The sequence below is a fragment of the Coffea arabica genome, chromosome 10e (assembly GCF_036785885.1).
Source record: "Coffea arabica cultivar ET-39 chromosome 10e, Coffea Arabica ET-39 HiFi, whole genome shotgun sequence".
NCBI classification, from domain to species: Eukaryota; Viridiplantae; Streptophyta; class Magnoliopsida; order Gentianales; family Rubiaceae; genus Coffea; species Coffea arabica.
This window is the reverse complement of record NC_092328.1, coordinates 23,239,855-23,311,943: the sequence shown is the minus strand read 5'-3', so window position 1 is coordinate 23,311,943 and position 72,089 is coordinate 23,239,855. Positions and strand designations below refer to the sequence as shown.

The 72,089-nt window shown below is 38.4% G+C and overlaps 2 protein-coding genes across 2 annotated transcripts; both read left to right on the top strand.

Moving 5' to 3' along the window:
- Nucleotides 1-42,115: 42,115 nt before the first annotated feature.
- Nucleotides 42,116-45,681, top strand: LOC113711390 (uncharacterized). The gene is made up of 4 exons (XM_027234558.2): nt 42,116-44,349; nt 44,434-44,742; nt 44,846-44,945; nt 45,034-45,681. Exons 1-4 carry the CDS (start codon nt 42,116-42,118, stop codon nt 45,679-45,681), a joined length of 3,291 nt encoding a protein of 1,096 aa, XP_027090359.2.
- A 200-nt stretch (nt 45,682-45,881) lies between these two features.
- LOC113711389 (uncharacterized) lies at nt 45,882-48,038 on the top strand. The gene is made up of 8 exons (XM_027234557.1): nt 45,882-45,978; nt 46,082-46,341; nt 46,413-46,616; nt 46,697-46,789; nt 46,864-46,965; nt 47,060-47,392; nt 47,653-47,889; nt 48,018-48,038. The coding sequence occupies exons 1-8, from the start codon at nt 45,882-45,884 to the stop codon at nt 48,036-48,038; spliced, it is 1,347 nt and encodes a 448-aa protein (XP_027090358.1).
- Nucleotides 48,039-72,089: the final 24,051 nt, after the last annotated feature.

Below are 72,089 nucleotides of genomic sequence, written 5' to 3'. Positions count from 1 at the left end.
AAAGGTCACGGCATTCACAGGGGCAGAAATGGAAAAATTCTCCTCTTCACTTCCTTTGAGCTTTCATCCATAATATCACTCATTTCTACTAATTTAAGCACTAATCCAACATTATTAACATCAAAACTCACAAAATCAGTCCATCAAGCCAAAGTGGGAGTTCATAGAGCCCACACACCAAATTTTCAACATAAATAAAGCTACCCATAAGAAATTATGAACTCATAAGTGCTAAACAACTTCCATAAGTCAAGATTTTAGTAGTTGATCGTTGTTTACCTTCCTTGATGAACAAAGCAGAAAATTTCGGCCTCTTGAAGCTAAAAGAAAACCGTGAGATGAAGCTCTTTTCCTAGCTTGAGGTGGTCTCCAAGTGGTTAGCAAAGTGTAGTGTGATTTTGAGATGAAATGGAGAAAGATTGGTGCAAAGATTTGGAGTGAAAATGTTGAAGCTTTTCTTCCTCCTTCCTTGCTGTTTTGGCCGGCCACCAAGAGAGAGAAAAGAGAGTGTAGAGAGTGTTGTAGCTTCTTGAGGAAGCTTGAGAATTTGTGGCCAAGATTTGTCCCAAAAGTCAACCGGGAATAGTACGCGTTCGCGCGCGTTTCGCGCCCGATTCCTCTCAGGTTTGTTTCACTAGTGCACTAAACCTCTCATGCACTTTCATTCATACTATTATTATTCACTCTTAATGGTCTAAAAACAAAGGTCTAAAGTCCCTCAATTAATCGCACGAGTAAAAACGCGTACTTTCGATTTGTGCGTGATAAAGTGGAATTTTCAAGAAATTCTTATAACGATAGTATCACTAACTAATAATTGAACACTTAAACATAAAAATACCTATTTCCAATACTAATGTACAAGTCTCCAATTTTCCCAAGCTTATTGTATTCTCGAATCGATTATTGACTCCAATCGCGTATTCACTATTCTCACTAAACGGCTTTCAAAAATTAAATTTTGAAACGAGTCATTTTAAAAATATAAGTAAATCATAGTTCCATGTAATTGGGTCTAAAAAGGTTGAAATAAAATATTCGGGGCAAACAGGCAATTAAATATTTAAATAAACTAGTAATCGGAGTTTAAAATAGATAAATTTGCGAGTCCTAACACATCACACACTTCTTCCTTACTCCAAGTTTCACTCGGTCAAATTAGGAAGTTTTATAATCCCTTAGGATAACCCTCACAAAGCTACACTATTGAAGTATTCTCTCATAAATGAAAAGCTTACAAGGAATCTTACACCATAAAGAGTACAAATGTTCCTTGGAGAGTATTTTCCCACTAAAACTATTCTTGATCCTTTGTATTCTTAGTGTGCAAGCTCATTTTGAAGTTTCTGACCATATTCTATTTATGGGAGACCAAGAAAGTGTTTCATTAAAACTTCCAACGAATAGAAAGTAACTGAAGAGTCAACTAGCCGTTGGGAGTATCAGACGTCTGATATTTCAGATGCTTGCCTCCGAAAGCGGACAGAGAGTTTGAGAATTCATTTTAATTCTTTCGGACGTCTGGTGATGATGTTCTTCGTCCGATATGATCGTTCGGTATCTGCCCTATCTATCGGATGTCTGGTATTGCCATTGTGAGCGTCCGACAACTTTCAACTTCTTTTTTCTTCTTTCAATTGCTTTTTTTGAATCAAATTTCTTCAGAGTTGAAAAGTTTTCTCATTAAAATTTTCTCATTGAAAAATATTAGTATTATTCAATTGTTTTGTAAGTATCAAAAAAATCGAGATGAAGATCATCATTCTCTCCCTTTTTGATGATGACAAAACAATGAATGATGTTTTGAAAAAATTTGAATAAAAAACTCCCCCTTACACACAGCATTCATAACCAATTCAAAGTCATTCAGTACCAACATGAGTAAAGTCATAAGCAAAGTAATTTTCATCATAGTCAACATAATATCATCAAAAACTCTCCCTTCCACATAGCATCCGTAACCAATTCAAAATCATTCAATAATTTTTCCCCTTTTGTCATCATAAAATCAAAAAGTAATTGCCATCAAAAGAAACATCATCAGCTAACATCAAAATCAATCAATGGCAACCATCACCGGCCAATATCAATAGAAAACTAATATTAAAGGATATCAATGAACATCAATGATACCAACATTCATATCAACCAAAATGCATTAATGGTAACATTCAAAAAGTCAAAGGACACAGTACTGAACATCAAAAACATAAAAAACATTACAAAAGAAAAAAACTGAAAATGCATCCTAATATGAAGTGCAAATGACCCTAGAGTACTGTTGGACGCCCGTTCATCAACTATCGGACGTCCGATAAAACTTGACCGAAAAAAATCTTTTAGATAGTCTTTTCCAAAACGCCCAATTTTATCCTTAAAAATATAAAATGATCCAAAGTTAAAGCTTTTGTAAGAATATCAGCAAATTGGTCTTTCGAACAAACATATTTTACACAAATTTCACACTTTTGGATAAGATTACGAATGAAATGATGCTTTATATCTATATGTTTTGTTCTAGAGTGTTGAATAGGATTTTATGGCACTAGTGTTATCACAATACATAGGCACACAGTCATACACTAGTCCAAAGTCATTCAAGATATGTTTCATCTATAACAATTGAGCACAACATGCACGGCGGTTACATATTTCGCTTTCGCTGTAGACAAAGAGATGGCATTTTGTTTCTTACTAAACCATGATACCAAGCAATTATCAAGAAAATGACATGTTCCACTAGTACTTTTTCTATTAGTCCTATACCCATCTGTGAGAACCCGGAAATTTCTTATTTTCAAGCCTTTATTTTATTTAATTGCACGCATTTTCTATATTTTCTTTGTTAGAAAATTTTTTTAGATAATTTTTATGAGTAAATATAGTTCTAAAATTATTTTCCTAGTATTAGTTAGTTTTTGAGAAATTAAGAGTGTATTCCGGACGTGGGACCCGCTAGTGCGGAAAGTTCGGTAAAATACGGTCAATTAGGTTAAGTTTGGGATACTGGAATTAATTTACTAAGTGCTAAGAGATAATTAAAGGTTGTTATATGGATGAAAGTGGAGAGACAAAAGGATAACCTAGCATTAAAGAGAGGGACAAATGTCACTTTGCTATTGGACTTGGAAGTTGACCATAAGACCATCTTACCACCTTTACCAAATAAATACCAAAAATTGACCAAAAATTCATCAAAAATTTCATCCTCTTCGCCGAACTTCTTGTTGGAAAAGAACAGAAAAACCTCCAACTTTTTTCTTCAATTTCTTGCTTGAATCTCGCAAACCAACCGTTAAAACTTGGCTTTACTCCATAAAAACCTTTCTCTTGGTAGGATTAAGGTGATGTTTATCTCAACTCATATCTTTTGATGATTACAAAACAATTGGATGTTTCTAATACCTTTTGTAGAGATCCTTTTCAGAAATGAACCAAACAGGTCTGTGGATTTAAAGCAGAAAAAGAAGATAAAAAAGAATGAAGTCTGTTGAGGATGATGTCGGACGCACAAAAGGAGAGTATCGGACGTTCGACAATCTTTGAGTATCTTCGGACGAGTAAAGAACTCAGACTCGGACGTCTGAAGAAGACAAGCCAGGAGTTACTTGATTACTGATCAGGATCGAACGCTCAACACCTGTGTATCGGACGTCCGACAGCACCAACGGCTAGTTGACTCTTCAGTTGCCTTCTACCCGTTGACAGCATTAATTGAATAATTTTCTGGTCTCCTATAAATAGAACAAAGTCAACCACCTAAAGGGAACTTTGCACATCAAGCCTACATCAGATTGTGAGTGATTCAAGTGCTAGAATACTCAAAAGGAACATTTGTACTCTTTGTTTGTGCAATCTTCGTGTAGTTTTTCAAGTGTGACACAGCTTCTTCAATAGTGTAGCATAGTGAGGGTTTGCGAGTGTTTGTAAAACTTCCTTGCTTGACCAAGTGTGGTTTGGGGCAAGAAGGAAGTGATCCCTTCCTTGTACACAAAAGATTGGTTACAAGTTTGTTCAACTTGAAGTAATTTGGTATATAAAAGTGGTGTTCAAACCTCAGTTGTGTTTGAAGCCTGGTTTGTTTCTTTACTTTCATTTACTGCTTTTCTACATAAACTGTTCTTCTCTTCATCTCACGAATACTTGTGCTCTTGTGTTATCTCGTTCATTGGGAGGTATTAGAGAAAAGAAAGGTAGTCTGTGAAAAAGTGGACTATATCTTAGCAGGTTTTTTGAAAGCCTAATTCACTCCCCCCTCTTAGGTTGTCTTCGATCCTTACAATTGGTATCAGAGTTTGGTCTCCTAGAGATTAAGCTCAAGCGGCTTGGAGTAAAGATGACAACCAGTCATGCTATGTTTGTTGAGGGGCAATCTGTTACTAGGCCTCCCATGTTTACTGGTTCCAATTATGTTAGTTGGAAAGAAAGAATGATTATCTTCTTGCAATCCATTGATATTGAGCTGTGGTTTATTGTGAATGAAGGACCGCATGATGCTAACTTTCTTGATGCAGAAACAGGTTTGTTGCGGCCAAAAATGAGAGCTGAAATGAATGCTCAAGATAGAACCAATCTCACATTGAATGCCAAAGCCATGAATGTTCTTTATAGTGCCTTAGACTCAAATGAGTCAATTAGAGTAAAAGGGTGTAAATCTGCCAAAGAAATGTGGGATAAGCTAAGAGAAATTCATGAGGGTAGTGACAACGTAAGAGAACAGAAAAAGTCCATTCTGGTCACCAAGTATGAATCTTTTAAGATGGAGCCTCATGAAAACATCGACAAAATGTATTGTAGATTTAATGATCTGATCAAGGATTTAGAGGTGCTTGAGAAGGAGTACTCTCTAGGTGAAAAGAACAGAAAAATTCTGAATGCTCTATCAAAGGATTGGGAAAGCAAAGTGACTGCTATAGAAGAAGCCAAGGATCTAAATTCCTTATCCATTGAATCTCTGATTAACTCTCTAACTTCTTACGAACTGAAACTTAAATCTAAGATGCAGGAAGAAGAAGACACAAAAGGAAGGAAGAGTATTGCTCTGAAAGCTTCACAAGATGAAGATGAAACAGCCTCACTGGATGAAAATAACTTGGAAGGTGATGACAGTGATATTGCACTCATCACAAGATGCTTCAAAATATTTCTCAATAAGAGAAGATTCAGGAAAGGCGGATCCAGCAATTCCTTCCAGAATCAGACTAATGACTTCAAAAATAGAGGGAAACTAGAGTTCAACAAGAAGCAAAACGATAAATATTTTGAATGTGGCCAATCTGGACATTATGCAAATGAGTGTCCAATGAAGAAAAAGAAGGAAAACAAGATTGAACGAAAACCAAAGTTCAACAATTTTCAAATTACCTGGAATGATTGCAACTCAGAAGGCGAAGTTGAAGAAGAAGAGGAATCTGCTCAAGTGGCTTTCATGGCTATTGGCGATGAAGAGTGGATGCTCAAGACATATGACTGGTGATGCATCACAATTCATTAAACTCAAGCAAAAAGCAAGTGGAAAGGTAACGTTTGGAGATGATAACAAAGCCAAGACTGTTGGTATTGGCGATGTTGGTAAGAATGATCAAACTTTTATCCACAATGTTCTTCTTGTTGACAATTTGAGCTACAATCTGTTAAGTGTTAGCCAATTGTGTGATAGGAATCTGTTTGTATTGTTCAAAAAGCTTGAATGTCTCATATTTGACTCAAACTTCAACATTGTTTTCAAAGGAAAAAGAGTTAATGATGTCTATGTAGTTTTTCTTGAAAAAATTGATTCCTCATATCTCAAATGTCTCAAAGTAGCAAATGAGGACCCATGGTTGTGGCATAGAAGGTTGTGTCACTTCAATATGGATTTGCTGAAAGAAATTTCTAAAAAGGAACTTGTTAGAGGTCTTCCAAAAATTAGATTTGAAAAAGACAGAATTTGTGATGCTTGCCAATTTGGAAAACAAGTCAAGGTTTCTTTTAAACCTAAGAAATGTGTTTCTACTTCAAAACCATTTGAACTTCTGCACCTTGATCAGTTTGGTCCTACACAGACTGCAAGCCTTGGTGGTAAGAGATACTGTTTTGTGATTGTTAATGACTATTCTAGATATACTTGGGTGATATTCCTTGCTCATAAAGATGATGCCTTTAAGAATTTTACCTCATTATTTGCTAAAGTACAAAATCTGCTTGGCTTGAAAATTGTCAGGATTAGAAGTGATAATGGGACATAATTCAAGTTCTGTGGTTTTCCAGAATTTTGTGATCATAATGGTATTACTCATGAATTCTCTATTGCTAGAGTTCCTCAACAAAATGGAGTTGTAGAAAGAAAAAATAGAACTCTCCAAGAGGCTGCTAGAACCATGCTTAGTGAATGCAATTTACCAAAATATTTTTGGGCTGAAGCCATAAACACAGCCTGTTATACCATGAATAGAGTTCTTCTAAGACCAATTTTGAACAAAACTTCCTATGAGCTCATGTATGACAAAAAGCCTGTTGTCGGGTACTTCAAAGTATTTGGTTGTAAATGTTTCATTTTGAATATCAAGGAACATCTTGGAAAGTTTGACAAGAAATCTGATGAGGGAATTTTCTTGGGTTATCGTGAAAACAAAAGAGGTTTCAGAGTTTATAATCGTAGAACATTGATTATAGAGGAGGCTATACACATTACTTTTGATGAATCTAATGGTGACATCTCTATGAGTTGTGGTGAAGATGATGACACAAGTGTTCAAGAAGAACTGAAGAAGCTAGCAATCAATGATCATGACTCTGCCTCACCAGAAACTGATTCAAAGGATGCTGATGCTCAGGTCAGTCCAGCTGAAGAAGTGAATAATAGAGATACCACTACTTCTAATGATCTTCCAAGAGCCTGGAAATTTGCTCATAATCATCCCAGGGAGCTTATAATTGGTGATCCTTCTGAAAAGGTCAGGACTCGTTCCTCTAGACACCTGGTAGATAATCTTGCTTTTGTATCACATATTGAACCTAAAAATGTTGTTGATGCATTGAATGATGAGCACTGGATTTTAGCTATGGAAGAAGAGTTAATCCAATTTGAAAGAAACAAAGTTTGGACCCTGGTTGCCAGACCACAAGGCCATCCTATCATTGGCACTAAATGGGTTTTTAGAAACAAAATGAATGATAAAGGGGAGATTGTTAGAAATAAGGCTAGACTGGTGGCTAAGGGATACACTCAAGAAGAGGGAATAGACTTTGATGAGTCTTTTGCACCAGTAGCCAGTCTGGAATCCATAAGAATGTTTTTAGCATTTGCATGTTTCAAGAATTTTAAATTATTTCAAATGGATGTTAAGAGTGCCTTCTTAAATGGATTTATAGATCAAGAAGTCTATGTTGACCAACCTCCTGGTTTTGAAAATGAATCTTATCCAGATCACGTGTTTAAACTCTCAAAAGCTTTATATGGATTAAAGCAAGCTCCTAGAGCATGGTATGAACGTCTGAGTGGATTTTTGATTGAAAATGGTTTTAAAAGAGGCATTGTAGACACTACACTTTTTACAAAACAAAGCTCACGAGATCTTTTGATTGTGCAAATATATGTGGATGATATCATATTTGGTGCTACTAATGAAAAAAAGGACTTTTCCATCATCATGCAAAAAGAATTTGAAATGAGCATGATGGGAGAACTGAACTTCTTCCTTGGACTCCAAGTGATTCAAACCCAAGATGGAACATTTATAAATCAAACAAAATATACCAAGGAGTTGCTGAAAAGATTTGGAATGGAGGAATCAAAGCCTGTTGGGACACCTATGTGCACATCTACCAAACTTGACAAAGATGAAGAAGGTACAAAAGTTGAGGAGAAGAAGTACAGAGGTATGATTGGAAGTTTGCTTTATTTAACTGCTAGTAGGCCTGACATCATGTTTGCTGTGTGCTTATGTGCTCGATTTCAATCCTGTCCAAAGAAATCACACTTGAATGCGGTAAAAAGAATCTTGAGATATCTTAAAGGAACCTTAAATTTTGGCTTGTGGTATCCAAAATGTCATGAACTTCCTTTGTGTGGATTCTCTGATGCTGACTTTGGTGGTTGTAAAATAGATAGAAAAAGTACTACTGGCATATGCAACTTTCTTGGAAATTGCTTGGTCTCTTGGTTTAGTAAAAAACAAAATGCTATCTCACTGTCCACTACTGAAGCTGAATATGTTGCTGCTGGTGCTTGCTGTGCTCAATTGTTATGGATGAAAAACACATTGAATGACTTCGGTTTAGTATATGAATGTGTACCCATGTACTGTGACAACACTAGTGCAATAAATCTAACAAAAAATCCCATTCAACACTCTAGGACTAAGCACATTGATATAAAGCATCATTTCATTCGCGATCTTGTCTCAAAGGGGGTAATCCGTGTTGAGTTTGTTTGTTCTAAAGAACAGATCGCTGATATCCTCACAAAAGCTCTTCCGCTAGATCAATTTGTGTCCTTGAGGACAAAATTGGGTGTTTCAAAAAAAATGTTCTAAGTCTTATTTCTAGTCAATCTTTATCGGACGTCCGATGAATTGGAACGGACGTCCGACAGTATTCTTCGGCCAAGTTTCAGAAAAATCCTGGTTCGGACGGTTGTGTCGGACGCATCATTTCGTTCGGACATCCGACACTCAAAAAATGAGTCCTATAAGGCAGTTACCCATTCTTCTTAGTTCATTTTTCTCCATAAGTCTCGGACGCGACCTTTCAGTTTCCTCCAATATTTGAAATTCAAATTCCTCTCTCCTCAAACCAATTTCCGAGAAATTGAACCAACCAACTTATTTACACCTCTATTGCTCCTTAATCACTCATAAAAATCACTCCTAACCCCCAACTACCCCAAAACTCCCAATTCACATACGAAACCCTAACTTCAAACAACTCCCTTCTTGCGGTTTCTTAGTGCACTCTAGTTGGCTTTTACTGCATTCTTCTTCTGTACACCACATTCTGCATCAAAAATCATATCCACATTGCATCATGGTTAGAGTCAGAGGAGGATCTACTAGTGCCGGACGATCCTTTAGGCTTAGGGATGAACACATTGAAGTCGTGGAACCACCTCCTGTGGCACCCAAAAAGAAGATTGTGACCCGTGGTGATAAAGTGAAGCAAACTGCCCAAAGAAAACTGGTTACTCCAACTGCTGAATCATCTGATGAGCAGATGGAAGGGCAGAACTCTGAAGGGAACATTGCTGGTGGAAATGAGGAACCAGAGCAGGTTACCCAGGGTGATGAAACTGTCACAAGATCCTCTGCTAAAAGAAAGAGGACTGCAAAGAGGAAGAGCACTCCCCATTCCAAGAAAAAGCAATCTGTTGATCCCTCTGATGATCAGCAGAATGTAGGAAACACTACTGGGAGTCAGCAAACTCCTGAACCCTCTACCAGGAAGTCTCCAAGGACAAGAACTGAGGCTCAAAACGTAGGGGCATCTGCCACACAAACCTCAAACAGGAAACGTTCTGGAAAGAATCCTGTGTCACAGCCAGTAAAAGAACCCACTCCTCTTCCAAAATTCATTAATGATGAAGCTAGAGACAGATTTGAGTTAGTCTCTCAAAAAGGGTTCATCACCCAAAGGCTCATTCTTCCCTATGAATTTCATAAGCTTGATCTTGAACCTGTTATCAAACTATTTGAATTCCAGAAATGGACTCATATTCTGACCATTCATAATGTCTTTTACCCTGACATGCTGTATCAATTTTTTGCTAATCTTAGAAAGGGTAAATCACACATTGAACTCATCTCTAGGGTCAATTCTGTAGACATCATGTTAACTCCTGACATTGTGAATTCCATTCTGAAAACCAGTATTGAACCTAGTTTCAAAGGAAAAATTGCAAATTTCTTTTCATATGAGGAATTTCCTTCTACCTACCATCATTTTTACAATGCTAAACTCATGACCTATTTTCAAACCACATTCAATACTCCTGCTGAGGCAAGACTGAATGATCTTAGTTCTCAGAACTTGATCATCTTCACCATCATTTCAAATCTGTTAGTGCCAACTGATGGCCACAGAACAGATGCAAACAAAATGGAACTCTATCTGTTCTACTGCTTTGTTGAAAAAATTCGCATTGACTTTGGATTTATAATGTGCAAGTTTTTGCTCAAAATTAGCACTGACAGCCGTAGGAAGCTCTCTTATGGCAGATTTCTGACCCCTATCTTTGCCCATTTTGAAATTCCTTTTTTTGGAAAATCTCCCAAAGACAGTGCTTCATCAATCTTCTCAAAAGCTTATTTTGAACGAAAGAACTTAACATTTTTTGAAGGCCATTGGTGCTATAAGGAGACTGTTGCTGAGTCTAGAAGGAAAAATTTTCATGAAACCCCTGTCACTCCTAGGACTTCTCGTGATCAGTCAGACTTTGTCTCTCCTTTCACCATTCATCCTAGGAAGTCTGCTAGCAGGTCCTTCGCATCCAATTCTGAAGTCATTTCCTTGCTTGAAGACCTCAAACAGCATGTCTTGCTTATTGAAGAAGGTCTCATGATGACCATGACCTCTGACCAAAAATCCTCCTTCATTGAAAAAAGAAACCTACTTGTCCCTCCAATACCTGAGAGCAATGTAAATGAGCCAAGAACTGAGCCCACAGGACCAAATCTACTGGTGCTGAGACTACACTAGCTTCCAGTTCTCAGCCCAAGGATAAAGGCAAGGCTCCAGCAACTGAGGAATCAGATGAAGATAGTGATGAAGAAACTGAGGAAGAAGAGGATCCTGCACAGTATCGTCTGGCAAGGAGAAGGCCTGGATCATCTAAAATCACCATCTAGGCACTACTAGGTCACTGCACCTTTATCTAGGACTATAGTTCATCTTTTGCATTGCACTTTTGTATTAAGTGCTGAACACATGGTCTGTACAACTGGATATTTTTTACTGCTTATGAATGTTATAACTAAGTGTTTTGTTATGAATGTTTTGAATGGGTGACATGATTAGTTATGTGTCTGTGCAATCTGCTGATTGAATGAATGTTTCTGATTGATATCTGCTAAATGATTGATTCCAAACTGTGCTGTACATTGGAAATGTGTATACTGATATTGTTTCTGATGAGATGCATTGCTGGTACCAAAACTGATACAAAATCTTGTGATGACAAAAAGGGGGAGAATTGGAATTGGATTTGGTTTAACACTGATGGTATAGAGTAACTAGTTAGGGGGAGTCAGTCTCAGGGGGAGTTGAGTTGGATCAGCACTGATGATGTGGATTGCGTTTCTTCCTGTATACTACTCATGCACTTCGTTAGGGGGAGCTGTTATATTTTTTTTTTCCTCTATCCAATTGTTTTGTCATCATCAAAAAGGGGGAGATTGTTTATCTCAACTCATATCTTTTGATGATTACAAAACAATTGGATGTTTCTAATACCTTTTGTAGAGATCCTTTTCAGAAATGAACCAAACAGGTCTGTGGATTTAAAGCAGAAAAAGAAGATCAAAAAGAATGAAGTCTGCTGAGGATGATGTCGAACGCACAAAAGGAGAGTATCGGACGTCCGACAATCTTTGAGTATCTTCAGACGAGTAAAGAACTCAGACTCGGACGTCCGAAGAAGACAAGCCAGGAGTTACTTGATTACTGATCAGGATCGAACGCTCAACACCTGTGTATCGGAAGTCCGACAGCACCAACGGCTAGTTGACTCTTTAGTTGCCTTCTACCCGTTGACAGCATTAATTGAATAATTTTCTGGTCTCCTATAAATAGAACAAAGTCAACCACCTAAAGGGAACTTTGCACATCAAGCCTACATCAGATTGTGAGTGATTCAAGTGCTAGAATACTCAAAAGGAACATTCAAGTGCACATCAAGCCTCTTTGTTTGTGCAATCTTCGTGTAGTTTTTCAAGTGTGACACAGCTTCTTCAATAGTGTAGCATAGTGAGGGTTTGCGAGTGTTTGTAAAACTTCGTTGCTTGACCAAGTGTGGTTTGGGGCAAGAAGGAAGTGATCCCTTCCTTGTACACAAAAGATTGGTTGCAAGTTTGTTCAACTTGAAGTAATTTGGTATATAAAAGTGGTGTTCAAACCTCAGTTGTGTTTGAAGCCTGGTTTGTTTCTTTACTTTCATTTACTGCTTTTCTACATAAACTGTTCTTCTCTTCATCTCACGAATACTTGTGCTCTTGTGTTATCTCGTTCATTGGGAGGTATTAGAGAAAAGAAAGGTAGTCTGTGAAAAAGTGGACTATATCTTAGCAGGTTTTTTGAAAGCCTAATTCACCCCCCCTCTTAAGTTGTCTTCGATCCTTACAGGTGATTGGTGAAGTGGTTTGAGAAGGAAATGTGCTAAGTTACCTCTTTTCTTGAGTACACAAGGTAAGTGACCAAGAGCTTCTTCCTTTGTTCATGTTATTGTTAAATTAATGACTTGTGGTGGCTAAAGAGATGTTTTAGTGGAAGATTTTATGATTTTTGGTGGAGATTGATGAATTTTTATTTTATGCTTGATTTTTCTGATTTTATATGTTTAGTGTTGGTTAGTCATGGATTGTTGGTTAGTTATGGTGTAAAATGGAGTTGATATATGTTGGATATGATTGATGGTGCAAAAATTCTGGTTTGGGGCGAAATTTCTAGATTAGGGTTTCAAACAGGTCTGTTCTGTCTGAATTTATTTACACAGGTTAGAGGCCGAATTAGCCTAAGGTTAAAACATGAAAGTTGTATAAAATGGTGTTAAATAGCTGCATGTAAAATTTCAACTTAATCGGAGCAACATAACCTATGAAAAGATAGAAATTTCCCTGCTGCCCTGTTTCTGTCCGAACCTGATAACCAGCTTCTGTAATTGGTTAATTTGATTGGGAATACGACTGATTTGGTTATTGATGTCTTCTTAAGAACTATATCTTGGTATCTTAGCTTTCAGATGGCTTTGGAATCACTTGAATTGAACTTAGGTAGCCTGAATTATGGTTATTTAACCAGAATGCGGTTTGTTAACCTGTTTATGCGGTTCTGGTTTGGTACATTGACATTTTGACCAAATTGCACTACAAACTGGACTGAGTGGCCTTCTTCAACATTGTAACCCTTTTCCTTAGCTTCGAAACGGTGTAAATTTCACCTCAATCCAACTAGTGTCGCTTCAGTTGTGTTAATTCCGCTAAGCAATAGCAAAATCTGCCTTTTGTTTTCCAACCCAAACTTCGTTTTCGCATATGTCCTAGTTTGATTTTGCACTTATACGTTCCATATGATTTTACTCTAGTGATATGTGGATTCGGTTTATGACTCGTATTCGAGCCTTATTGTAGCGCTAATTAAAGGTGTTTGATAGCTTGTGATTTGTGGGTGTTGAGGTTTGGTTGGAAAGTAAAGAAAGACAAGGGAAATGCTGCCAAAATTTTCGCGGAGCTTCTGCACAGTCTCGGGAAATTTACTATATCTTGATGTAGGAATGTCGGAATTGAATTCCGTTTGTTGCGTTTTAAACTAGATTCATAATATTCAGACCCTGTTTATGTCTGTACCATTTATGGTGATTTTTCAAAGTTGACTGAAATATTGTACCTGTTCTGTCTTTCACTGGATAAAGCAGCAACTTGAGGCTTGAATTTGACTGACTTGCGTTCTGAATCTTATGAGAGTGTTTTCTGGAAAGTTATAGCCCTTTGAATTTATTTTCCAACGGTATAACTTTTACTACTTTTGGACTTACAAAACTTGAGATATGATTTTTCATATAGGGTTAAACGAAACTGGAAAATCCGGTTTTCCTAGTATCGATCTTACTTTCATTTTCTACTTCAAATTTGAAGTTGGTCAGTCATTGTAGGTAGGGTTTTGAGGTTGTTCATGCCTTTAGGACTAATCGTTATCTTTTCACTCCAAAGTCACCTCTTCGCTTTACATTAATGGTTCATTTGGATAGGCACCTGACTTGTAATCGAGTTTTACTTGCGAATTCCACTTATTAGGTTTTGGAGTCCAGTCTTAAGTGTTTGCTTTGATTGTTCTAGGAGGTGCCGGCGAGTAAAGCCACACTTGGGAAGGAAACTTTTGAAGTTATCCTTATTTGAACTGGTGAGTGTACCACTCCCCTGAATCATTGCTAAACTGGTTTCATGTACTTGCAAATTGCTAGTTAAATGTCTTTCCTGACTGTTTATCTTGTATGAGACGAGGGTGTACTTTATCACACTCATTTTCTTGCCTGTACTGAACAAACTGGAATCTATTACTTGTACTTGTTATGTACTTGAACTTGTTACTTGCACTTGTTATGATGTCGTTTGGAAGAGTATCCAACGACCTTCCTGTTAAACCTGAGCTCAACCTCATGGGGAGTAAATTAAATCGAGCCAGCGAGGGCTTGGTCGAGATAATTGACAATCCATGGGTGCCTGTTCCTGGGGGAATCTTTGGGTATTGAGACTCTTGATTCCGGTATACTCGAGTATTACCATTCCTGTTCCTGTTTGGCGTTCGGGCCCGGTAAGGGGTATGTTTGGTGAATGGGGTTTTGGAGTTAAAGTGGTGTTCTACTGGACAGGTTCTTTTATTTGAATGTTGACGGAGGGTCAACGAGGCTGGATCAAGTATAGCAATGGGGATTTGGCTCCTGAGAGCCACCTGTATCCTTTACATTGTGATGTTCATTCTTTTCTCGTATTTGATGTGAATATATGCCTCCAAAGTGTTTTCTCATGAATTCTACTATTTATATTGTTGGTACCTCATTGACCTTTTAGCTCACCCCGTTCCGTTATCCTTGTTTTCCTTACAGGGAACTATCTTTTGGAACTTCAATGTTTTGAGGAATGAGTTGAGCTAATTCTTTTGCTCTTTTTGTATAGCTCCTCGACAATTTGGAAACCCTAAATATATCTTAATACAATATTCTTTTTTGGATCTGTAAACTTACTAATATGTATATTTTGAAGTGTTTCCTCATGTTTATGTAACATATGTCTTCGGGAATGTACCTACTTTCATGGCGAACAAAGTTTCCTTGTACTTGGTTGGATCCTGCATGGCGGCGGCCCTTCCATTTCGTTTTGATTCTTGCAGTTTTATTCCGGTTTTGATGGATGTATGACTGAGTTCCGGCGAGAGTTGGGCAGGCGGTCCGCCGAACCCTTCGGTTCACCTTAGGGTGAGGTGGGGCTGTCACACCATCGAAATCAACATTCAAAAAATCACATAGGGCAAATTCATGACATTTAGGATACCAAATACTGTCGCGCCCCACTTTTCGATTGAATAGTGATGTGTTGTGTGTGTGAAGTGTGGTGTGAACGTGTGCAAAATGAAAAGTAAAAAGGCCATGGGACTTTGGAAAGCGACGATTTGGCCAAATGAAATTTTAAAAAGGGTTTTTTAAATATGAAAACGGAGTCGCCACTTGGTATAGATTTGGGGTGTACCAAGTCACCCAAAAAGTGTTTTTTTAAAGACAAAGTAGTAAAACCCTTTTTAAAACGACTCCTAATCCACGTAAGCCAAAGAAAAAGGTTCGGGGGTCACGTTTGACAAAGGGGAAGGCAAGGATAGAATCCAAGGCACCCCTTTGACCTAGCCAAGGCTAGTTGCGCGACTTAAACCAATTTTTCCTAGTTTTCTACCCAAGGTATGTATCGCGTATTGGATATGTCTATATGAATGCAAAAACCTAGACCTAGGGGGATTGGGGGAAATTTCTCTTCAAAGGTTGAGTGGTGCCAATCACATTAATTGTGAAGCCCAATAATGATCCTTTTGGAGAGGTCACACCTAAACCTAAATGACGTGAAAAATGAGTGGAATGCATACCATGTGAAAGAGTGAGTTTGTGTGAAGTAAGAAAAATGATAAAAGTAATAAGATAAGAGTGAAGGTGTGCAAATGTAAATGAAAGTACTCGTGTGCGAGTGAAGATAAAATGCTCGTGTGCAAGTGAAGATAAAAGGGTTCGTGTGCGAGTGGAGACAAAAAAGTGTTCGTGTGCAAGTGAAGGTGATAAAAGGGTGCATGCGTGCAAATGAGACAAAAGTGAAAGTGTAATGATAGAGTGGATTGAGAATGCATGAGCCTAGGGAATTCATGCATATTGGGTACGGGGAGACCTAAATCGTGACTTGATTTTCCCTTTGATTAGAAGGCGAAACTAGCGTGCTAAGGCTATCGAGTAGCCACACTCGCTCGTTTCCCTTATCAGAAGGGGACACTCAAGCAAAATGAACCCTATAGCTAGTATGAGATGCAAAAATCCTAAAATGGAGGGAAAGGGGTTCGAGGGGCATGCAAAATGATAAAACTAAGAAAAATGCATGACATGTAGTGAACAAGCAAATGATGTGCTAACGAAGGAAAATCCCTATGGGTCTAGCGTTGGACTAGCCCATTCTATGAACTCCGACTAGCGTTGGACTAGCGGAAACGTACATTCATCCATTCCATTCATTCATGGCTATGAAAGCAAGTAGACATGCCAAAACACTCGTAAACACGTAACACGTAACACTTAGCATGCTCGACTAGATGCAAGAGCCTAATAAAGCAATTAAACATGTAACAACAAAAACAAGCAACCAAGGGGAAGGGGAAGTGGACCAGATGCTCTCCGAGCACTATCTATTACAAGCCAAGAGGTGTACACATACCCCATAAAAGCATAAAGGGAAAGGGGAAATGGACAAGATGCTCTCCGAGCCCTATCTATTACAAGCCAAGAGGTGTACACATACCCCATAAAACTTAAATAAAAGTAAAAGCAAGTAAATGCACGCAAGGAGGTAAGGAAAGCGGAGTAGGCATGCATATTCACATAACACGTAGGAGCACGTAGGGGCAAATGAAATGCAAATAAAAGGGTAGAGTGTACCTCCCTTGAAATTGGGCCCCAATGAAGCGAAATCACTTATTTATCCTCCAAAATAATAGAAATGGTCAAGGTACCAATTTATTTGGGAAAATTAAAGAAAATGTGCAAAACAAAGCTCACTTGATCATGAAGCCCCTAAAGTCAGGACTTAAGCGCAATTGAAACAAAGCATGGTAGTTAATTGAAGCAAACAAGCAATAAAGTTGCACAAATTAAAATTATCAAGGACCAATTTGATGAAATTCTTTAATTGATTGGGTTCTAGTGGAACAAGGGGAGACTCGGGGGGCCAAAGTGTAATTTTTAGAAATTATTTCATGCATAAGCATGCAATCACGTAGGAAGCAAATTTTCTGCCATAAACACAAATAAAGGAATTGTTGCAACATTGTATAACTTCATTAATCTCCTTTCTTACAACCATTTCCATGCCAACTCCTTATTCAAATTCAACTCATTCATGCCAACACAACAAGAAGAAACATGCTGGAATTACTATCTAACAAAAACAGCAAAGTTTGGAACCGCAATGGAAGAAAATAGCAAGACACAACCGTAAATTTCTGGTGCAGCAAAATGAATATGCATTTTCCAGCAAGCACTTTGGCATGATTCAAATGTTTTTTTTTATTTTGTAGACCCACAAACACAAGCTCAGCACCAAGATCTCCAACTCTTCCCTTCGCCATAAGATTAAGCATGCAAACAAGGCACAAAAAATCCAGCTTGTGGATCGTTATGGAAATCAAAAACATGGAGGCTAACGCAGCTTCATGCAACTTTTGGCAATCAGAAATCTGTTTTTTACCAGGCCTTCAATCATAGCCCAAGTATTTTAGACCCAAATACACCAACCCAACATCAAAGCCTCGATCCCAAACGACGAACTCGCAAAATTCAACACCCAAATAAACCCAGAAAGAAGAGAAAAACTTAGAAGGGGAGCATGTAGTTCTGGAAAAATTTCTGTTATTGCTGCCATGAACATGTCTATTGTCTGTCAAATTCCAGACTCAAATACACAAAACCTTTGCATCCAAATACACAACTGCAACACCCGAACAAGCAAAGGAAAGGAAAATCAGAATTAGAACGGATCATGCAATTCTTATTCGCTGATTTTTATCTACAGCTTTACAAGTTTCTGCTGCAAATTCGCGGCTTGTCAAGAGGCAGCAAAACTACTTAAATCTCTGCCGAAACTTCAAACCCAAATCTACAAGACAAGAACCTAAGATCCGAACCATAATCTTGCAATCAAGAACGAACAAGAGACACAAAATTCATGGCAAACATCTCAACAAGTTCACAGATGGAAGCAAGCTGACAACTTTCATTCATGAGTTCTCAACAAGAAATCCCAAAACAAGATTTTTGAGTACAACCTACGGGACTTGCAAAAACAGCAAAAACAAGTATTCACAATTAGCTTCCTTGTCATTTCTTGATTCGAACAGAATCCACCCGACCCATAAAAAATGTATCAAACCCAGCAAAACAACAAAACTGCACCATGAACCAGAAAAATGCTAGATTTTCTTGAACTTTTACGTGCAAACAGGTTGGAAAAGAAAGGAAAGTGAGGGAGGATTACCTCTTAACGTTTTTATGGAGCCGAAATCTTAGGAGTACTTCGCAAAGGGATGAGTGAAATCCACCAGAATATTGAAGGAAGCAAGTTGCAGCGGAACCAGGGTTGATGATGCAGCAATTTTTATGGCCAAATTCGAAGTCTTTCCAATCGTCTTTTCAACAAAATTTATGAACAAAAGTTCTTCCTCTAGCTACATAAATGGTGCAGAAATTCAAAGTTCCTCAAGAAAAGCTATGATGAAAGAGTAAAATGCCCCGAAATATGGCTGCAGAATCAGCCTTTTCCACCGCAGCTTCAACCTCCTCAGTCGTCACTCACTATCTCTCTGCTGTTTTCTTTCACAGCCGTTCAACCTCAGCTTTTCTCTCCGTCCCCCCCTGTTCTATCTTTTCCACAGCCCAGCCGTCCAGACTCCCTCTCAGTTTCTCCCTTTGCTCAGTTTTTTCTTTTCGTTAGCTCTCCAATGAAGCCCGTAGCTTTTTTCCTTTCTCTACCCCGTTCTCCCTGTGCGGCTGTAGCTTTCTTTTGCTATTTATACGGATCCTCCCAAACTCCTAAACCCTTGTTTGAAAGGTGAGGATGAGGGACAAGGACAGGTCCTCACATCCAGCCCTCCAAAGGCTATTGAAGTTGTACCTCGCACGCTGCAAAAAATTGCAGCGTGCATGCTGCGATAATAAATTTTTTTTTTTTTTAACAACTTGATAATTACAGAAATGATGAAATAAAATATAAATAATAATAATAACGAAATTACACAAACCAGGTAATGATAATAATAATACTAATAATGATGAAAACAAACAAAACAAAAAACAAAAAAAAACTAAACAACTAAAAATGGCCATTTTTCAATCTTTTTCTACATTTTCTTTTTTTCATTTTTTATGATTTTTCATTTCTCTTTCAAGAAAGCATTGAATAAAAACAAAATGACTAAAACATATTTTTGATGTCTTCCTTTTCTTTTTTCTAAAAACTCTATGCTAATTTTAAAATTAAAAGCTAAAACTAAAAACTAAAAGTAAAAGCAAACAAGAATAAATAGCAAATGAAATAGATCAACTAAAAGGGCGAAAATGAGTAAAACTAAAATAACATAACAACTAATAGTGCAAAACACACAATAACGAACTAAAATGCAGGCAATCTAAAATGAAAATCATGAAATAGATGGCTACATAAAATTATTCAAAATTTGGTGTCTACAGTTTGCCCCTCTTTGTCTGAGTTTTGGAGAAACTTGAGACAAAGAAGTAGACACCAAATACTTACCTGTGTTATTGGGCTGCAAAAGATTCCAACGAACAGAAATTCTAATACGGGACTGACCCGAACAGAAAATTAAAATTGGGATAGACCCACGGGATAGACCCGGACAGAAATGTAAAATTGGACGAATTGAAGTGAGATAGAGTGTTGGTGGGATGGAAACACGCACATTAGTGAGATAGGCTCGATGCTAACGGCGGTAGGATGAAAACGCGCGCGTTAGTGAGATAGGCTCGATGCTAACGGCGGTAGAAATGAAACACACACGTTAGTGAGATAGACTCGAGGCTAACGGCAGTAGAAATGAAACACGCACGTTAGTGAGATAGACTCGATGCTAACGGCGGTAGAAATGAAAACACGCACGTTAGTGAGATAGACTCGATGCTAACAGCAGTAGAAATGAAACACGCACGTTAGTGAGATAGACTCGATGCTAACAGCGGTAGAACGAAAACACGCACGTTAGTGAGATAGACTCGAGGCTAACGGCAGTTGAAATGAAACACACACGTTAGTGAGATAGACTCGAGGCTAACGGCAGTAGAAATGAAACACGCACGTTAGTGAGATAGACTCGATGCTAACGGCGGTAGAAATGAAAACACGCACGTTAGTGAGATAGACTCGATGCTAACAGCAGTAGAAATGAAACACGCACGTTAGTGAGATAGACTCGATGCTAACGGCAGTAGAAATGAAACACGCACGTTAGTGAGATAGACTCGATGCTAACAGCGGTAGAAATGAAACACACACGTTAGTGAGATAGACTCGAGGCTAACGGCAGTAGAAATGAAACACGCACGTTAGTGAGATAGACTCGATGCTAACGGCGGTAGAAATGAAAACACGCACGTTAGTGAGATAGACTCGATGCTAACAGCAGTAGAAATGAAACACGCACGTTAGTGAGATAGACTCGATGCTAACGGCAGTGAAATAGAAACGCACACGTTAGTGAGATAAACTCGATGCTAACGGTGGTGAGGTCAGCGAATATGGTTGTCAAGAAAGGAAGTAAAAGGGTGCGTGGCAGACGCTGAGACTTGTCAAAAAATTGAGATTTGAAATTGATTTCTTCAAGAAGTTAAACCTAATTTTTGATTGATTTTTGATGATTTTTTTTTTTTTTTTTTTTTTAAGAATCTTTCCAAAAATTTGCCCCCAGTATGATGAATTTTGCAAATTGAACCCATAGTTGATGTTGTTGCACCTTTTGATCAAATTTGCTTGCAAACATTTTCAATCTGCCTTTGTTCACTGGAGGACTCTTTCCGACACCGATTCCAGTGCGAGGCGTGGTTACTTTCATCTGTGCATGCAATTTTTCCTGTGAAAGAGAAAAAACAAAGAAATTGCCACCACCATTTGATCCATTTTCCTTTGAGAATCGTGTAAACATGAGTTTTCCGATGCCCGTATTCAACTTTTGCTGTGGCAGCCGATTGAGTTGGATTTTTCACCCTGAGGCTTTTCTGATTTTCACACTGACCAGGTATGTGCTTTGCTATATTGTGAAGTCTGTGTAGCTGGCTTGGCTGAATTTCAACTGTTCTCAAAAGATGACTGAATCCAAGCATACTTTTTGCAATAAACCACGGGGATTGTCATTCACCACAATTCAATGATAAAGAATGAGGTATGCAAGAAAATTCATATGTCATGTAAAAATAATTATGCACAAGAATGCACACTTAACCATTTGTGCTTAAATTCTACAAAAAATGCCATGAATGCGAGTAATTTGGAAAAAATGAGTTTCCTAAGAATGTATTCGCAAAAGAATGTTTTACAAAGATGACACAGTTTTGGCCAACGGATGTCATATTCGAATCTCTGGGTATCCTTGTTCTGGAATTCAAAATTGGCAGGGGTATGACAAAAATGAGGAGAAACCCAAATGGACTAAACCACCAGTTGTTCTTCCTTGTGCTTGCTCATTGCAGAAATCCTACCTTGGCGCCCTTTCGGGTTTTCACCAAGGTTGCCCCCACCCTTTTTCTTTTGTTTTGTTTTTGCTTTTGTTTTTCTCTTTTCTTTTCTTTTCCCCCTTTTCTTTTGAGGTGCCCTTTCGGGTTTTCACCTAAGGAACAATGGAAAAACTCAACCATAATCGATTTAGGAGTATGAACTGAAGATTGCTGACATCAGTAAAATGCGCTTCCCTTGTAAGATTAGGCGAAGGCATTATGGACATCACTTGCCAGTTGATTAGCAAATTTCCCAACAGAAAATACGGCAAATAACGAAAACCAGGACTTTGGGCTTTTGAAATGAAGTCAGGTGGGGTGTTTTTCCAGAAAAGTTGAGGCTTGAAAGCAAATTCTGATGAGAGGGGTGTGAAATAGCCTGAGATTGCATCATTTTGAAATTATTTCCCATTTTGAACAAAACTGAGGAAAATTTTGCCCCAGTTTGATTGGATTTTCTTTCTTTGCAATTTCTTCATTGCATTCTTCTTACTTGTTGCATTTTTTCCTTCAAAACTAAATTTGCCCCAGTGTGGGGTTCTTTTCCCTTTTTCATCTCTTTCAAAGATAAATTTGCCCCGGTGTGGGGTTTGCAGTTCTCAGGGGTTGCCAAACGAAAATTATTGTTCTGATAGCTCAAAGGGGACAAGTAGGGATAAAATGCTTTAAATGTAAAAGAAGAGGGCCTGACTTGCATTTCGCCATTTGCACGAATTTCTAAGGAAATTTGCATGATCAAATAAAAAAATCTTCTTGCACATATCTGATTTGATGGGTTGAGGGTATGTCTGTCCTTCCATCTCTCCTTTGAACACCCAATAAGCTTTGTTAATTTGAAGCAAATTTGCCTTCGACTTCGTCTTTCATCGCTTTAGCACTTTGTTTCCTTCTTCAGAAGATCGGTGTCGGATCTTTTTGTTATGAACATAGGCCATGCGTTTTGACAACGTTGATCATAGCACATAGCATTCAACTGCTTTCCATCAATCAGAAACAATCATTAATGATACTGCTTTAACCAATCAACCTTCAACCTGGCTGGGAAGGGATTTTCTCAAATGAAGGGATTTATCAATGAAGGAATTTCCAAATGAAGGGATTTTTCTAGTGAAGGGATTCATCAATGAAGGGATTTTTCCAGCGAAGTGATTTTCAACGAAGGGATTTCTCAATGGTTTTTCTCAATGAAAGCTTTCTCAATGAAGGAATTTCTCAATGAGGGCTTTTTAATGGAGGGATTTTCAATAAAGGGTTTCATCAAATTCCAAAACAGTGATATTCAAAGAGTCAAATAACTTCACCTTTGGCCATCTCAGAGAATTAACAAAAAATCAAAACAATAATCAAATAAACAAATAATCAAATTGCAAAAGATGCTTTCATTAAGCTATGTACATATGCAAGAAAAAGTTTTCATGAACTTTAGCAAATGACAACCCCTAGATTTATCAAAATTCCCTTCGAGAGGGAAGATACTCGGCCATCCAAATTGTGCAGAACTCCTTCAGGATTTTCAAGTTTCGTCATTGGAAGTGGATGCCTCAAAGGTGTCCTTGTGTTCAGAAAAAGGATTCGTACTTATGTTCAGTCCTTGTTCTCCCCTTTTCCTTAATACTACATTTCCTGCTTCGATCATGTCCTGGATCTTATGTTTTAGTACCCAACATTTACTGGTCGAATGACCGGGCGCTCCAGAATGGTAGGCACACGCGGCTTGAGGGTCGTATCCAGAAGAGAGACCTCGACGAGAGTAGTTTGGAGGAGGTATGTCATCTATTTTACCGGCAGCCTTCAATTGCTCATACAACTGGTCCAACGGCCTGCCTAGATTAGTAAAAGTGCGATTGCGGTTTTGCCTTTGAGGTTCAGTGGGTTGAGGGTGGTGGTAGGTGAGTCTATTTGGTGGAGGAAGTTGTTGATTGTAAAGGGGCCGGGATCGAATTTGTTGAAAATTAGGGTGAGTTATTTGAAAAGGGACTACAGGTGGATTAGGATAGCTTGGGCGAGGTCGAGGGTGGTGGATGTTGGTGTGATAAACAGGATGAGAGTTTGGATAATGAGGGTAAGGGTTGGAGTAGGCAGGGTATCGTCGAAATCTGGGTTTTGGGATAGGGTTTTGATCCCAGACAAAAGCAGTTTCCCCCTCTTGCTTTTTGAGTTGTTGCTTCTTCCCATTACTACTTTGGCTTTGCAAAACTTCCACTTGAGTTTTCAGGGCCGACACATTAACAATCTTTCCAGCCTTCACGAAGTCATCATACTCCTCAAGCTTATTGACAATGGCAGCGAACGAGCATCCAGTCATGCGAAAAATTTCTTCAAAATGCGGCGGATCATGTGCCTTAATGAAAGTGCGAATGATTTCGTCTTCAGTCATCGGTGGCTCGACTTTTGCAGCTATCTTCCTCCACCTCTTGGCATAAGTCTTGTGATCCTCGGAGGGTTTTCTTTTCGTTCCTTCCAATGTGGTTCGCGTCGGAGCCAACTCGCAATTATACTCGTATTGCCTTATAAATGCATTGGACAGGTCCAGCCAGGTTTTTGCTTCTTCGGGTTTCAGCTTGGAATACCAGTCGAGTGCGTCCCCCTCCAGACTTTCTGGGAATAGCCTCAAAGGCAGATTTTCATCATCTGTTGGCCTACCCAACTTGTTGGCGAACAATCGGAGGTGCGTCTTGGGATTGCCCGTTCCATCATACTTGCTGAATTTCGGGGTTTTGAACCCCTCAGGCAATTGCATATTTGGGAAAAGGCAAAGTTCATCATAGTCCAGCACTCCTTGCTTGTTCACCCCCTGACTTTTCTTTATAAACTCATCGAAACGGTCCAGACGTTTGAGAAGCTTTATATCAACGGGAGCGGAAGAGTCCCCAATTTCTGCCTTGGTTTGAACAACATGGTCTGGTAGGAATGGCTCAGCAATAGAGTGATAAAAGGTATGCGGCTTAGGAGGTATATTCGAAGTGATTTGGGGCTGTGGGCCTTGCATGTAAGTAGGGAAGAATGAAGGATCAGGAGGGCAAGTGTATGGCAAATGTATGGTGGGATAGGTGAAAGTTCCTTCGGGTGGAATAATAAAGGGTGGAGTAAAAGTGGTTTGGGTCGTGGGCATGACCAATGATTCTGGCCCCGATTGACTGATGAGTACAGACTCGGGTCGAACTCCGCTACTGATGAGCTCATCGATTAATTTCTTTTGGATGGCCATTTCAGATGCCATCTCACCAAACTTCGTGAGCATCTCAGTCAGTTGGACCCCCAAACTTGCAGTCTCAGGTTGGGCTGTAGTAGCAGACTTATCCGACAGTTCCGGTTGCAAACTCATGTCTACACGATTCCTCTGGGCTTGACTGTGGGATCGCGTTATGATGGGGCTTCGACGAGAAACGATGTTTAAATATTGCCTGAAAATTTTGAAGGATTGCCTTTAGATTCAACTCTCGCTCAATTATTCCAACGAAAATAAAGAAAAGGAAAAGAAAAAGGCAAGAGTTAGTAGATATCCAGAAAAATCGGATGCATGTCCTATGGGGGAACCCTTTTATGCCAAGGGTAGGCCTAGCATGAAAATGCAATCCTCCAGAGCAGGCACTATACAATACCTGATGGATCCAATCAGCTTATGGAGTGAAAATAATTTTGAAAAATTTGGCCCATTGGAATGAGAAGGGACGTTTGTCAAAATAAGGACCTCGTCCGCAAGGATTGATCACTTTTGATCGGTACAAGATTTTGCAAAAACGCACGGGTTTGACCTTGACGAACTTCCTATCAAAGAGATTGGAATTCGTTGATAAAATTTCTCAGTGAATTACGGGTCAAAACCCTAATTGATCAAGTGATTGGGTGCAATGGACGGTTTTCTTCAAAATTGACTAGATTTCCCAATTTGGAATTTCGACATTGAAATCCTAATTGGTCAAATGGGTTGAATGAAATTGACAATTTATTTAAAATCGACCAAATTACCCTAAAAAGGGAAACAGGTCAAATGAATTAAAAGAAATTTAATTTATCCAAAATTAATCAGATCACCCTAAAAAGGGTAAATTGATCAAATAGATTGAACGAAACTTGATTTATTCAAAAATCGGCTCGGCTGCCCTAAAAATGGGTAATTGGCCAAACGAATGAAATTGAATTAGGGATTTATTCAAAAATCAGCCGAATGACCCTAAAAAGGGTAAATTGGTCAAAAGAATTGGATGAAATGAATTTATTCAAAAATGATTAGATTGTACTAAAATTGAATGAATTGGAAAAAGAATGGATTGGATAAGATGGATGATTTGTTCAAAAATCGATTGAATTATTCGCCCACTGGGTGGTTTCAAGAAATCATTACAATGCCTTGGTCTAAGAGCCTCTAAAATCAAAATTTGGCCTCTATATTTATCGTCTCAACAATGAGGAATCATTTGTGAATTTTCTTCGAATTAATGTCCTTTTACGCAAGGGATTTTTACCAATTTTTGATAAAATGGCCAAAAAGTGATTATTAGATGCTCATACTCCAAAGATCACTCTATGAAAATGATCGGATCCTACCTTACCTTGTGCACTACCCCTTCGGATGGTACGAGAAAGGTAAACGTGCAAGTCTCATTTGGATTATATATCCGAGACATGGGGTGGTTCATTCCTAACACGGGATCCCCTAAAGGGCATTCCCTTTCTAGGGTTTATGCATGATGCCATTTTATTAAAGCGATATAAACATGTGACAAACATGGCCTAAAGGATATAAATAATGCAACAGGGGGAAAAGGTCTAAAAATGAAATGTATTTACTGAAAAGTAAGTGCAAAGACTGAAATTTAGACATGTGAGCTATCTAGCGGGTGAGTCACTAAAAGAGTGCCAAAAGGGCCTCTTATCGCTAAGGCAAATGAATGCAAGCCAAGAAACAAAGAAATGGTTAGTGCAATTGATAGTACACATAACACATTGGGAGCAATTAAGGAGAAGAAATACAATAAAGCAAGTAAAAGGGGTGGAACCCCTTCCCTCGTGCCTAATGTGCTTAAGAAAAGGTGAGGCCGACACTACCCTAGGTTATTCTAATATGGATGCATGAGGTTTGGTTCACTAATGCCTAGACTCGATAAAGCTTCGGCTCCCAAGCCTTCAGACCTAAAGGCGAAGGGTCATCACTCCCAGGGCCTTTGATCGGTGGCTCGAGTGATCCCTTAGGTAGCGCTATGGGCGCAGAGCACACCAGCCGCCTACCCAAGGCAATCGATCCTAATCCTACAAGGTGGTGTGGGAAACGCCCACGAAAATAAAAATAAAATGGGATAAAGCAAGTAAACATGCACGTATGAAGTGTTCCCCTATTTTGAGGGAAGGGGTTGAGAACCACGCGAGGCTCTAAAGGTGACACACAACCCCCCAAATGCAATGCAAGCGCGAGATAACAAGTAATCATTCATTCAAACATACATTCATGGTTTGATTACGTGCATAAGACAAAAGGTCCTAAAAATGAAAAATGCAATCCTAATATCCACATGCTATGCATAGAAAGGGTAGAAAAAGGAAACGAATGGTTAAGTCAAAATGCTTGGACCCACTTAGGAAGTCCCCAGTGGAGTCGCCAACTGTCGCGCCCCACTTTTCGATTGAATAGTGATGTGTTGTGTGTGTGAAGTGTGGTGTGAACGTGTGCAAAATGAAAAGTAAAAAGGCCATGGGACTTTGGAAAGCGACGATTTGGCCAAATGAAATTTTAAAAAGGGTTTTTTAAATATGAAAACGGAGTCGCCACTTGGTATAGATTTGGGGTGTACCAAGTGTGACGACCCCACCTTCCCCTAAGGCGAACCAGAGGGTTCGGCGGACCGCCTGCCCAGCTCTCGCCGGGACTCAGTCGCACACTACAGTCCTCAACCCAATTACAATATAAATCTCAAAATTACATCAAATTCTCCAATGATTACATATCACAAATGCAGCGGAAACTGATTCCAATCGTGGAACGTATACTTACATCCATATCAATTTCAAATATTTATACAAGACCAATTCGTACATAAAATAGATCCAAACTTAAACTGTACACGATATAAGCCATCCAGTCACGTGAATAAGCACTCCAAGCTTTTCTTCGCCTTGAGCCCTGGGGGGGAAATAAAACATTTTTTTGGGGTGAGCTAGAAGCTCAGCGAGTAACCATTAAAATCAGTAATCAAATCGGTTTCACAATAGTTCATTTCAATGATGTCATATAGCAATGATAAATCCGGAAACAACTACAACATTTACAAAACAGTAAATATGGATTATCAATAATTCAAGAAACATTTACAATGGAAAGCGATAGTAACATTCATGAAAGGATACATTCATTCTCCTGACATTTCCTCGCTCATTTGGTCATTCATTTTATTTCATTCACCCCGTCCCTGGCTTTTGGCCAGGCTCCACCAACCTACATAGGTAATACTCGAGTATACCAAACGTTCACCCAAGTTCCTAATCGCCTGACCGAGTCCGCTTCTGGCTCAAGACGACCGGTAACAAGGGGCAATGGCCAGTTCAGCCCAAAAGGCTTACATCATGCGCAACTAGCATTTCAATAATTAAATCCTTGAAAATTGCACAGCTATTTAGGTCGAGTGCGATAAAGTACACACTCGCCTCGAAAACTCGTTTTGGAAATCATTATATGCGCTTAACACGTTATCAACCAAAATACAAGTCATGAAGTCAAGAAACATAGCAAACAAGGCACACTCAAATGCCAGCACACATGATATGCAAGAAAACATTTCAAAAGTAACTTTGGAAATAGTTCAAAAGTAAATAATGTAAGAAACGGTTCATAAATAACTTTAGAAGTAGTTTGAGGTCACTCACCTCCACGGCTCAGAAACCATCCATCATATATCATTACCTTGCCCGAGTCCAAGCTCTAAATCACAAACTCAAAGCAATCATACATTCTCAAAGTTTGGACAACATTTCCCCATAAATGCTTCATTTCCAACCTACAATATATTACCGATCACACATACGGTTAATAAGCAATAAAATATATCTAATTAGGCCACAATATCCCTCAATCAAAGCTAATTAGAAGCTTAAAAGCCACCATTAGAAAAACCCCCAATTAAACCCTAGAAACCGGAATTCATTCCCTCAAGCGTAAATTTGGGCAGCATGCCCTTTGTGTTTACCTAATTTTCCAGCCATTTAGGCTTCATTATTTTTCCTCAGCCAATCCCAAAGTCATATATATCATAATGCAAGTCAATAGCCGTTCCATAGGCTCATAACAATACAAGGACAAAATTTAAGCTAACAACAAGTGTGGAAACGAAGTTTACAAAAGACAGTTTTGATGGGTTTTTACGGAATGGGTACATCTGAGGCTACGCTTATCGGATTGAGGTGAAACATATACCGTTTTGAAGCTAAGACACAAGGCTACAATGTTCATGAAAATCACTTAGTCCAGTTTCCAATGCAACATAGTCAAATCCTCAATTTACAGAACCAAAATCTCACTCGTTGGCTGTCTAACCGCATTGTACTGTAATGGTCATATCTCAGGTTACAAAAGTCCGATTCAGTTGTTCTTAGAGGCGTTTGAAAGCTAAGTAAGAATACTACAACTTTCATGTTTCGGAAAAAAGCTAAATCGGAATGGATCCTAGTCGAAAAACGTGATAAACTGGACTTAACTGATCACACGGACTGCTTGGGAAATACTTAAAACAGTAAGGGTATTTTGGACTTTTCATGTCCTACGTTGCTCCGATTGAGCTGAAATTTTGTAGGCGCCTATAAAATACCATTATCTACAACTTTCATGTTTCATGCCAAGCCAAATTCGGCCTCTAACTAGGTGATACAGAAACGGGCAGAACTGAATTTTCAAGTTCCTGAAATCTGGAAATTCTTGAAATCAAATGCTAATTTCTTTATTTTTGGCTTGCTTCACCATCTTAACTTCCCATATTAAACTTTAAACATCAAAGCCCCAAATTGTAAGCACTAGAAGAATCATAGGGAAACTGTAAAAATTCCAATAAAATGGAAAATCATGATCCAAGCCTCTATTTCACCACATACATCAATAATTCAACCATATGTGACATATTTAGCAACTAATCACGCATTTAATCGGAGAATCAAGGTTCTAGCATGTATACCTTTCCAAGGAAACTAGAAACAAGTGTTCAAGGCCTTTGCTCCTCAAGAAAATTACACCGGTAGGTAGCCTTTGTGCTAGATAACAACTTAATCGGAGTAGATTTGCGCGAATAGAAGAAACTTTTCAAGATTTGGAGAAGAACAAGATGAACTCTCTTTGTCTTTCTCTCTCTCTCTAATTTCGGTTATGGGGCAGAAAAATGAAGAAGAAAGGCTGTTCTTGAGTAGTTAAGAAGACAAGAGATTAGGAGTAATCTAAGCCACAAGTTTGGCCAACACTTGGTTTAATTACAACCACAAGAATTTCTCTTTCTTCTCCTTGCATTTTGGCCACAAATTTTTGGTCAAGAAGTCATCATGAGAGAGGAGATATTTTGCTCAAATATCAATAAACTTATATGGTAAGAAAGTGGTGGTCAATTGGTGCGTTCAATCGGTAATGCGCGGGTCCCGCCGGTTCGCGCCGTTTTTCTTAAAAACACACGTACTAGGGTTTTTACTTCCTATTCACTAACCTCATCTCATTGCTTCTAATCACATATTATTTATCACTTACGAGTCACTTTTAATCACCAAATTGATCCTTGGTCAGTACCGAAAATTCATCCGGTGGAAAATCACGAAAACCCTAATTTGCCCAATCTTGAAAATGAAGAGTGAAACCCTACTTTCTAGGCTCATTTGCACTTATTATGGAATAATTGGATAGTAGGGCTTTAATAAATAATAATTTCCAAATAAAAGGAAATTTTTAAGAAAACGTGAGGAATTTTCCAATTCCAGTGATTAAAATTAGGGTTTCAATTAAAATGTGAGAGATTTAAGAAAACCGGTTAGTCACAAGTAAACTAGGGTTTTTGACTAAAATATTGGGGTTTCTAGTCTTTTAAAACAAAATAAGGTTTTAAATCAAACCCGAAGAAATATACTTTAATATTTTCTTCACAAACAACCTCCTAATAATCGGGATGTTACAATCTCCCCTCCTTAAAAGAATGTCGTCCTCGACATTCCATCTTGTACTAATCAAGTCAAAACATCCCGCAAGAATCACTGATATTTCAAACCAAACCCACAGTCCGGCATCCCAAACTTCAAGCCTAGGATACACTACAAAGATCTGAAGCCTAAGCTCTGATACCAACTGTGACGACCCCACCTTCCCCTAAGGCGAACCAGAGGGTTCGGCGGACCGCCTGCCCAGCTCTCACCGGGACTCAGTCGCACACTACAGTCCTCAACCCAATTACAATATAAATCTCAAAATTACATCAAATTCTCCAATGATTACATATCACAAATGCAGCGGAAACTGATTCCAATCGTGGAACGTATACTTACATCCATATCAATTTCAAATATTTATACAAGACCAATTCGTACATAAAATAGATCCAAACTTAAACTGTACACGATATAAGCCATCCAGTCACGTGAATAAGCACTCCAAGCTTTTCTTCGCCTTGAGCCCTGGGGGGGGAAATAAAACATTTTTTTGGGGTGAGCTAGAAGCTCAGCGAGTAACCATTAAAATCAGTAATCAAATCGGTTTCACAATAGTTCATTTCAATGATGTCATATAGCAATGATAAATCCGGAAACAACTACAACATTTACAAAACAGTAAATATGGATTATCAATAATTCAAGAAACATTTACAATGGAAAGCGATAGTAACATTCATGAAAGGATACATTCATTCTCCTGACATTTCCTCGCTCATTTGGTCATTCATTTTATTTCATTCACCCCGTCCCTGGCTTTTGGCCAGGCTCCACCAACCTACATAGGTAATACTCGAGTATACCAAACGTTCACCCAAGTTCCTAATCGCCTGACCGAGTCCGCTTCTGGCTCAAGACGACCGGTAACAAGGGGCAATGGCCAGTTCAGCCCAAAAGGCTTACATCATGCGCAACTAGCATTTCAATAATTAAATCCTTGAAAATTGCACAGCTATTTAGGTCGAGTGCGATAAAGTACACACTCGCCTCGAAAACTCGTTTTGGAAATCATTATATGCGCTTAACACGTTATCAACCAAAATACAAGTCATGAAGTCAAGAAACATAGCAAACAAGGCACACTCAAATGCCAGCACACATGATATGCAAGAAAACATTTCAAAAGTAACTTTGGAAATAGTTCAAAAGTAAATAATGTAAGAAACGGTTCATAAATAACTTTAGAAGTAGTTTGAGGTCACTCACCTCCACGGCTCAGAAACCATCCATCATATATCATTACCTTGCCCGAGTCCAAGCTCTAAATCACAAACTCAAAGCAATCATACATTCTCAAAGTTTGGACAACATTTCCCCATAAATGCTTCATTTCCAACCTACAATATATTACCGATCACACATACGGTTAATAAGCAATAAAATATATCTAATTAGGCCACAATATCCCTCAATCAAAGCTAATTAGAAGCTTAAAAGCCACCATTAGAAAAACCCCCAATTAAACCCTAGAAACCGGAATTCATTCCCTCAAGCGTAAATTTGGGCAGCATGCCCTTTGTGTTTACCTAATTTTCCAGCCATTTAGGCTTCATTATTTTTCCTCAGCCAATCCCAAAGTCATATATATCATAATGCAAGTCAATAGCCGTTCCATAGGCTCATAACAATACAAGGACAAAATTTAAGCTAACAACAAGTGTGGAAACGAAGTTTACAAAAGACAGTTTTGATGGGTTTTTACGGAATGGGTACATCTGAGGCTACGCTTATCGGATTGAGGTGAAACATATACCGTTTTGAAGCTAAGACACAAGGCTACAATGTTCATGAAAATCACTTAGTCCAGTTTCCAATGCAACATAGTCAAATCCTCAATTTACAGAACCAAAATCTCACTCGTTGGCTGTCTAACCGCATTGTACTGTAATGGTCATATCTCAGGTTACAAAAGTCCGATTCAGTTGTTCTTAGAGGCGTTTGAAAGCTAAGTAAGAATACTACAACTTTCATGTTTCGGAAAAAAGCTAAATCGGAATGGATCCTAGTCGAAAAACGTGATAAACTGGACTTAACTGATCACACGGACTGCTTGGGAAATACTTAAAACAGTAAGGGTATTTTGGACTTTTCATGTCCTACGTTGCTCCGATTGAGCTGAAATTTTGTAGGCGCCTATAAAATACCATTATCTACAACTTTCATGTTTCATGCCAAGCCAAATTCGGCCTCTAACTAGGTGATACAGAAACGGGCAGAACTGAATTTTCAAGTTCCTGAAATCTGGAAATTCTTGAAATCAAATGCTAATTTCTTTATTTTTGGCTTGCTTCACCATCTTAACTTCCCATGTTAAACTTTAAACATCAAAGCCCCAAATTGTAAGCACTAGAAGAATCATAGGGAAACTGTAAAAATTCCAATAAAATGGAAAATCATGATCCAAGCCTCTATTTCACCACATACATCAATAATTCAACCATATGTGACATATTTAGCAACTAATCACGCATTTAATCGGAGAATCAAGGTTCTAGCATGTATACCTTTCCAAGGAAACTAGAAACAAGTGTTCAAGGCCTTTGCTCCTCAAGAAAATTACACCGGTAGGTAGCCTTTGTGCTAGATAACAACTTAATCGGAGTAGATTTGCGCGAATAGAAGAAACTTTTCAAGATTTGGAGAAGAACAAGATGAACTCTCTTTGTCTTTCTCTCTCTCTCTAATTTCGGTTATGGGGCAGAAAAATGAAGAAGAAAGGCTGTTCTTGAGTAGTTAAGAAGACAAGAGATTAGGAGTAATCTAAGCCACAAGTTTGGCCAACACTTGGTTTAATTACAACCACAAGAATTTCTCTTTCTTCTCCTTGCATTTTGGCCACAAATTTTTGGTCAAGAAGTCATCATGAGAGAGGAGATATTTTGCTCAAATATCAATAAACTTATATGGTAAGAAAGTGGTGGTCAATTGGTGCGTTCAATCGGTAATGCGCGGGTCCCGCCGGTTCGCGCCGTTTTTCTTAAAAACACACGTACTAGGGTTTTTACTTCCTATTCACTAACCTCATCTCATTGCTTCTAATCACATATTATTTATCACTTACGAGTCACTTTTAATCACCAAATTGATCCTTGGTCAGTACCGAAAATTCATCCGGTGGAAAATCACGAAAACCCTAATTTGCCCAATCTTGAAAATGAAGAGTGAAACCCTACTTTCTAGGCTCATTTGCACTTATTATGGAATAATTGGATAGTAGGGCTTTAATAAATAATAATTTCCAAATAAAAGGAAATTTTTAAGAAAACGTGAGGAATTTTCCAATTCCAGTGATTAAAATTAGGGTTTCAATTAAAATGTGAGAGATTTAAGAAAACCGGTTAGTCACAAGTAAACTAGGGTTTTTGACTAAAATATTGGGGTTTCTAGTCTTTTAAAACAAAATAAGGTTTTAAATCAAACCCGAAGAAATATACTTTAATATTTTCTTCACAAACAACCTCCTAATAATCGGGATGTTACAATCTCCCCTCCTTAAAAGAATGTCGTCCTCGACATTCCATCTTGTACTAATCAAGTCAAAACATCCCGCAAGAATCACTGATATTTCAAACCAAACCCACAGTCCGGCATCCCAAACTTCAAGCCTAGGATACACTACAAAGATCTGAAGCCTAAGCTCTGATACCAACTGTGACGACCCCACCTTCCCCTAAGGCGAACCAGAGGGTTCGGCGGACCGCCTGCCCAGCTCTCGCCGGGACTCAGTCGCACACTACAGTCCTCAACCCAATTACAATATAAATCTCAAAATTACATCAAATTCTCCAATGATTACATATCACAAATGCAGCGGAAACTGATTCCAATCGTGGAACGTATACTTACATCCATATCAATTTCAAATATTTATACAAGACCAATTCGTACATAAAATAGATCCAAACTTAAACTGTACACGATATAAGCCATCCAGTCACGTGAATAAGCACTCCAAGCTTTTCTTCGCCTTGAGCCCTGGGGGGGGAAATAAAACATTTTTTTGGGGTGAGCTAGAAGCTCAGCGAGTAACCATTAAAATCAGTAATCAAATCGGTTTCACAATAGTTCATTTCAATGATGTCATATAGCAATGATAAATCCGGAAACAACTACAACATTTACAAAACAGTAAATATGGATTATCAATAATTCAAGAAACATTTACAATGGAAAGCGATAGTAACATTCATGAAAGGATACATTCATTCTCCTGACATTTCCTCGCTCATTTGGTCATTCATTTTATTTCATTCACCCCGTCCCTGGCTTTTGGCCAGGCTCCACCAACCTACATAGGTAATACTCGAGTATACCAAACGTTCACCCAAGTTCCTAATCGCCTGACCGAGTCCGCTTCTGGCTCAAGACGACCGGTAACAAGGGGCAATGGCCAGTTCAGCCCAAAAGGCTTACATCATGCGCAACTAGCATTTCAATAATTAAATCCTTGAAAATTGCACAGCTATTTAGGTCGAGTGCGATAAAGTACACACTCGCCTCGAAAACTCGTTTTGGAAATCATTATATGCGCTTAACACGTTATCAACCAAAATACAAGTCATGAAGTCAAGAAACATAGCAAACAAGGCACACTCAAATGCCAGCACACATGATATGCAAGAAAACATTTCAAAAGTAACTTTGGAAATAGTTCAAAAGTAAATAATGTAAGAAACGGTTCATAAATAACTTTAGAAGTAGTTTGAGGTCACTCACCTCCACGGCTCAGAAACCATCCATCATATATCATTACCTTGCCCGAGTCCAAGCTCTAAATCACAAACTCAAAGCAATCATACATTCTCAAAGTTTGGACAACATTTCCCCATAAATGCTTCATTTCCAACCTACAATATATTACCGATCACACATACGGTTAATAAGCAATAAAATATATCTAATTAGGCCACAATATCCCTCAATCAAAGCTAATTAGAAGCTTAAAAGCCACCATTAGAAAAACCCCCAATTAAACCCTAGAAACCGGAATTCATTCCCTCAAGCGTAAATTTGGGCAGCATGCCCTTTGTGTTTACCTAATTTTCCAGCCATTTAGGCTTCATTATTTTTCCTCAGCCAATCCCAAAGTCATATATATCATAATGCAAGTCAATAGCCGTTCCATAGGCTCATAACAATACAAGGACAAAATTTAAGCTAACAACAAGTGTGGAAACGAAGTTTACAAAAGACAGTTTTGATGGGTTTTTACGGAATGGGTACATCTGAGGCTACGCTTATCGGATTGAGGTGAAACATATACCGTTTTGAAGCTAAGACACAAGGCTACAATGTTCATGAAAATCACTTAGTCCAGTTTCCAATGCAACATAGTCAAATCCTCAATTTACAGAACCAAAATCTCACTCGTTGGCTGTCTAACCGCATTGTACTGTAATGGTCATATCTCAGGTTACAAAAGTCCGATTCAGTTGTTCTTAGAGGCGTTTGAAAGCTAAGTAAGAATACTACAACTTTCATGTTTCGGAAAAAAGCTAAATCGGAATGGATCCTAGTCGAAAAACGTGATAAACTGGACTTAACTGATCACACGGACTGCTTGGGAAATACTTAAAACAGTAAGGGTATTTTGGACTTTTCATGTCCTACGTTGCTCCGATTGAGCTGAAATTTTGTAGGCGCCTATAAAATACTATTATCTACAACTTTCATGTTTCATGCCAAGCCAAATTCGGCCTCTAACTAGGTGATACAGAAACGGGCAGAACTGAATTTTCAAGTTCCTGAAATCTGGAAATTCTTGAAATCAAATGCTAATTTCTTTATTTTTGGCTTGCTTCACCATCTTAACTTCCCATATTAAACTTTAAACATCAAAGCCCCAAATTGTAATCACTAGAAGAATCATAGGGAAACTGTAAAAATTCCAATAAAATGGAAAATCATGATCCAAGCCTCTATTTCACCACATACATCAATAATTCAACCATATGTGACATATTTAGCAACTAATCACGCATTTAATCGGAGAATCAAGGTTCTAGCATGTATACCTTTCCAAGGAAACTAGAAACAAGTGTTCAAGGCCTTTGCTCCTCAAGAAAATTACACCGGTAGGTAGCCTTTGTGCTAGATAACAACTTAATCGGAGTAGATTTGCGCGAATAGAAGAAACTTTTCAAGATTTGGAGAAGAACAAGATGAACTCTCTTTGTCTTTCTCTCTCTCTCTAATTTCGGTTATGGGGCAGAAAAATGAAGAAGAAAGGCTGTTCTTGAGTAGTTAAGAAGACAAGAGATTAGGAGTAATCTAAGCCACAAGTTTGGCCAACACTTGGTTTAATTACAACCACAAGAATTTCTCTTTCTTCTCCTTGCATTTTGGCCACAAATTTTTGGTCAAGAAGTCATCATGAGAGAGGAGATATTTTGCTCAAATATCAATAAACTTATATGGTAAGAAAGTGGTGGTCAATTGGTGCGTTCAATCGGTAATGCGCGGGTCCCGCCGGTTCGCGCCGTTTTTCTTAAAAACACACGTACTAGGGTTTTTACTTCCTATTCACTAACCTCATCTCATTGCTTCTAATCACATATTATTTATCACTTACGAGTCACTTTTAATCACCAAATTGATCCTTGGTCAGTACCGAAAATTCATCCGGTGGAAAATCACGAAAACCCTAATTTGCCCAATCTTGAAAATGAAGAGTGAAACCCTACTTTCTAGGCTCATTTGCACTTATTATGGAATAATTGGATAGTAGGGCTTTAATAAATAATAATTTCCAAATAAAAGGAAATTTTTAAGAAAACGTGAGGAATTTTCCAATTCCAGTGATTAAAATTAGGGTTTCAATTAAAATGTGAGAGATTTAAGAAAACCGGTTAGTCACAAGTAAACTAGGGTTTTTGACTAAAATATTGGGGTTTCTAGTCTTTTAAAACAAAATAAGGTTTTAAATCAAACCCGAAGAAATATACTTTAATATTTTCTTCACAAACAACCTCCTAATAATCGGGATGTTACACCAAGTCACCCAAAAAGTGTTTTTTTAAAGACAAAGTAGTAAAACCCTTTTTAAAACGACTCCTAATCCACGTAAGCCAAAGAAAAAGGTTCGGGGGTCACGTTTGACAAAGGGGAAGGCAAGGATAGAATCCAAGGCACCCCTTTGACCTAGCCAAGGCTAGTTGCGCGACTTAAACCAATTTTTCCTAGTTTTCTACCCAAGGTATGTATCGCGTATTGGATATGTCTATATGAATGCAAAAACCTAGACCTAGGGGGATTGGGGGAAATTTCTCTTCAAAGGTTGAGTGGTGCCAATCACATTAATTGTGAAGCCCAATAATGATCCTTTTGGAGAGGTCACACCTAAACCTAAATGACGTGAAAAATGAGTGGAATGCATACCATGTGAAAGAGTGAGTTTGTGTGAAGTAAGAAAAATGATAAAAGTAATAAGATAAGAGTGAAGGTGTGCAAATGTAAATGAAAGTACTCGTGTGCGAGTGAAGATAAAATGCTCGTGTGCAAGTGAAGATAAAAGGGTTCGTGTGCGAGTGGAGACAAAAAAGTGTTCGTGTGCAAGTGAAGGTGATAAAAGGGTGCATGCGTGCAAATGAGACAAAAGTGAAAGTGTAATGATAGAGTGGATTGAGAATGCATGAGCCTAGGGAATTCATCACTACTACAAAAAGCACCTTTAGTCACACACTTAATATGACATTTTCCTAAAAGTGTCACAACAGCAAGTTAATGTAACATGCAGTAAGGAACGTCATTAAAGTGACAAAGAAAATGACCAGTACGACATCGTATCACTCTAACTTATCCAAATAGAAGTAAAAAATGAAAAACAAAAACGGCAAAGAGAATGGCGCTACACTTCGGCGCCATTTTTTTGGAGGAAATATTCTAACTACTCCAATGAATCCAATGTACTTTACTCTTTTTTCATCCGAGTGCTCTCTCCTAAAACCCTCAATCAAATAAACTCTCTGTAAAAAACCTAAATCCTTCGCCCCTCTCACCACCGAATCCCTTGTTTCTTTCTCTTTCTTCCACCTGATTTTTAACTCTCTCCAATTTGAAGACAAACAGGTAAACCTTTAAGAAGGTAGCTTAATCAACAACATCATGGAGTTTTTAGCATGGAGTTTGAACGGGAATTGGTATCTGGGTTTTTAGCAACAGTGGAGCTACGGTGTTCGTTGAAAATTGCCATCTGAAGGAAGATTACTACCAGGTAACCTATACATTTGCAACAAAATTGATAGCTTTTTTTTTATTACTTTATTTCTTCTCCGGGAACACATGGGAAATGGGGTAGGAGCAAGGTGGGTGACAGAGGGTTAAGGATTTGGGGAAGACGAAATGGCAGGAAGAGTAGATGTGGATGGGAAAATTGTAGGGAAACAAAACTGGCCTTTCAATTCGTCTGATACACTATTTCGTATGTTTATTCGGAAATTTTCTGATATCGTTCTGCATTGTGGAGTTGGTAAGCGACGGTTTCTTCAGTTATGGTGATTTTCAGGTTTTCTGGTTTCTTATCTTTTGTTTATGTTTTTTCTGTTGCAAAGAAGCATAACAGCTCTCCAAGAGTACTTAGACATAGTGTCATACAGTAAAACTTAAGATGGTAGCTTTTTTGAATTTGTCTTAAAGATCCAAATGATTCCTCATTTTGAAGGACAGCATCCGATGTCTAGCTGCTCCATTTGACAACTAAATTTTGTATCTAGGATGCTTTTACTTCTGATATTGCTGTTCCTTTCTTGCATAAGGAAAATTCAGGTAAGACGGAATCTAAATTTTGTAAATGAGTGCTTTTACCTTGAATTGTGAGTAATACTAATTCTGCAACAGCAGCGTATGTGAAATTGGGTTAATTGGGGATGAATAAAAGGGGATGTTATGGATGAATTAATCAAACTGACCCAAAAAAAAAAGAACAGAATAAAAAGGAAGATTCAAATTCCATGTGACAACCTTTATAGCTGTCCTTGTGGTGCAACCTTTATAGTTAATAAGATTATTGTGATGAATGTAACCACCAACCACTTGCTTTCATTTTGCAAAATCTCCTCTTCCTACCATTTGCTAATGTGTACATCTCCGACCACAAAATGACTTTTGGCAGCAATAACACCTGTCAAGTGAATCCCTGTCCTTCATTACTATGGATTTTACAGTTCTGTTCTGCTGGTTCTGCCGTTGGAAACTTCCCCGAGAATTTCATCACCCATCTTTCACATCATGCTTCAAAACCCACACACTTCTCCTCCTTTGGAAGGAAACATTGATTCCAATGTACTGTAAACATCTAAATCCCTTCTGCCAGTGCGTTGCTCTTACACAGATCACCTGTTTGCTGTCTTCTTCTTTGACACAGGTTGTATGACTTGGAATTTTTCCTCCCACAAATATTTGCTTTTGCTTCCGAATGAAAAGGCAACAAAAGGCATTCCTCATGTCAGGATACTGTTGAAGGATATGTTTATTTTAACTAAGAATGCATGTAGTCCTTTTCTGCTTAAGAAAGGAAAAAATTTTGTTTCGAAATTTTTTGATCCTTCAACTCACTGAAATTAGAAAAAAAAAAGCAATTAATTGAGAGATTGATCTATGCTGAAGGGGCTCAAAGTAAACAATACACACTCTTCGTGCTCTCCGCTACTTCGTTCCTTTCCCAATTTTCCTTCCTTCTTTTCCTCTCTTCAGATCCATTTTTCTCTCTTGATCCAGCCATGGCCTCAATTATAGGATCCTTCACCTCCCTCTCTTGCTCACTCATGCCTAACCAGGCAGTCAACAGGGTCTCTAAATTGGGCTCTAGTATGTGGCGGACGCAATATGGCAGAATTAACAGAGTTTTTCAGTGTGTCTTGTTTTGCCCACATAATATTTGTTGTGGGGAAACCCCACTTACCTAGTACCAGAATCATCCAGTTGGAATGGTATCACTGTTTTGAAAAAAAAAATCATGAAATGTATCATTTTGAATTTACTCATTTCCAATCTCATAGGCTACCTTTTGAGAACTAATAACTCGTTAAACTCAATTATAAGATTGTACTAATAGCAGTGAGGATTCTAAGGAGTCACTTTTTAAATTTTATTTCTAATTATTAACAGTTTCACTTTAGCATGGAGTGTGAGGTGGTGAAAGGGTAAAATTTTTAGGCCATATGGTAGGTATATATAAGACACTTTTACTGCACGTATACAAATGTCCGTTTACCCTTTATTGATTAATATGCCTGGGTGAAGATTCAGTAGGAGCATGTTATAGCATGGCAAGTGCGCAAATGAATTGTAGTTGTTCACTCTATTTCTTCCAAGTTTCATTTTTTTCAGTTTTTGAATTGGAAGATTAGCTTTCCTTTTTTGTAAGTTCAGGCCTGTCACTAAGTATAATGAGATTGCAAACCACTTTGCTGATTGTTTATACGTGCACTGCTACAATACCAGGTTACGGGTATTAATGGTATTAATCCAAGTTTTTATGAGATAGGCTTCAAATGTTTGCATATCTCACATGCCATTAGGCATGATTATGAAACATTTTTTTGGTTTCTGATGGTTCTTTCAATTGATCTTTTTCATTTTCTTCCTATAGAAGTTGCAAGAAAATACCAGTACTTCAGTTAATGTGCCAAACTTAGGTTTCAACACTCCTGTGAAGGGTTACCAGCCTTCCATATCAAATCAGGTAAGCTAGTTTATGTCAGAGTATTGTTATTTGGTTCTTTGATATATGTATTTACTGCCCAAATAATTTTTTGGTTTGCAGTTCTCTGGGCAATACACTGTTGATAGATTGGAGGGAGTTGAGAAATTGATCCAGGTACTTCTTAAAAAGTTTCTAGTTTGGAGGGAGTTAAGAAAAGTTCTTTTGTACCTACCATATGTTTTATAGTTTGTGTGTTACAATCTGGAATTGAACTTTTGCCGTCTTTCCTTTTGATATTATTCTGTTTTGATACTTTTGGATTAGTTCTTATTACTCAAATGTCTAGAACACCTGGATATGTGAAGATTCTGTTCTGATATGTCTAGAACACTTGGATTGGTGCTAACATTCTGTTTTGATACTTTTGGTATCTTTACTTTAGAAGATATTTCGTGAGTGATTTGTGTCTTCTATTAATCTCATTGAAATTAGTTTTCTTATCTAAGTAAATATTTTATGCAAAAATCAGTAATAGTTTAGGTAGAACTATCTTGTAGATGCTAATGAAGCTTTTTTTTTTTTTTATAATTAGAATCTATGTGAACATGGATAAAAGATGGATGAGTATGTCACGATCAAGTGATGAGTATAAAGCTGGTTTAGAAGATTTTCTTGATTTTGCATTTACGAATGGAAGTATAGGGGAGATGATTTTATGCCCATGCATTAGGTGTGGGAATGGGGTATTTGTCACGAGAGAGCAGGCCAAATCACACTTGATATGGAAAGGATTTATTAAGGGATATACTCAATGGTTAGCTCATGGAGAGCTATCTTCGAATTTGCATCATACATCTTCACATGGCTCATCAAATGAAGTTCCACCACTCAATCCCATAGATGATATGCAGGGGTTGTTACAAGATGCAGTAGGAGTTCTAAACCAGAACCTAGATGTGGGAGAAAGATTAGAACCAGAACAGCCGAATATTGAGGCAGAAAAATTCTACAATTTAATAAATGATTCGAAGCAGCCCCTTTATCCAGATTGCCCGCAATTCTCTAAACTATCTTTTCTGGTCCGCTTGTTACATATTAAATGTCTCAGCAAAATGCCCGATTCTGTATTTAATACACTTCTTGATTTGTTGAGGCAAGCACTCCCAGAAGGTGTAAATCTACCCAATTCTTATTATGAAGCAAAAAAAACAATGAAAGAACTAGGACTTGGATACGAAAAATATGATGCATGTCCTAATGATTGCACATTGTATTGGGGAAAAGATGAATCAAAGATAAAATGTGACACTTGTAAGCATCTACGGTGGGAAGGAACAAAGGATGATCCTACTGGTGAAAAAAGAAAGGTTCCCCACAAGGTTTTGTGGCACTTTCCGCTTAAACCCAGATTGCAGCGTCTGTTCATGTCATCTAAAACAGCATCTTCCATGAAATGGCATGTCGAGGGTCGTACTAAGGATGGTCGCATGAGACATCCTGCAGATACTCCGGTTTGGCAATCATTTGATTACCAAAATCCCGAATTTGCAAAAGATCCTCGTAATGTCAGATTGGGTTTAGCTTCTGATGGATTTAATCCATTTAAATCTATGAATGTGAACCATAGTACATGGCCGGTAGTACTGATGCCTTATAATTTGCCACCATGGATGTGCATGAAACAGCCATACTTTATGTTGTCACTACTCATTCCTGGCCCATATGCACCTGGGAATAACATTGATGTTTACCTTCAACCTCTTATAGCTGAGTTGAAGGAATTGTGGGATGTAGGTATGACTACTTATGATGCATCATCAAAGGAAAATTTTCAGATGCATGCTGCTTTACTTTGGACCATTAGTGATTTTCCTGGTTATGCTAATTTATCTGGTTGGAGTACTAAAGGTTATTTAGCATGTCCAGTATGTCATAAGCATACCGTTTCACACCATTTAAGACATGGTTCAAAACAATGTTACATGGGTCATCGGCGATTTCTGGAAAAGGAGCATTCATATCGAAAAGATAAACGTAACTTTGATGGAAAGGAAGAACATAGAGTTGCACCACCCCGCTTGACAGGTGATATGATCTTGGAGGAGTTGAGGTCTTATAAAATCAAATTTGGGAAGGCAGTCAATGATAACCCTGAATTACCCTTTAACTGGAAGAAACAAAGCATTTTTTTTGACTTGCCATATTGGAAGAACAATTTGTTACGTCATTGTCTTGATGTCATGCATATTGAGAAAAATGTATGTGAGACAATAGTTAGAACATTATTGAATGTGGATGGCAAGTATGATAACCTTGGTGTACGGCGTGATTTGGAAGAAATGGGCATACGAGCAGGTCTTCATCCTATTACAGATGAGTTTGGGAGAGCATACTTGCCTCCAACATGTTTCTATTTGGATAAGAAGGAGAAAGAGTTATTCTGTAAAATTCTGAAAAAGGTTAAAGTACCGGATGGTTATTCAGCCACAATTTCAAAGTCCGTGCATTTGAAACCTTCCAAGCTAACCGGACTTAAGAGTCATGACAATCACATATTATTGCAGCAACTGTTACCACTCTGTTATAGAAAACTTCTTCCAAAATCGGTGCGGTCTCCGTTGATAAAGCTGTCCAAATACTTTAGAGATTTATGTTGTAAAGCTCTTTGTCCTCGGGAACTGCTTCGTATGGAAAAGGAAATTGCTGTTGTACTATGCCAGTTAGAGCGCGTGTTTCCACCATCTTTTTTTGTTATAATGGTGCATTTGACCACTCATTTAGCAACCGAAGCAAGGATAGCTGGTCCAGTACATTATCGTTGGATGTATCCGATTGAAAGGTAACTTTTATAACTTTATAATTTCTATTTTATTGCTATGTGAGTATCATTATTAATCACTTACTACATTTGTAATTGTCTTAGGTACCTATGCACTTTGAAAAATTATGTACGAAATAGAAGTCGGCCTGAAGGTTCAATTGCAGAGGGGTACCTAGTTGATGAGTGCTTGACATTTTGCTCTCTCTACTTGTCTGATGAAGTGACAACTAAGTTCAATCGATCAAGTAGAAATGAAGATGGAGGTGAAAGTTCAACTGAAGGACTTGAGATTTTTTCTATACAAGGTCGGCCATTAGGAAAAGGAAATTCAGTTGTAATGGATGATGAAACCATAAAAAAGGCACATCAATATGTGATATTCAATTGTGAAGCCATGGATCCATATATCAAGTAAGTAATTGTACTCCATACTTGTTGTATAAAACTAATCATCTTTTAATAATGATGGATGTATATAGACAACTATGTTGATTGACTATTGTAATTGATGAAGCCAACATCGTAAATTGGTTGAAGAGCAGCATTTGCGTAGTTCAAAACATGAAAAGGAGCGGATTCATAGTGAGACATTTGCAAATTGGTTTGACAGCCATGTGAGTTAATATACAAAGTATCATTGTGCTTTTAGCTGTCCAAATTCTGTACAGTTATTTTATTAATTTAATTTTTTATTTTGCATAGGTGGATGATTTTCTACCCGAGAATGAAGTTATCTCAAAAGATTTGAGATTATTGGCCAAGGGTCCAAATGTTGTGGGTTTGAAGTATGAGAGATACATTGTGAATGGTTTTAGATTTCATACAAAATATTTGGAGAGCAAAAGAAAAAATCAGAATAGTGGGGTGATTGTTACTGCAATAACATCAAGTTTCGCAAGCACCAAGGATATGAATCCGGTTTCAAGTGACTTGGCCTATTATGGTGTCTTAAAGGATATTCTGGAATTGGACTATGGTGGAGGTCGAAGAGTGGTTTTGTTTGACTGTGATTGGGTCTCTAAGGGGAAACGATTGAAACAAGATGATGATGGGTTTACACTTGTGAATTTTATGAATGTGAAGCGCCACCATGAACCCTTCGTTCTTGCATCCCAAGTGAAACAAGTATTTTACGTGGAGGATCCTTTGGATAAGGGGTGGAATGTTGTTATTCCAACTGTACCACGAGATGATTTGAAGATGGATCCCATAGATGTTGAGATGTACTTGCAAAGTCAGCCTTCAAGTAGTCATCAAAGAGAGACATTTGATGATATTAATTGGGTTCGAGAAGGTGTCATAGGAGAAATAGTTGATACTACTAGAGTGGCATCTAGTTCCAAGGGATGATCTTTGGGTATCTTATATAAATTAAATGAATGTTATCTTTTCATTTCGCTTTAATGTCCAGTAAATTCGGTTGCTTTTTATGTATTGAATTGTGGTGTATCTACATGCTTAAATTTTTTATGCTTTGCTGTTTATTACATGTTAATATGCTATTAGCTGTACACTTTCTGTTATGAATTTAAAATTGTAGTTATACAAATATGGCGAGAACAAGAGGAGGTTCAAGCTATCGAGGATCAAGGAGCTTTCAATTGCGTGATGAAGATCCTGAAAATTTGGAAAATGAGGAAGGCACTGGTATGTTATTAATTACTAATTACTTAATATTTCAGTTAGATATAATCTATAACAATAGTTTCTATTTCATAAGATATGTCATAATTGTTTATTATACTTGCAGGTGGTGGTTCTGATGATGATCAGGAGCCTAAGAAAACTCGGGGACCAACTTATATGAGACACATTTGGGGTAGACATGGTACTGACAAGCGAATTAAAGTGAAATTCAATACACTTGGTGAGCCAGTTGGTACAAATAGAAGCAAATTCAATGAATTTTTGGGAGCATTGGCAAGAATTGGAAAATATGCACCAATTGACATTGATAGTTGGCGTAAAGTTCCCAAGTCTTTAAAGAATGACATGATAGATGTAGTAAAGGTACCCATTTCTTGAACCTACTACATTAGTTGAATGCTTGTTCTCTTTTAATTGAGTGTTCAATATTACAGGAAAAATTTGATCTCCCTATTGGCATAGAAGAACGAGTTAAGCAATCAGTAGGAAAGAAATGGAGAAGCTGGAAGCATGCTCTCAAGAAAACTTATTTCAATCCAAATGAGTCAATTGAAAGTCAAGTGCTTAAAAGACCAAAACGAGTTCTTCCACAGCAATGGAGAAATATTTTGACTAAATGGCTTTCCGAAGAGGCAAAGGTATGAAATGCTCTCAAAGTCGTGATCATTTTTTCTGTTTGCCTATACTTAACTATTTTTTGTTATGTTTAACTATGTAGAGCATATCTGCAACAAACAAGGAGCACCGAAAGAAGAAAAAGATGAATCATAGTACAGGGAAAAAGCCATTTGCTCAAGTTCGAGTAGAAAAGGTATAATATATAAATTGGTAACAACATCTAATTTTTCATTCTGATATATTCTTGGGATGTACTATTATATGTAGGAAAAAGAGGTTGGGCATTCTCTCTCTAGAGCAGATATGTTCACCATATGCTACACTAATTCTAATGGAGTGCCATCTAGTTTTGAAGTTGGGGAAAAAATGGTATGTTGTTGCTGCTTATTCACTTCATTCATAAACAGGTTTTTTCTGTTACGATAAGAACGAGAATGTAGTAACTTTGAATTGTTAATTTTAGGAGGAGATGGAAAGCTTAAAAAATCAACTTCCGGAAGGAGAAGAAGATAATGTGGGTAGGAATGACGTGTATGCAAAAGTAATGGGTGAAGAAAGGAGTGGAAGAGTTCGTACATATGGTTTAGGAGTTACACAATCTGATTTGTGGGGCGATATACCAAGTCGTTCAACATGTTTTCGCTTGGTTATGGAACAAAGCGCTGCGATGTCAAAAATGGAGCGAAGAATTCAGCAACTAGAATCAATTCAACAAGGAAGATCACAAGGACAAATTTCGCCATCTTCGCAAAGACATACTTCACAGTCATCAAATGCTATTTCTCGGCCAATAAAAGTAATAAACAGTTCAATAATGACCTTCTTTACATGCTGCGTTCACAAATGATTTTCATGAACATGTTTGTAATTGCTATATGTTAATTGTTGAGATTCTTGTTTTGGATATCATTATTGATTGTAATGGACTACACTTTGATTTTGGTACTTGTTGTGGCTGTCATTTTGGGTTGGTTCTTGTGATACTGTGTATTAAATATCTGTTCAAGACTTGCTCTCTTATATGTGGTTATATGTTTTATAAAATTTGTTTTCAAGGTTGGGGATAAAGTTACAATAAGAAGCATGGTTGATTCGTCCAAAATTTGTGCTGTTGGTGTGGTTAGAAATTTGGATCCAACTGCTGAAGTTGGTGACATACCTTTGGGATCACATTGGTGTGAAATTCATGTGAATGTGCCTGTGGAGAATGATGAAGAGCTAATGAGGCCATACCATAATTTTCTCAAGATTGGAGATGCAATTGGAGTAGCTGTTGCTTGGCCAATAAACCTGGTAATCTTTTTATCTTATCTTTATCATTTGGTTAACTTAGCTTTTATTTATTTTCTAACATTAAAACTGTAAAAGAAGAGCTGTAGATGTGATTGTAACTTCTATTTCTTGGTTTATGACACTTGTAGGTGATTCTTGAAGAAAACTAAAGGATCGTCCTTGGGTCAAATGGCTATTTTTTGAAGACATTGTCAATGCTTTTTTTGTTGAGTTCTTGTTGAACTATTGCTTCTTTGATATGTATTGGCAATGCTACTGTAATACTCATAACTTTTGAAAAATCTCTGAATTGGCATGTAATTTGTTGACATAGCAGCAATGTCAGTTGCTTGGATCAATGCAGTACTTTTGCACCATTTTGGCTACTTGTATTGCAGTGATTACTATGAAAATGTAAATCGCCTTGGTTTTCCTTTATAAGGTGGTAGTAATAACTTTATTATTGCAAAAATTAGAATCTATATTGTGTAGGCAGGATGAAATGTGATTCTACTTTTGGGTATAAAACCTCGGATGGGATACAGGGCTAATGCAATATGATGTATTGACACTTAAAAGTGTCACCACTTCGAGTTTTGCGGTTCATAATATTCACAAAATTTCATATTAACAAGTGTCAGAACAATCTAATCTAGTTACACCATGAAAGTGTCATAATATTTCATTTTACTTATACGGCGAATGTGTCATACTATCTTATTGTACTTACATAATAGAAGCGTCATGATAGATCCAATAAATGACAGGCATCGAGTATCACTTTAGATTCATATAACCTTAACCGTTCTCCAGCATTTCTTGTCATTTAAAAGTGTCATTAAAACGATAAATAATAACGTTTATAAATGCCAATAGAACTACAAATTAGGACTCATATAACTGCCATGAACTTATAGTGACGCTGGAATGGACGACGTTTCTAGCAGAGCGTCATTATAGTTCAAACGTCATTACATCGAGCTATAATGACGCTTTTAAATGTCATAAAATGACATTTTTGTAGTAGTGCATGCATATTGGGTACGGGGAGACCTAAATCGTGACTTGATTTTCCCTTTGATTAGAAGGCGAAACTAGCGTGCTAAGGCTATCGAGTAGCCACACTCGCTCGTTTCCCTTATCAGAAGGGGACACTCAAGCAAAATGAACCCTATAGCTAGTATGAGATGCAAAAATCCTAAAATGGAGGGAAAGGGGTTCGAGGGGCATGCAAAATGATAAAACTAAGAAAAATGCATGACATGTAGTGAACAAGCAAATGATGTGCTAACGAAGGAAAATCCCTATGGGTCTAGCGTTGGACTAGCCCATTCTATGAACTCCGACTAGCGTTGGACTAGCGGAAACGTACATTCATCCATTCCATTCATTCATGGCTATGAAAGCAAGTAGACATGCCAAAACACTCGTAAACACGTAACACGTAACACTTAGCATGCTCGACTAGATGCAAGAGCCTAATAAAGCAATTAAACATGTAACAACAAAAACAAGCAACCAAGGGGAAGGGGAAGTGGACCAGATGCTCTCCGAGCACTATCTATTACAAGCCAAGAGGTGTACACATACCCCATAAAAGCATAAAGGGAAAGGGGAAATGGACAAGATGCTCTCCGAGCCCTATCTATTACAAGCCAAGAGGTGTACACATACCCCATAAAACTTAAATAAAAGTAAAAGCAAGTAAATGCACGCAAGGAGGTAAGGAAAGCGGAGTAGGCATGCATATTCACATAACACGTAGGAGCACGTAGGGGCAAATGAAATGCAAATAAAAGGGTAGAGTGTACCTCCCTTGAAATTGGGCCCCAATGAAGCGAAATCACTTATTTATCCTCCAAAATAATAGAAATGGTCAAGGTACCAATTTATTTGGGAAAATTAAAGAAAATGTGCAAAACAAAGCTCACTTGATCATGAAGCCCCTAAAGTCAGGACTTAAGCGCAATTGAAACAAAGCATGGTAGTTAATTGAAGCAAACAAGCAATAAAGTTGCACAAATTAAAATTATCAAGGACCAATTTGATGAAATTCTTTAATTGATTGGGTTCTAGTGGAACAAGGGGAGACTCGGGGGGCCAAAGTGTAATTTTTAGAAATTATTTCATGCATAAGCATGCAATCACGTAGGAAGCAAATTTTCTGCCATAAACACAAATAAAGGAATTGCTGCAACATTGTATAACTTCATTAATCTCCTTTCTTACAACCATTTCCATGCCAACTCCTTATTCAAATTCAACTCATTCATGCCAACACAACAAGAAGAAACATGCTGGAATTACTATCTAACAAAAACAGCAAAGTTTGGAACCGCAATGGAAGAAAATAGCAAGACACAACCGTAAATTTCTGGTGCAGCAAAATGAATATGCATTTTCCAGCAAGCACTTTGGCATGATTCAAATGTTTTTTTTTATTTTGTAGACCCACAAACACAAGCTCAGCACCAAGATCTCCAACTCTTCCCTTCGCCATAAGATTAAGCATGCAAACAAGGCACAAAAAATCCAGCTTGTGGATCGTTATGGAAATCAAAAACATGGAGGCTAACGCAGCTTCATGCAACTTTCGGCAATCAGAAATCTGTTTTTTACCAGGCCTTCAATCATAGCCCAAGTATTTTAGACCCAAATACACCAACCCAACATCAAAGCCTCGATCCCAAACGACGAACTCGCAAAATTCAACACCCAAATAAACCCAGAAAGAAGAGAAAAACTTAGAAGGGGAGCATGTAGTTCTGGAAAAATTTCTGTTATTGCTGCCATGAACATGTCTATTGTCTGTCAAATTCCAGACTCAAATACACAAAACCTTTGCATCCAAATACACAACTGCAACACCCGAACAAGCAAAGGAAAGGAAAATCAGAATTAGAACGGATCATGCAATTCTTATTCGCTGATTTTTATCTACAGCTTTACAAGTTTCTGCTGCAAATTCGCGGCTTGTCAAGAGGCAGCAAAACTACTTAAATCTCTGCCGAAACTTCAAACCCAAATCTACAAGACAAGAACCTAAGATCCGAACCATAATCTTGCAATCAAGAACGAACAAGAGACACAAAATTCATGGCAAACATCTCAACAAGTTCACAGATGGAAGCAAGCTGACAACTTTCATTCATGAGTTCTCAACAAGAAATCCCAAAACAAGATTTTTGAGTACAACCTACGGGACTTGCAAAAACAGCAAAAACAAGTATTCACAATTAGCTTCCTTGTCATTTCTTGATTCGAACAGAATCCACCCGACCCATAAAAAATGTATCAAACCCAGCAAAACAACAAAACTGCACCATGAACCAGAAAAATGCTAGATTTTCTTGAACTTTTACGTGCAAACAGGTTGGAAAAGAAAGGAAAGTGAGGGAGGATTACCTCTTAACGTTTTTATGGAGCCGAAATCTTAGGAGTACTTCGCAAAGGGATGAGTGAAATCCACCAGAATATTGAAGGAAGCAAGTTGCAGCGGAACCAGGGTTGATGATGCAGCAATTTTTATGGCCAAATTCGAAGTCTTTCCAATCGTCTTTTCAACAAAATTTATGAACAAAAGTTCTTCCTCTAGCTACATAAATGGTGCAGAAATTCAAAGTTCCTCAAGAAAAGCTATGATGAAAGAGTAAAATGCCCCGAAATATGGCTGCAGAATCAGCCTTTTCCACCGCAGCTTCAACCTCCTCAGTCGTCACTCACTATCTCTCTGCTGTTTTCTTTCACAGCCGTTCAACCTCAGCTTTTCTCTCCGTCCCCCCCTGTTCTATCTTTTCCACAGCCCAGCCGTCCAGACTCCCTCTCAGTTTCTCCCTTTGCTCAGTTTTTTCTTTTCGTTAGCTCTCCAATGAAGCCCGTAGCTTTTTTCCTTTCTCTACCCCGTTCTCCCTGTGCGGCTGTAGCTTTCTTTTGCTATTTATACGGATCCTCCCAAACTCCTAAACCCTTGTTTGAAAGGTGAGGATGAGGGACAAGGACAGGTCCTCACATCCAGCCCTCCAAAGGCTATTGAAGTTGTACCTCGCACGCTGCAAAAAATTGCAGCGTGCATGCTGCGATAATAAATTTTTTTTTTTTTTAACAACTTGATAATTACAGAAATGATGAAATAAAATATAAATAATAATAATAACGAAATTACACAAACCAGGTAATGATAATAATAATACTAATAATGATGAAAACAAACAAAACAAAAAACAAAAAAAAACTAAACAACTAAAAATGGCCATTTTTCAATCTTTTTCTACATTTTCTTTTTTTCATTTTTTATGATTTTTCATTTCTCTTTCAAGAAAGCATTGAATAAAAACAAAATGACTAAAACATATTTTTGATGTCTTCCTTTTCTTTTTTCTAAAAACTCTATGCTAATTTTAAAATTAAAAGCTAAAACTAAAAACTAAAAGTAAAAGCAAACAAGAATAAATAGCAAATGAAATAGATCAACTAAAAGGGCGAAAATGAGTAAAACTAAAATAACATAACAACTAATAGTGCAAAACACACAATAACGAACTAAAATGCAGGCAATCTAAAATGAAAATCATGAAATAGATGGCTACATAAAATTATTCAAAATTTGGTGTCTACAAATACCATAATTCAAGGTTCTCTTTAAATATCTAAAAATGCTTTTAACAGCAATTAAATGAGATTCTTTAGGGCAAGATTGGAAAAGAGCACACAAGCAAACGACAAACATAATATCGGGTCTACTTGCGGTTAAATAAAGTAAGCTTCTAATCATACCTCTATATTTCTTCTCACCAATTTTCGTATCTTTTTCATCTTTGTCAATTTTGATGGATGTACACATAGGCTTTCCAACTTGTTTCGAATCCTCCATTCCAAATCTTTGGAGAAGTTCCTTTATATACTTTACTTGATTAATAAATGTATCCTCTTGAATTTGAAGCACTCGGAGCCCAAGGAAGAAATTTAACTCTCTCATCATACTCATCTCAAACTCATTTTGCATAATAGTGAAAAAATCCTTGCATAAACACTCATTTGTAGCACCAAAAATAATATCATTCACATATATTTACACAATTAGACGATCATTAGAGTTTTGTTTAGTGAAAAGAGTGGTATCCACAATACCCCTTTTAAAACCATTCTCAACCAAAAAATCACTTAGATTCCTTAATGATGTTCACCAAATTTACCTATACAAGAGTTTAAGAAATAATATTTGGTACCCTTTAATTTTTTGGGGTCTCAGAGTTAGCATCATTTCTAACTATTCACATGTATTTTATGCCTCTTCTCATGTTCTTCCTCGCATAGCAATCACTTTTCATGTGACCTTTTTGACAACAGAAATTACACATAATCAAAGAGTTATTTACATGAAAAGATTTAATAAATCTTACTTCTCTTCACTTATGAATAATAAATTCATTTGCACTAGAATTTAATTTCTTTTCATGAGTGCCAAGATGAGATTTTGATCCATTATCTTGAAAACGGTTTTATTCTTTATGTTGGAAAAACTCATTTAGATTGTTCATTTTTCTTTTCAAATCACCTTGTTTCTCTTTGAACATTTCAAAAAATTTTATTTTTCTATCAAGCTCATTTTGTAGACCAATCTCACCCTTTTTCAAGTAATCATTTTCAGTTTTCAGCTTTTTATTTTCTTGTAAAAAACGTGCATTGTGGTGAAGAAGAAAGCTAATTTTGTGTTTTAATTTCTTGTTTCTAGCATAAGATTCTTTTAAACTATCACGCAATTTTTCAATGAAAAATTAAAATCATTATCAGTTTCATCATCACTTTCAAGTTGAGGGTTACAAGTTGTTGTTACCTTATTATTTTCAATGGTCATAAAAGCTAATTGAGCATATTTTTCTTCCACTTCAATTTCATCATCGGAGTTGCACTCATTCTATGTGAATTGAAAATTGTTGAATCTTGGTTTTCTTCCTTCTCTCTTCTTCTTCATTGGACACTCACTCATGTAGTGTCCAAATTGGCCGCATTCATAGCATTTGTCACCTTGTTTTTTGTTGGCCTCTTGTTTTCCTTTGTTTCTTGCATTGTTGAATTGATTGGAGTTTGAATTGCAAGGTACTCCTTTTCTGAATCTCCTTTTGTTGAGGATTCTCTTAAAACTTTTTGTGATGAGAATTAGGTCATTGTCTTCAACATCCATATCTTTTCCATCCAATGAAACTGAGTCTTCTTCATCTTGAGATGCTTTTAGAGCGATGCTCCTTCTTACTTTTACATCTTCTTCTTCTTGTACCTTGGTCTTAAGTTTCAACTCATAAGATGTTAGAGAGTTTATAAGAGATTTAATAGGCATTGAATTCAAATCTTTCGCCTCTTCAATAGCAGTCACTTTACTCTCCTAATCTTTAGACAAAACATTCAAGATTTTGTTGTTTTTCTCTCATAAGGAGTATTCGATTTCCAAAACCTCTAAATCCTTAATAAAATCATTAAATTTACAATACATTTTATCAATATTTTCATGAGGTTCCATCTTAAACGATTCATAGTTAGTAACCAAGATAGACTTCTTTTGTTCTCTAACATTCTCACTATCTTCATGAATTTCTCTTAATTTGTCCCAAACCTCTTTAGCCGGCTTATAGTCTTTGACGCTAATAGATTCATTTGAGTCTAATGCACTATATAACATATTCATAGATTTTGCATTTAAGATGAGATGAGCTCTATCATCTGCAGTCAATTTATTTCTTATTTTCGGTATAGATATATGAGTATTTTCATCTTCTGTTGAGGCATCATGTGAGAACCCGTATTTGCCATAATATTTTTCCTAGGGTTTTTCCCCATTAAATTGCATGTTTTCTGCATTTTTGGCCTAGGAATATTTTCTTGGTGGATTTTATGAGCAATTATGGTTTTTAGATGCTTTTTCTAGTATTGGAGAATTTTTAGCAAATTAAGAATATATATTGGACGTGGGATCCACGAGTGCGAAAAGTTTGGAAAAATTTGGCCAATAAGGTTAGATTCCGGATACTGTGTAAAATGTATCGGGTGTTAATGGATAAGTAGAGGAGTGTGAAGTGATTGATGTGAGAGGTGAACAAAGGATAGAAATGCAATTAATGTGATGCCAAGTGTCACCATGATATTGGTTAGGACTTAAGAGTTACTATTCATTTTCTTGAGTATTTTGACTAAGTGGTTAATATCTTCAAAAAAAATCACAAAAATTCACCATTTTCACCTCTTGATGGCCGAACCTCTCTAGCAAGAAGAAAGACAAAATTCTTCAACTTTCTAGCTTCCATTTCACTCAATCTTCCAAAACCAACCACATAACTTAGATTCTACTCCATAAAATCTATCCTTTGGGTGCTTGTGAGTGGTCTATTGAAGTTTGTTTGAAGGTCTTAGGTGGCCAACATCTCTACATCTCTTAATTTCTTGGTAAGTGATGCTTGAACACCCTACTACACCTAATGATGTTTATGTTATGCTTAGAAGTAGCTTGAGTGATGGTATATGTGATTTATTTCTTGATTTGAAGAGTTTTGGTGAAGTTTTCCATTTTATGATGAATTTTCTGGTTTTATGTGATCTTGATGGTGTGGTTGTTTTTGATGGTTGGTAATAAGGGGCTATGGCTCTAGTAGGTGCATATGATAGGAAATTGCAATCAATTTTGGGTTTGGATTGAAATGTGAAAAGTTAGGGTTCATGAACCCCTAATCTGTCCGAAATTTTAGGTCATAGATAGAGGCCTAATTGGACTTTGTTCAAAACATGAAAGTTGTAGGTATTGATGAGTATGAAGTGCCTGCAAAATTTCAGGGCATTTGGAGTAGTATAGAGTGAGTTATGCCGTTTTTACTGTTGCTGTTTTTGGTGAACAGAATGTCCGAACTGCGATAGTAATTGCCTGTTTTGACTGGAATTGGTTTGGATTTTGTTGTTGGTGTCTTCTGATGAAGTGTATCTTGATGTCTTAGCTTTCATATGCCTTTGGAATCAATGCATTTGGACCTGTTTAGGCTGAGATAGACTGATTACAGTTTTGTGTGATTTGGGAACCTGCAATTACGGTTCTGGCTTGGTTTTCTGCATTTTTAACCTAGTTGTGCTAGGATTTGGACTGAGAGGCCTTCTTCATTGTTGTAGCCCTGTTTCATAGCTTCGAAACGGTGGGTCTTACACCCCCATCCGATAACCGTAGTGAATTTGACGCCATTACCGCATAATAAGGGCAAAACAGTTTTTCTATTCGGGGCCAAGGCTAGTGCTACTTCTAATTTCTGGTTTGCTTATGATGCTTGTTTATGTATATGAAACCCTATTGGGTTGTGATTAGTGTTGATTCATGACTCGTTATCGAGTCTTATGGTAATTGTTTACTTGTTCTAGGAGGAAACGGTGGTGCACGACGTTCGTTTAACGACGGTGCATGAAACATCATTTTATCGATTGGTGAGTATACTACTCACTTGGATTTATAATGTGGCTTTGCTATATGCTAATGTGATGCCTTGAAGGCTTGTTTGGCTATTGGAAATGATTAGGGTGAGGGTGTACTTGACCGCCCTCATTCCTTTTATTCTTGTGACCGATTGTTTACTGTTTCACTGTATTACTGTACTGCTATATGAATTCTTGGATTTCATTCATGGAAATTGTTTGGGTGTCGGTTGGACGAGTATCCAACGGCCCTACTGTACTGAGCTCGACCCCGTTGGCATTCAATTGAATCGAGCCAGCGAGGGCTTGGTCGTGAACATTGACTAGCCACAGGGACTGAAATGGGAATCTTGTGGTAATGAGACCCTTGGTTCCGGTGTACTCGAGTATCACCTAATGTTACTGCTTGGAGTGCGGGCCCGGTTGGGGTATGTTGGGTGGAAGGAATGGAAGTGAAGAGAGGTCTACGGTTTGGTACTTTTAACATTGACGGAGGGTCAATGAAGATGGATCAAGAATGTAAGCGTGGAAATGGCCTCTTGAGAGCCGACCGTATCCTTTTACTGTTTTGTTTTGCTTCTTAATTGTTTACTTGAAATGAACGGTTATGCTTACGTGGTATTGGTTGATTGTGTGATAGTTGCTCACTGAGATTTAGCTCACACCATTCCATTTGTTTTCCTTACAGGAAAATGATCACTTTTGGAAGTTGGTTGCCAAATTGAGCCATGTATATGCCTATTTTGAATCGCTCTTGCATGAAACCCTAATGTGTATTGGGTTCATTTTGATTGGCAAACAAAACATGTGTAATCATGATAAATAGCTTTTGACATGCCAATGTGGTTGTAAATATTGAATTTCAATGTATATATGCTTGGCTGATGTTTGGTTGACTTTCGGAACGATTCGGCTTGCAAACGGCAAAAGAAAAATTTTTGACGGAAAGGCACTGGACCGAATCCGGCCAGAAATCCGGCCAGAAACTGGCCGGATTGTCGGCCGGATTGCTTGGGAAATTTTTGAATCCGTGAACTTGCTCACTGGACAGTATCCGGCCAAGAATCCGGCCGCTAATCCGGCCAGATTCCGGCCGGATTCTGCTGTCCAGGCTTCTATTCGACGTTTCATTTTTTTTTTTTTTATTTTGTTCTTTTGTTACTTGTGGCTTGTCCGAGCGCGCTTTTACTTTCCCGAAACGTTCTAGATCGCGTGTAACTGCCCGTAGTCCTGGCGAGAGCTGGGCAGGCAGTCCGCTAACCCCTCTGGTTCGCCTTAGGGGTAGGTGGGGCTGTTACAATTGGTATCAGAGCCACTTCGCGTGGTCTCTGCGCGGAGTGAGACTGGGCCAAGTGGTGTTGTGGTCCTAATTTCATGAATATGTCTAAGTGCTCGTTTGAGCGTAAGTTATGAACCGGGCATGTGATAAGTGTACGAATCATTATCATGGGACTCGAGGAAGCTAGGTATGTATGTCGGGTAGGAATCTTTAACAAGGATGGTTTACTCTTGGGACCGGCCGGCTCGAGTTGTGAATTGTCTTAGATGGGATTCTTGCGCCCGAATACGAAGGATATGAGGGCCTAGGTTAGAAAGGATTTGGTGAACTGAAAAGGCCATTCCTCGGGGGATCGTCTATGTTTGTTTCTGACTTGCCTGTACTTGACTTGACTGATTGTATATATGTGTGTGGCTTTTGGCTTATATATATGTTTTGATCATGTTTGCCACGTATCCATATGTGTTAATGTGCAAGTTTTGAATGTTACTTACATTCCTGTTACTACTTTGGTTTAGTCCTTTTGCCTAGACCAAGTAAAACCTATGGAAGGTACTCGGAGTGGTCGGGGACGTGGGCGCGGTGCTAGACAACCCACACCGGTTAGGGGTGCGGGGGAAACCTCGACTGGACCTGATCCTGAACCCCAAGCCGACCCTAATGCTCAGATAGCTGCTGCTATGCAGCAAATGACAAACCTGCTAGCACAAGTAGTGCAGCAGCAAGCCCAGAACCCAAACCCTAACCCTGGAAACCCCGGAAACCCTGGCCACCATGTCGGGAGCGAGGATAGAGCTCTCGAACGTTTCCAAAAGTTCGCTCCGCCGAAGTTTGTTGGGGGACCCGACCCGGACGTTGCCGAAGGATGGCTTGAAAAGATGGTTGATATATTTGCAGCCCTACACTACTCTGACGAATGGCAGGTGACTTTTGCCGTGTTCCAACTTGAGGGGGCAGCCCGTTCCTGGTGGAACGTAATTCGGCAGAAGTGGGAACGAGAACAGACACCTAGGACTTGGGTGAACTTCATCAGAGAGTTCAATGCGAAGTTTTTCCCTCCTCTAGTTCAGGAGAGGAAGGAGGACGAGTTCATTCGACTCCGCCAAGGAGCTCAAACTGTGGCGGAATATGAGAGCCAATTCACCCGCCTATCCAAATTCGCGCCCGAACTCATCATGACCGAGCAACGAAGAATACGGCGATTTGTCCAGGGGCTGAACGTAGAAATCCAGGAGGACCTCGCGGCAGCCCAAATTAACGCCTTCAGCGAAGCAGTGGAGAAGGCACAACGAGTAGAGAATGCTAGGCTCCAGGTGAAAACCTTTCAGGCGAAAAAGAGAGGATTTTCTGGAAGTAGTTCGGGGCAGGAGGATGAAAGTACCCCTCCCAAGTTTGGACGAGGAACGGGAGGAGTAAGGATGCCGGGAGTGTCACAAGAGAGCCCGTCAAGAGGAGGCTCGGTTTCTGTAGCACGCGGACCCTGCGGGTATTGCGGAAAATTAAACCACTCGGAGGACAATTGCTGGAGGAAAGGAGGAAAGGAGGAAAATGCTTGCTTTGTGGGAGTGCCGAACATCAAATTGCTAACTGTCCAGCTCGCCTGCGCGAGCGGCAAGGGACTCTGTCACCAACTACGACCAACCCTGCCCAGCCGAAGGGGGACAAGGATGGATCGAAAGTGTCCTCTCGAGTGTACTCTTTAGAACAACATGAAGTCTTTGACCTATTAGAGGACGTGGAAGGTAAGAATTTCCTGAACCTGGCCAGTGAAGGGGGTACAGATTTGTTAGCTAAGTAAAATGCTCAATGTAATCCTGGAGTAGCCAATGATAAGGAATTTCGAGGACGAAATTCTTTTAAGGGGGAGAGAGTGTGAGAACCCGTATTTGCCCTAATATTTTTCCTAGGGTTTTTCCCCCTTAAATTGCATGTTTTCTGCATTTTTGGCCTAGGAATATTTTCTTGGTGGATTTTATGAGCAATTATGGTTTTTAGATGCTTTTTCTAGTATTGGAGAATTTTTAGCAAATTAAGAATATATATTGGACGTGGGACCCACGAGTGCGAAAAGTTTGGAAAAATTTGGCCAATAAGGTTAGATTCCGGATACTGTGTAAAATGTATCGGGTGTTAATGGATAAGTAGAGGAGTGTGAAGTGATTGATGTGAGAGGTGAACAAAGGATAGAAATGCAATTAATGTGATGCCAAGTGTCACCATGATATTGGTTAGGACTTAAGAGTTACTATTCATTTTCTTGAGTATTTTGACTAAGTGGTTAATATCTTCAAAAAAAATCACAAAAATTCACCATTTTCACCTCTTGATGGCCGAACCTCTCTAGCAAGAAGAAAGACAAAATTCTTCAACTTTCTAGCTTCCATTTCACTCAATCTTCCAAAACCAACCACATAACTTAGATTCTACTCCATAAAATCTATCCTTTGGGTGCTTGTGAGTGGTCTATTGAAGTTTGTTTGAAGGTCTTAGGTGGCCAACATCTCTACATCTCTTAATTTCTTGGTAAGTGATGCTTGAACACCCTACTACACCTAATGATGTTTATGTTATGCTTAGAAGTAGCTTGAGTGATGGTATATGTGATTTATTTCTTGATTTGAAGAGTTTTGGTGAAGTTTTCCATTTTATGATGAATTTTCTGGTTTTATGTGATCTTGATGGTGTGGTTGTTTTTGATGGTTGGTAATAAGGGGCTATGGCTCTAGTAGGTGCATATGATAGGAAATTGCAATCAATTTTGGGTTTGGATTGAAATGTGAAAAGTTAGGGTTCATGAACCCCTAATCTGTCCGAAATTTTAGGTCATAGATAGAGGCCTAATTGGACTTTGTTCAAAACATGAAAGTTGTAGGTATTGATGAGTATGAAGTGCCTGCAAAATTTCAGGGGATTTGGAGTAGTATAGAGTGAGTTATGCCGTTTTTACTGTTGCTGTTTTTGGTGAACAGAATGTCCGAACTGCGATAGTAATTGCCTGTTTTGACTGGAATTGGTTTGGATTTTGTTGTTGGTGTCTTCTGATGAAGTGTAGCTTGATGTCTTAGCATTCATATGCCTTTGGAATCAATGCATTTGGACCTGTGTAGGCAGAGACAGACTGATTAAAGTTTTGTGTGATTTGGGAACCTGCAATTACGGTTCTGGCTTGGTTTTCTGCATTTTTAACCTAGTTGTGCTAGGATTTGGACTGAGAGGCCTTCTTCATTGTTGTAGCCCTGTTTCATAGCTTCGAAACGGTGGGTCTTACACCCCCATCCGATAACTGTAGTGAATTTGACGCCATTACCGCATAATAAGGGCAAAACAGTTTTTCTATTCGGGGCCAAGGCTAGTGCTACTTCTAATTTCTGGTTTGCTTATGATGCTTGTTTATGTATATGAAACCCTATTGGGTTGTGATTAGTGTTGATTCATGACTCGTTATCGAGTCTTATGCTTATGTGGCTTTGCTATATGCTAATGTGATGCCTTGAAGGCTTGTTTGGCTATTGGAAATGATTAGGGTGAGGGTGTAGTTGACCGCCCTCATTCCTTTTATTCTTGTGACCGATTGTTTACTGTTTCACTGTATTACTGTACTGCTATATGAATTCTTGGATTTCATTCATGGAAATTGTTTGGGTGTCGGTTGGACGAGTATCCAACGGCCCTACTGTACTGAGCTCGACCCCGTTGGCATTCAATTGAATCGAGCCAGCGAGGGCTTGGTCGTGAACATTGACTAGCCACGGGGACTGAAATGGGAATCTTGTGGTAATGAGACCCTTGGTTCCGGTGTACTCGAGTATCACCTAATGTTACTGCTTGGAGTGCGGGCCCGGTTGGGGTATGTTGGGTGGAAGGAATGGAAGTGAAGAGAGGTCTACGGTTTGGTACTTTTAACATTGACGGAGGGTCAATGAAGATGGATCAAGAATGTAAGCGTGGAAATGGGCTCTTGAGAGCCGACCGTATCCTTTTACCGTTTTGTTTTGCTTCTTAATTGTTTACTTGAAATGAACGGTTATGCTTACGTGGTATTGGTTGATTGTGTGATAGTTGCTCACTGAGCTTTAGCTCACACCATTCCATTTGTTTTCCTTACAGGAAAATGATCACTTTTGGAAGTTGGTTGCCAAATTGAGCCATGTATATGCCTATTTTGAATCGCTCTTGCATGAAACCCTAATGTGTATTGGGTTCATTTTGATTGGCAAACAAAACATGTGTAATCATGATAAATAGCTTTTGACATGCCAATGTGGTTGTAAATATTGAATTTCAATGTATATATGCTTGGCTGATGTTTGGTTGACTTTCGGAACGATTCGGCTTGCAAACGGCAAAAGAAAAATTTTTGACGGAAAGGCACTGGACCGAATCCGGCCAGAAATCCGGCCAGAAACTGGCCGGATTGTCGGCCGGATTGCTTGGGAAATTTTTGAATCCGTGAACTTGATCACTGGACAGTATCCGGCCAAGAATCCGGCCGCTAATCCGGCCAGATTCCGGCCGGATTCTGCTGTCCAGGCTTCTATTCGACGTTTCATTTTTTTTTTTTATATTTTGTTCTTTTGTTACTTGTGGCTTGTCCGAGCGCGCTTTTACTTTCCCGAAACGTTCTAGATCGCGTGTAACTGCCCGTAGTCCTGGCGAGAGCTGGGCAGGCAGTCCGCTAACCCCTCTGGTTCGCCTTAGGGATAGGTGGGGCTGTTACACATCATATAGACATTCATTAACAATAAACCACAGTTCAATGTCAATCGATTGCAAGAAAATAATCATTCTCTCGTTCCAACTCACATAATTTGACCCATTAAATATTGGAGATCTAGTTACAGATTGTCCTTCAAAAAATATGGCATTGTTGGTTATCATCTTTGCTCCTAAGCCGCTTGAAATTAATCTCGAGGAGACCAAACTCTGATACCAATTGTTAGACCCGAAAATAACCTAAGAGGGGGGTAAATTAGGTTGATTAAAAAACAAATCTGGTTATGGGCACTTTTTGCTCAATACGAAATTTATCCTCTTTTCTAAGTGATCACACAATGAATCAATCAATAAAGAAACAATATCACTTGAGAGAAGTAGAAAAGATATGCAATTTAAGGATCACAAGATGATAAATAAATAAAAAGAGAAGAATTGTAAACCAATTGACTACCAAGCTCCTCTGAAGTTCGAAGATTAATTCACATAACAAGTTTCTTCAAATTGTGAAATACAACCAGTCTTGTGTACAAAAGAAGCTCACTTCCTCCTTACCCAAGTTTCACTCAGTCAAGTTAGAAAGTTTTACAATCCCTTAGAATAACTCTCACAAAACTACACTATTGAAGTATTCTCTCATAAATGAAAAGCTTACAAGAAATCTTACACCACAAAAAGTATAAATGTTCCATGGAGAGTGTTTTCTCATTAAAACTACTCTTGATCTTTTGTATTCCCAGTGTGTAAGCTCATTTTGAAGTTTCTGACCATGCTCTATTTATGAGAGACCAAGAAAGTGTTTCATTAAAACTTCCAACGGATAGAAGGTAACTAAAGAGTCAACTAGCCGTTGGGAGTATCGGACGTCCGATACTTCCGATGCTTGCGTCCGAAAGTGGATAGAGAGTTTGAGAAGTCATTTCAATTCTTTCAGACATCCGGTGATGATGTACTTCGTCTGGTATCTGTCCTATCTATTGGATGTCTGGTATAGCCATTGTGAGCGTCCGACAGCTTTCGACTTCCTGTTTCTTCTTTCAATTGCTTTTTTTGAATCAAATTTCTTCAGATCTGAAAAGTTTTCTCATTGAAAAATATTAGTACTATCCAATTATTTCGTAATTATCAAAAAAATAAGGATCAAGATCATCATTCTCCCCCTTTTTGATGATGACAAAACCATAAATGATATTTTGAAAAAATTTGAATAAAAAACTCCCCCTTACGCATAGCATGCATAACCAATTCAAAGTCATTCAGTACCAACAAGAGTAAAGTCATAAGCAAAGTAATTTTTATCATATTCAACATAATATCATCAAAAACTCTGCCTTTCACATAGCATCCATAACCAATTCAAAATCATTCAATAATTTCTCCCCCTTTCTATCATCATAAAATCAAAAAGTAATTGTCATCAAAAGTAACATTATCAGCTAACATCAAAATCAATCAATGGCAACCATCACCAGCCAATATCAACAGAAAAATAATATCAAAGGATATCAATGAACATCAATGATACCAACATTCGTATCAACCAAAATGCATTAATGGTAACATTCAAAAACGTCAAAGGACACAGTACTGAACATCAAAAACATTACAAAAGAAAATAAAACTGAAAATGCATCCTAATATGAAATGTAAATGACTCTAGAGTACTGTCGGACGCCCATTCATCAACTATCGGACGTCCGATAAAGCTTGACCGAAAAAAAAAATTTAGATAGTCCTTTCCAAAACACCCAACTTTGTCCTTAAAAATATAAACTGATCCAAAGGTAAAGCATTTGTAAGAATATCAGCAACTTGGTCTTTCGAACGAACATATTTTACACAAATTTTACACTTTCGGACAAGATCACGAATGAAATGATGCTTTATGTCTATGTGCTTTGTCCCAGAGTATTGAATGGGATTATTTGTCAAATTTATGACACTAGTGTTATCATAATATATAGGCACACTGTGACGGCCCCACCTCCCCCTAAGGCATACCAAATGGTTTGGCGGGTCGCCTGCCCAGCTCTCGCCGGGACTCACTCACTCACTACAGTCCTCCAATGAAGTATAAGATAAATCTCAAATATTACATCCAATTCTCCAAGAATTACATATCACGAGTACCAGAAAGTAAAATCTAGAAAAACTGATAACTACAACTACCACGCCAACTATATACATCTTACTCGTCAACTTTTAAAAAATACAAATTCAAGTATTCTATAGCTCAAAATCTAACCACCTTCCCGAGCGATCCCCGCGTCGGCCCCCTGCTAAGGAAAACAAATGGAACGGGGTAAGCTATATGCTTAGTAAGTAAACAGGGGTAAAATCGTAAATTTCACATTTAGATAAGCAACTATTTCACAACAGTGTCAAGTCAAGTACAAAAGGAAGGATACAGGTTGGCTCCAAATGTGACGACCCCACCTCCCCCTAAGGCGAACCAGAGGGTTCGGCGGGCCGCCTGCCCGGCTCTCGCCGGAACTCAGTCGTTCACTAAAGTCCTCAAACGAATTACAAGAATAAACCTCAAATATACATCACATGGTCCACAAATATACATCCAAGTCTCCAATAATTACATGTCACAATTGCAGCGGAAACAATTCCCAACTATACATAAAATGATTCCAAATCCAAATTGTACAAAATATAGGCCGTCCAATCACGCGCACAAGTACTACAAGCCTTCCTTCGCTTTGAGCCCTGTGGAGGGGAATAAAATATTTTTGGGGTGAGCTAGAAGCTCAGCGAGTAACCAGAAAATCAGTAATCAAATCAGTTTAACAATATTTCTTTTCAATGATGTCATAAATCAAATGATAAGTCCAGAAACAATTACAACATTTACAAAACATTAAATATGGAGTATCAATAATTCAAGAAACATGTACAATGGAAAGCGATAGTAACATTCATGAAAAAGATACGTTCGTTCTCCTGTCATTTCCTCTTTTTTTTTCTCATTTGAAATTGCATCATTTTCCACCAACCTCCACCAACCTACAAAGGTAATACTCGAGTATACCAAACGTTTACCCAGGTCCCTAATCACCCAACCGAGTCCGCTTCTGGCTCGAGACGACCGGTAACAAGGGGCAATGGCCAGTTCAGCCCAAAAAGGCTTACATTCATGCGCAAGTAGCATTTAATCATTAATCATGAAAATTTCACATTTATTTAGGTTGAGTGCGATAAAGTACACACTCGCCCAGAAAACTCGTTTTAACAATCATTGAAAGCACTTAATACATTATCAATCCATAATAACAAGCCAATTAGTCAAGGAAATATATCAAACAAGGAACGCTCTCATATAAGCACGCATGATATGCAAGAAAACAGTTCAAAAGTAACTTTGGAAACAGTTCAGAAGTAACTTTGGAAACAGTTCAAAAGTAAATAATGCAAGAAACGTTTCACAAGTACTTTGGAAATAGTTTAGGGTCACTCACCTCCATGGCTCAGAAACCATCCATCATATATCATTGCCTTGCTCAAATCCAAGTCTTAGATCACAAACTCAAGGCAAACAAGTCCTTTAAAAGTTCGGACAGCACTTCCCCTGAATTTGCTAACTTTTCCGGCCATCACGGCTTCATTATTTCCTCATTCCAACCCAAAGGTACACACACAACAACAAGTTCATCCAATAACCATTCAGCAAGCTCCAAGTAGTACTAGTACAATTCAAGCTAGGGAAAAGTCCAGAAATGAAAATTAAGCTCAAAACCAGAAAAATAGTTTTGACGTCATTTTACGGTAATGGTACCAAAGGCGCTACGATGGTCGGATGAAGGTGCAAGACCCACCATTTCGAAGCTAAGAACCAGCGCTACAACAATGTAGAAGGTCACTCTGTCCAAATCCCAGCACAACTAAGTCATATATGCCAAATACCAAACCAGAACCGTAATTGCAGGTTTACAAATTACACTATGCTGTAATCAGTACAACTCAGTCTAAACAGGTCCAAATGCAGAAATTCCAAAGGCATATGGTAGCTAGGACATCAAGATACATTTCATCAGAAGACCTCAACATCCAAATCCAAAAAAATTCCAGTCAAAACAACCCATTTCAGACGCAGTTCTAACATCCTGATGAACCCAGAATAGCAATAGTAATTTCGGCTTATCTCATTCTACACTACTCCAAGTGACCTGAAATTTTACAGGTACCCTTAAAACATCAATACCTACAACTTTCATGTTTTGAGCCAAGGCCAATTCGGCCCCTAACCATGAGATACAAAACCGGACAGAATTGGGGATATAAAACCCTAACTTTCTCAAATTCCTTCCAAACCCAAAATTGCTTGCAATTACCAATCATGTACATCTACTAGAGTCATTACCCTTCATTACCAACCATCATAGATAACCACAACATCATGATCAAATTAAACCAGCAAAATCATCAATAAATTAAAAACTTCACCAATTCATCTCAAACCAAGAAATAAACCACAAATTTCAGCACTTTAGCTACCCCTAAGCACAACTTAAGCTTCATTAAGTGTAGGAGGAAGTTCAATCACCACTCACCTAGTAAACAAGAGAGGGAGAGTTGTAGGACACCTTAGCTTCCTTGAACACTTCCACAAAATCACTTACTAGCACCAAATGGAGGGATTTTATGGAGTAGAAACAAATTTAAGCAATTGGTTTGGATGATTTGCACTAGATGGAAGCTTGAAAATTGGAGAAGTTTTCTTTCTTTTCCTAGAGAGAGAGCCGACCAAGAAGTTGAAGACAAGAATGAATTTTGTGTGATTTTTGAGATATTTAAGCAATTGGTCAAAAGTCAAGAAAATGAATAGTTGTCCTACAAGTGCCACCATTCACCAAGTGACACTTGTCACTACATTTAAAGCATTTCTATCCTTTAAGTCTCTCTCACATCAATCACATCTCATCCTCCACTTATCTCTTAACACCCGATAAATGTCAACCAGTATCCAAAACTTAACCTAATTGGCCGAATTTTTCCGAACTTTTCGCACTAGTGGGTCCCACGTCCGTTATATATCCGTAATTTTTCAAAAACTATCCAATACTAGAAAAATCATCTAAAAATTATATTTACTCATAAAATTCACCAGGATAAATTTCCTAAGCCAGAAAATGCAGAAAACATGCAATTAAAGGGGAAAAACCCTAGGAAAATTATTAGGGAATTTACGGGTTCTCACACTCATACTTTTCGGGGCGTCACACCAAAGCCAAGTAGTTTGCCATGCGTGACCTCCTGCCGACACTCCGTCGACCATAAACAAGGTCCGTAGAACTCCACTTGTACTCCTACCTAACACCTTATCACCCTCACTGGCCAGTCACCTTACAAACTTGCTCGAGCGAACGAAATCACAAACTTGAGCTTGAGTCACAAGCTCGGGTCACAAACTTGGTTCATAACTTGAACCTACAAACTTGGTTCACATTCTCAGTGAACCGGATTCACAAACTGGTAAGAAAGTGGTGGTCAAGTGGTGTGTTCAATCGGTAGTGCGTGATACACGTCGGTTCGCGCCGTTTTTCTTAAAAACACACGTACTAGGGTTTTTACTTTCCATTCACTAACCTTATATCATTGCTCCTAATCACATATTATTTCTCACTTAAAAGTCACTCTTAAACACCAAATTTGATCCCTGCTCCGTACCGAAAATTCATCCGGCAAAAAATCACGAAAACCCTAATTTTGCCCCAATCTTGAAAACGAAGAGTAAAACCCTACTTTCTAGGTTTATTTTCACTTATTGTGGAACGATTGGGTAGTAGGGCTTTAATAAATAATGAATTTCCAAATAAAAGGAAATTTTTAAGAAAAACGTGAGGGTTTTACAATTTCAGTGATTAAAATTAGGGTTTCTATTAAAATATAAGACATTTAAGAAAACCGGTTAGTCACAAGTAAACTAGGGTTTTTGATTAAAATTTTAGGGTTTCTAGTCTTTTAAAACAAAATAAGCTTTTAAATCAAACCCAAAGAAATACACTTTAGTATCTTCTTTACAAACAACCTCCTAATATTCGGGGTGTCACAATCTCCCCTCCTTAAAAGAATTTCATCCTCGAAATTCATACATGCACTTCGAATAACGTAGGGTATTTTCCTTATATATTCGTTTCCAGCTCTCAGGTCTCATTATAGCCAAAACTTAGTTAAACAATAGAAATCACGAATCATACCTTCTACTATCTCCGAGGGTTCAGGTAATGCCTGTTGATCCAAGGCGTACACTCTAGCTGGCACTCTTGGCTTAGTCCCTCCTACATTTGCTTGTTCAGGGTTTAGGTGTGATCTACGGGGACAGGTTGCAAGCTGGTGTTCGGTACTACCACACCATTAACATCTTCCTGCTTTCCGCCAAACAATCATTCTCCGTATGATTGGCCTTTCCACAGTACCCACAAGATACTTGAGGGGCTGAGGTCTGACCCCCTTGTGAGGCACCTCTTGCTTGGCCCCAGCCACGCGAAGCTCCTCTTGGAGTACTTTCCTTAGATATCCCTGAAATTTTCTCACCACCATCTCCTCGACCTATCTTAGAGGGTGGCATATCTAATTCACCTTGTTCTTGCCTATGACTTCCACCAGGCGTACCTTTCCTTTTCGCATGAAAAGCCCTCACTTGTGCCCTAGCAATTTCTATTCGTTGGGCCTTCTCCAAAACATCCGTAAACGTGTTAATTTGGGCTGCCGCTAAGGCTTCTTGTAACTCCACATTTAGCCCTTGCACAAACCTCCGTACTTTTCTTTGCTCTGTGGCTATCAGTTCAGGAGCAAATTTGGACAACTTTGTAAGCTGAGTCTCATACTCGGCTACACTCAACATTCCCTGACGGAGTTTAATGAAATCGTCCTCTCTCTTCTCCTGGACGATAGGAGGAAGGTATTTCTCATTAAACTCCCGTACAAAGTTTAACCAGGTCCATGCAGTCGCTTCTCTCTCCCATTTGGCCCTCACTACATTCCACTAAGCTCTAGCTGGCCCTTCAAACTGGAAAACAGCGAATTGCACTTGCCTCTCCTCGGTATAGTTTAAGGCGGAAAAAATATTAATCATGGCCTCCAGCCATTTCTCAGCTCCGTCCGGATCTAGTCCTCCTAAGAACTTGGGTGGGAAGAACTTCTAGAATCTCTCCAAGGCCCTATCTTGCCCATTATCGGGGTTTCTAGGTTGATTTACAGGGACTTGACTCTGTTGTTCCACTAAACGAGCCAAGATGTTAGTCATCTGCTGAATGGCAGTTGCCACTTGATCTCTCCCTGTAGCCTGGGGTTCAGGTTGTGGCTCAACCGTTGCCTCTCTCTCCTCTCTCGGTTCTCGTACCGGTTCCTGGGCTTGTCTACCCCCACGGCCACGACTAGGACCGCGTCCTCGGTTAGTTCCCCTAGCTTGACTTCTTCTACCCTCCATGTTTCGCAGCTAATCAACTATAACAATATAACCAACTAATCAATGACAGAGTATAGCCACTAAGTAACTATATAAATATAAACAACATAAAATAGAATAACGCAAATCATAAACCTCTCTAAATCATAAAACAGGGCAATACAACACATTCAATCAAAACAAGTCACATAACTTATAAAGCATTAACCCTAGGTATCGCTCAGGCACTACACTTAATCAAGGCTCGAAACTCGTGAATAAGAAGGATCCCAAATCCCATGAATATCTTCAATATATTTCAAGTCCAAACTATTCGCATTCCCCGTGCCTTTTGCTTTCGTAATCCAAACTTATCCCAATATTACGCGAGATCTCAACTTATCGTAAAGGTGTCACTCTTTGGTATTCGGGGACAAGAATCCGAAAATATGATAATTCACCGCTCAAGCTGGCCAGGCTCAAGAGCAAATCACCCGTATTAGAGATTCCTACCCAACATACATATCTAAGGTCCCCAACAATAGACAATTGTTCCACACTTAACAAGTCAATCCCCACAGTCCGAGAACCCTCTCCCGGCACGAGCTCAATAGGAGCTCTGATACCATTTGTGACGACCCCACCTCCCCCTAAGGCGTACCAAAGGGTTCGGCGGACCGCCTGCCCAGCTCTCGCCAGGACTCACTCACTCGTATCACATGCATACATCCATAGACCATAAATAACATCGCAATTCAAGCTTATAATTTACATTGACGCACAATCAAGATACAAAATCTCAATAAACCCAAACTGGTTCAAAGTGTATACAATCCAGATACAAAACATTCTATTCGAGTAATAGAGCGAGTACAAGTCAAAAGTCAAAACAACTAGTCTACGCTAGTCTTTACATATCTCACGCCTCGCTCATACCCCTGAAAGGAAAACAAATGGAGTGGAATGAGCTAAAAGCCCAGTGAGGTTCCAAATAGCAAATTGACCATTATTTATAAGTACAAGTTTTCGATATAGCAAAGTAACGAATATGAAGAGTTCATAAAGGTGAGCAATAACCCGTCAAGTAGCAATCTCAAAATGAGCGAGTGTAAAAGTTTTTCAAAATAAACAATAATCCAATAAGCAATACTCATTCCAAATCATGAGGATACGGATGGCTCTCAGGAGCCAACTTCCATTTATCATCAGGAGCTTGATCACGTAGTAGTTGACACTCCGTCTGCAATATTGTAGCCCTATCTCTTAGCTTCGAAAAGGTGGTTCTTGTACCTTCATCCAATAATCGTAGTGCCATTGGTACCAAAACCGCAAAATGATGTCAAAAACTATTTTTTTTCCGGGTTAACACTTACTCCATTTCCGGATTTTTCTGGTTTCCTCTATTGCTTGTGTGTGCTTATGGAACCCTATTTTGGGAATATTTGGCAATGGTTTATGACTCGTTATCGAGTCTCATTGTACTTGTTTGCATGTTTTAGGGCGTGACGGTGGTTCACGACGCTCCTTTGACGGAGGTGCATGAAATATCATTTTCAAGCTTGGTGAGTGTACTACTCACTTGTGTGTTACTACATGGCTTTGATACTTGAACTTGATGAGTTAAATGTTATTGCACCATCGATATTGATTGAAGTGAGGGTGTACTTTATCACCCTCACTTATTTCTCATGTTATTGGAATGTTACATGGAATGTTACATGAAATGAAAAGTACTTGACTTGGTGTCGATTGGACGAGTATCCAACGACCATGATTGTTACCATTGAGCTCAACCTCATTGGTAATTGATTGAATCGAGCCGGCGAGGGCTTGGTCGTGCCAATTAATGAACCTTGGGGACTGTTATATGGAATCTTGTAGTATGAGAGACTCTCGATTCCGGTATACTCGAGTAATACCACAGTGCAAGTGTTTGGAGTTTGGGCCCGGTAGGGGGATGTAGGTGGAAGGAATGGAAGTAAAGTGAAGTCTACGGTTGGTTACTTGTAAACATTGACGGAGAGTCAATGAGATCCGATCAAGAATGCAAACGAGGAAAAGGGCTCTTGAGAGCCGCCTGTATCCTTTTATCACCACCATTAATGTGTGCCTTTGTCTACTTTTGATGTATTGAAATGAAAAACTTGATGCTTATATGAACTTGGTTGCTTGAGTAGTATTATCTCACTGGGCAATTAGCTCACTCTATTCCTTTTATTTTCCTTACAGGAAAATAAATACTTTTGGACTGCAATTGATAATTGGTTGCCGAATTGAGCTAGTTGGACATATCTTTTGTATAGCTCATTTATTGAAACCCTAATGTACTTTTGAGACCGTTTCTCTTTTGATTTGGCAAACCAGACATGTATCCACTTTTGAATACTTTTGTATGCC

Excerpts from the sequence above, each read along its gene's own strand:
- LOC113711390 (XM_027234558.2), top strand. The coding sequence starts at position 42,116 with ATGGATAAAAGATGGATGAGTATGTCACGATCAAGTGATGAGTATAAA. Across the intron at positions 44,350-44,433 it reads TGGATGTATCCGATTGAAAG|GTACCTATGCACTTTGAAAA; the intron begins GTAACTTTTATA and ends TAATTGTCTTAG. Across the intron at positions 44,946-45,033 it reads CAAATTGGTTTGACAGCCAT|GTGGATGATTTTCTACCCGA; the intron begins GTGAGTTAATAT and ends TATTTTGCATAG.
- LOC113711389 (XM_027234557.1), top strand. The coding sequence starts at position 45,882 with ATGGCGAGAACAAGAGGAGGTTCAAGCTATCGAGGATCAAGGAGCTTT. Across the intron at positions 46,342-46,412 it reads ACATGATAGATGTAGTAAAG|GAAAAATTTGATCTCCCTAT; the intron begins GTACCCATTTCT and ends TCAATATTACAG. Across the intron at positions 46,966-47,059 it reads TTGAAGTTGGGGAAAAAATG|GAGGAGATGGAAAGCTTAAA; the intron begins GTATGTTGTTGC and ends TGTTAATTTTAG.